The 70939-nt window shown below is 40.2% G+C and overlaps 4 protein-coding genes across 13 annotated transcripts in view; 2 read left to right on the forward strand and 2 right to left on the reverse strand.

Moving 5' to 3' along the window:
* The first annotated feature begins 284 nt into the window (after positions 1-284).
* On the forward strand, positions 285-19129 carry LOC309710025 (KN motif and ankyrin repeat domain-containing protein 1-like). 8 transcript variants are annotated; one of them, XM_082539140.1, is made up of 12 exons: positions 286-448; positions 5841-5941; positions 8525-10998; positions 11286-11438; positions 11960-12068; positions 12161-12310; positions 12434-12521; positions 13114-13333; positions 14298-14440; positions 15419-15619; positions 15886-15984; positions 16084-19129. In XM_082539140.1, the coding sequence occupies exons 3-12, from the start codon at positions 8724-8726 to the stop codon at positions 16144-16146; spliced, it is 3501 nt and encodes a 1166-aa protein (XP_082395266.1). In that variant the 5' UTR covers positions 286-448; positions 5841-5941; positions 8525-8723; the 3' UTR covers positions 16147-19129. The 8 variants fall into 8 exon arrangements, with proteins under 8 accessions (XP_082395267.1, XP_082395266.1, XP_082395262.1 ...); XM_082539136.1 differs by lacking the exon at positions 5841-5941 and adding an exon at positions 7305-7357 and having other exon boundaries at positions 8444-10998; XM_082539139.1 differs by lacking the exon at positions 5841-5941 and adding an exon at positions 7305-7357.
* Positions 19130-21682: 2553 nt separating this feature from the next.
* Positions 21683-29704, forward strand: LOC309711005 (putative global transcription activator SNF2L2). The gene is made up of 6 exons (XM_082540951.1): positions 21683-22344; positions 24000-24229; positions 26502-26607; positions 28252-28353; positions 28484-28628; positions 28747-29704. Exons 1-6 carry the CDS (start codon positions 22249-22251, stop codon positions 28878-28880), a joined length of 813 nt encoding a protein of 270 aa, XP_082397077.1. The 5' UTR covers positions 21683-22248; the 3' UTR covers positions 28881-29704.
* A 9811-nt stretch (positions 29705-39515) lies between these two features.
* On the reverse strand, positions 39516-41948 carry LOC309710854 (neuropeptide FF receptor 2). Its single transcript, XM_082540674.1, has 4 exons — positions 41891-41948; positions 41193-41531; positions 40762-40861; positions 39516-40656 (listed from the first exon to the last, which is right to left on the reverse strand). Exons 2-4 carry the CDS (start codon positions 41521-41523, stop codon positions 39762-39764), a joined length of 1326 nt encoding a protein of 441 aa, XP_082396800.1. The 5' UTR covers positions 41524-41531; positions 41891-41948; the 3' UTR covers positions 39516-39761.
* Positions 41949-48623: 6675 nt separating this feature from the next.
* LOC309710900 (electrogenic sodium bicarbonate cotransporter 1-like) overlaps positions 48624-70939 on the reverse strand; it is a 31880-nt gene continuing 9564 nt past the window's right edge. The window contains exons 4-27 of one of the 3 annotated variants that reach the window (XM_082540755.1): positions 66479-66611; positions 64590-64750; positions 64320-64499; positions 63988-64083; positions 63323-63399; positions 62338-62495; positions 62152-62239; positions 61124-61278; positions 60102-60218; positions 59810-59984; positions 58195-58328; positions 57028-57290; positions 56278-56330; positions 55936-56121; positions 55372-55485; positions 54770-54931; positions 53892-54070; positions 52924-52996; positions 52128-52196; positions 49935-50108; positions 49690-49854; positions 49467-49563; positions 49100-49173; positions 48867-48981 (exon numbers count right to left, since the gene is read on the reverse strand). In XM_082540755.1, the coding sequence (XP_082396881.1) occupies positions 49130-49173; positions 49467-49563; positions 49690-49854; positions 49935-50108; positions 52128-52196; positions 52924-52996; positions 53892-54070; positions 54770-54931; positions 55372-55485; positions 55936-56121; positions 56278-56330; positions 57028-57290; positions 58195-58328; positions 59810-59984; positions 60102-60218; positions 61124-61278; positions 62152-62239; positions 62338-62495; positions 63323-63399; positions 63988-64083; positions 64320-64499; positions 64590-64750; positions 66479-66611 (3053 nt within the window). In that variant the 3' untranslated portion in view covers positions 48867-48981; positions 49100-49129. Of the gene's footprint in view, positions 48982-49099; positions 49174-49466; positions 49564-49689; positions 49855-49934; positions 50109-52127; positions 52197-52923; positions 52997-53891; positions 54071-54769; positions 54932-55371; positions 55486-55935; positions 56122-56277; positions 56331-57027; positions 57291-58194; positions 58329-59809; positions 59985-60101; positions 60219-61123; positions 61279-62151; positions 62240-62337; positions 62496-63322; positions 63400-63987; positions 64084-64319; positions 64500-64589; positions 64751-66478; positions 66612-70939 lie in introns of all 3 variants that reach the window. The other 2 variants (XM_082540756.1, XM_082540757.1) reach the window with 2 other exon arrangements.

Below are 70939 nucleotides of genomic sequence, written 5' to 3' on the forward strand. Positions count from 1 at the left end.
CAGCACCACCCTGCAGGATGTAAGAGTGACTTATTTTTAGCAGGTGCCATTATCCCAAGCATACAGTTAAATATATGGAAACTACATAAAAATGACTGTTTAACTTTATTTCCCGGTTATGTCACTGGAAAAAAAAAATAACTCAGGTAATTAGTTCGGTAATTACTACCCCTGAAACCAGATTCTGAGACCGAAATGATGTGGTGTTTATGCTGTGTAATCGAGTCAACAGAAGAAAGCGCCTCATCAATATTTTAATGACTGATTCCCGTGAGCATCTGCTGTGCGCGTCGACAGCTCTGCGCGCATGCGCGGTATGCATCTCACAGATGCAGAGGAAAAGTTCGTCTAATATCGAAAAATTATTGAGAAAGGAGAAAAGGGGGGGAAAGCGGTCTTGTTAGCGTCAAAAATACACGTTTAAAAAAAACACGTGCCAACTGATAAGGTAAGCTGTTAATAATACTCATAATATTTAACTTTGCATCACACGAGCATGTTGTATTTGTCCACCTCCTCTCCGAATGCACAGGTGATTTACTTCTTCTCATGTTATGCAAACAGAGGCTAACTTTTTATAACACGACGGAATAAAACATTCAATTTGAAGTAAGGAAGGAGGAAGGGCTGCAGTTATCTGTCAATTTATAAAAAGTTCAAATATTAATATTAGTTATATTTTTATCATACAAAGTTTTACCCTTTATTAATAATCGCTTGGCACTTTTGTCAGTGAGAAATGTATGGTGGCCCTGAGAGGTCAAACGCACTGTAATTGAAGAAAACACCAGCAAATTAAAAAATGCTGCAAAAAGGCACAAAACCCAACGGAATTTCCATTAAAAAAAACAAAAAAAAAACAAAAAACACAACAACAACAAACAAAAAACAGTGAAACAAAACGGACATGTTTTTGGGGAAACAGCTGTGGAAGTGACAGTAGGGGAGACCGGGGATAATTGTAACATTTTTGACATTTCTGTCTGTAAATTGAAGCTCTTTTAAGGTAGTGGATTCAAAATGTAATGCAAAGTATTTACATGTCTCTGCTATTAAATAATGCAGCTATTTTCTCTGCAGCACAATTACCCATTGCATGGTATGGTCTCAAACACAAAGAGTGAAATGTTACAATTAACCCCATAGTCTGGGTTAGTTGTAACACATCCTGGGGTAAAATGTAACACAATGAAATAAGGGTACTAACAAAACATTAACATGTAATCTTTGTTTATTCAACACATGAATGCACTTACATCCATTTATGTAGCTACAGTGGGGCAAAAAATTATTTAGTCAGCCACCGATTGTGCAAGTTCCCCCACCTAAAATGATGACAGAGGTCAGTAATTTGCACCAGAGGTACACTTCAACTGTGAGAGACAGAATGTGAAAAAAAAATCCATGAATCCACATGGTAGGATTTGTAAAGAATTTATTCGTAAATCAGGGTGGAAAATAAGTATTTGGTCAATAACAAAAATACAACTCAATACTTTGTAACATAACCTTTGTTGGCAATAACAGAGGTCAAACGTTTACTATAGGTCTTTACCAGGTTTGCACACACAGTAGCTGGTATTTTGGCCCATTCCTCCATGCAGATCTTCTCGAGAGCAGTGATGTTTTGGGGCTGTCGCCGAGCAACACGGACTTTCAACTCCCGCCACAGATTTTCTATGGGGTTGAGGTCTGGAGACTGGCTAGGCCACTCCAGGACTTTCAAATGCTTCTTACGGAGCCACTCCTTTGTTGCCCGGGCGGTGTGTTTTGGATCATTGTCATGTTGGAAGACCCAGCCTCGTTTCATCTTCAAAGTTCTCACTGATGGAAGGAGGTTTTGGCTCAAATCTCACGATACATGGCCCCATTCATTCTGTCCTTAACACGGATCAGTCGTCCTGTCCCCTTGGCAGAAAAACAGCCCCATAGCATGATGTTTCCACCCCCATGCTTCACAGTAGGTATGGTGTTCTTGGGATGCAACTCAGTATTCTTCGTCCTCCAAACACGACGAGTTGAGTTTATACCAAAAAGTTCTACTTTGGTTTCATCTGACCACATGACATTCTCCCAATCCTCTGCTGTATCATCCATGTGCTCTCTGGCAAACTTCAGACGGGCCTGGACATGAACTGGCTTCAGCAGCGGAACACGTCTGGCACTGCGGGATTTGATTCCCTGCCGTTGTAGTGTGTTACTGATGGTGACCTTTGTTACTTTGGTCCCAGCTCTCTGCAGGTCATTCACCAGGTCCCCCCGTGTGGTTCTGGGATCTTTGCTCACCGTTCTCATGATCATTTTGACCCCACGGGATGAGATCTTGCGTGGAGCCCCAGATCGAGGGAGATTATCAGTGGTCTTGTATGTCTTCCATTTTCTGATGATTGCTCCCACAGTTGATTTTTTCACACCAAGCTGCTTGCCTCTTGTAGATTCACTGTTCCCAGTCTGGTGCAGGTCTACAATACTTTTCCTGGTGTCCTTCGAAAGCTCTTTGGTCTTGGCCATGGCGGAGTTTGGAGTCTGACTGTTTGAGGCTGTGGACAGGTGTCTTTTATACAGATGATGAGTTCAAACAGGTGCCATTCATACAAGTAACGAGTGGGGGACAGAAAAGCTTCTTACAGAAGACGTTACAGGTCTGTGAGAGCCAGAGATTTTCCTTGTTTGAGGTGACCAAATACTTATTTTCCACCCTAATTTACGAATAAATTCTTTACAAATCCTACCATGTGAATTCATGGATTTTTTTTTCACATTCTGTCTCTCACAGTTGAAGTGTACCTCTGGTGCAAATTACTGACCTCTGTCATCATTTTAAGCAGGGGAACTTGCACAATCGGTGGCTGACTAAATACTTTTTTGCCCCACTGTATGTGTGTGTGTGACAGAATGCAGAAATCTAGCTTTTGAACATATTCCAACCCCCCAAAAAAGACATATTATGGAATTTTCTGCAACTGAATATTTCATTAATTTTGGTTGGTCTTCCTTGAGTTTGGCCTCATTGGCTCAGTGGGCATTATAACTTACAACTCTTGCACCAATTTTGAACATAACAATGAAGCTGAAAAAATGTAGTTGTTCACCAGCATCGCAATTCCATTACTTTTTATCATGGCTTACCTTGGTGTGGTTTGCAAAGTGCTTCAGAAAGATGAGGGAATCTGTTTCTTGCACCCATCCTGATTTATTTCCACTACCAGTACTTCCTACTGGTCCATCTCTGACACAGAGGTCTGCATAATGTGGGAACACAAACAGTGGAGGAATTGTGTTGCCAATGGCATTAACCGCATATACAAATGCGACCAGTGAACCTCTCTCTGCTGATGTCGTTGCCCCAACTTGTTTAATATAAGTTAAAGTAATAGTGTGGTAAGTTGTAACATCTGCATTATTGTTACAACTAACCCAGACTGTTGCTGTTACAGCTGACCAAGACTCCTATAGCCATGAACTAGCTAGCATTACAGCCAACGGCTAAAACATTAGCACTAAAGACTTACACAGAATATATCCCCATAGACATACAAATAACATAATTTAAGTTTGATGAGTTTAACTGCAAAGCAGATAATGCTATCACAAATTGAAATAAAGTAGAAAAACTTACTTTTTGGCATACAAATTACTTTTTTTCATGTTAAATTGTCTGTATTTGACAAAATGTGCTGATTTTTCACGTGTGATAGCAGAACTGAATTGGGCATGCACAGGATGAGTCACATCATTTGAAACTTAGCCCTGATTGGAGAAATTGGAAGTGTTACAACTGACCCACGTTACAACTATCCCCGGTCTCCCCTACTATGTCACTCATGCAATTAAAGCACACTTTACTTTGCTCCTTCACATCACATCACTGTTTGTAGTAGAGATGGACTGATCCATATTATGTATCGGTATCGGTCCTATACTACCTAAATTACTGGATCGGATATCGGAGAGAAAAAAAAATGTAATCCGATCCGAAGTATCACAAAATCAGAGAAGAATCCCAGAGAAGTAAAGCAAGTGTATAAGTTCATCCCTGAATGTTTGCATAGTATTTCCATGTTAAGCTTAACAACTGATATATGGAGCCACAGCTGGACTGGCCATTGGAGTTCCATATTGAGGCGAAAAGGAAGTGATTTGTCCCGTACTTCAGCTAGAATTAAAAAATAGACACAAAGCTGGAGTTATTCTGTCTTTGCTGCGCAGTTGCATCTACTTCGCTCATTCTCTCCCCCTTGCTCTCCTGTTATTACTTCAAACATGAAACTGATCAATGATCAGCTGATCGGCTTTTCTGCTGCAAGTCCCGTCTTTCTTGTTTGTTTATCGCCCACTTTGCGCTAGCAAGAGGAGACCAGTGGATAAACAACAGCAACACGTTTAAGCGTGATAAGCTGTTGTTAGAATTTATTTAATATTACTTTCTAGTATCAGCTGATGTTTGCTGGAGCCACAGCTGTAAAAGCTGCTGGTCATGATATCCGTTTGGATATGTGGTGAGAGGGAAGCATGAAGATGAAACCAGGAGATGGAGAAACAGGTTTACCTTCTAGGTGACATGAATGAGTTGAAGGAAAGTTATGAACTGTTTCTGAGAGACAAATAACACCAGGATTCTTTTCTAAGTAGCTGACGGCTGGTAACTGTGCAGGGGCGGGTCTAGCAAAGTTTTGTCGGGAGCCAGGTTGGGCATTAACAGGGAAAGGGGGGCACAAAGAAATATTTTTCTTTGTTATGTCATTTAAAATTTTTGAATAAATAATTATCTGAATCTTACAAAAAAAAGTGGTCATCTGATTACATGTATTCAATTCAATTCAATTTTATCTATAGTGTAAATGTATAGAATCCATTATTGTATATAGTAACTAATAAGTCTAATATACACCCTAGTAAGCTATAGTACTTTTTCCTTTGGGAAGGTACCATCTGTGCAGTCTGCAATTCTGCTGAAGAAAGATATTGAATCTATTTAATTACTGTAGAAAAATAATTGATTTCTGTGCATTTGTTTTACACTTGCATTAAATTAAAGTTGATTACATCGATTAAGGGGGTGGTTCCCTAATATTTTTGCTGGGAGTTGGCAACCCTATTTGTTAGGTAGGTAAGTACTCTTTAAAATACCAGAATAGGGAGGATGGTGTAGGTTTAAATTTATTAGATTGATCAGTGTTGCTGAACTATAAAATGTTTTGGGTGGAGTGTATTTTGTGCATAAAGGTATAACAGAATAGCTTCAGTCTCTTGTTTTTTAAAACTTGAGTATGAACTTATACAAAATGCAGCAAGATATTTATAAAAAAAACTGTTTTATTGATTACAAAATACGTTATATCGGATTCATACCGGTATCGGCAGATATCCAAATTTATGATATTGGAATCAGTATCGGACATTAAAAAGTGGTATCGTGCCATCTCTAGTTTGTAGGGCTTTTCCATTTTGCTGGTGGCTGCAGTCCCCTATCCAAACCTATCTGCTCCTGTGTGAAAAAGTAATTGGCCCTGTTGTTAAATCACGAGTTAACTGTGATTGATAACATTTTGTGGATAGCACTAGCCTCAACCGGTCCTGATTACTGTCGGACCTGTTGAATCAGGAAGTGACTTAATTAGAATCTGTCTGAAAAAATGAAATATGCTAAAGGATCTTAAAAATCAACACATCTCGCTACAATTTAAAGGAACAAGAATAGATGAGAAGCAGAGTCATTGATATCTATCAGTTGGGCAAGGGTTATAAAGCCATTTCTAATGCCTCGGGACTCCAGCAAACCACAATGAGAGCCATTATCCAAAATAGAGAAAAATTTCAACAGTGGTGAATCTTGGCAGGAGTGGCAGCGCTACCAAAATTACTCCAAAAGTGCAATGACAACTCAACCTGGAGGTCACAAAAGAACCGAAAACTGCACGCCTCACTTCCCTTACTTAAGGTAAGCGTTCATGAGTCAACAATAGGAAAGAGTCTGGGTAAAAAGGGTTTCCATGGAAGAGGTCCAAGGAGAAAACCACTGCTGACTAAAAGGAACACAAAGGTTCATATCACATTTCTCAAAATGTTTTTGCAAGACTTTTGAGAAAGTATTCGGTGGACTGACGAGACAAAAGCTGAACTTTTTGGAAGGGTTGTCTCCTGTTACATATTTTGTAAAAATAAGACAGCATTTCATGAAAAGAACATCATACCAGCAGTCAGACATGGTGGTGGTAGTGTGATGATCTGGGGCCATGAATTCTGCTCTCTACCACAAAATCCTGAAGGAGAATGTCCGCCCATCATCTATGTGTGCCATGATGCTGATGCACACTGAGGTTATGCAGCAGGACTAGTCAAAGTCTGGACTTAAATCCAATTAAGATGCTTTAATGGGATGTTCATGTTAAAAAAACCAAACAAAAAAACCCTCTAGTGTGACAGAATTTAAACAACTCTGCAAGGAAGATTAGGCCAAAATCCCTCCACATTCCTCCACAGTGATGTGAAAGAGTCATTGCCACTTATCACAAATGCTTGATTGCAGTTCCTGCTGCCAAGGGTGGCACAACCAGTTATTAAGTTTAGGGCAAGAACTTGTTCTCACTTGTTCACAATAAAAAATAAGAAAAACAAATAAATCCTGAAGGGAGCACCTCGAGTTGTAGAATGACGATCCGTTCATTCTACAACTCGAGGTGGATCTACCACGTGGCTTCTCAGTGGATAACACAAAAAGACTGAGAAGTCCAGCAACCTCAGATTAGCCACAGATGAGTCAAGTCAGATAAACCAGCTGTAGAGATAAAGCCCTGTGATGGAACAGGCTGTTACAGAGACCCACAAACACTTGAATCAGCAGATGATTAGTCAACCTTACCTCCAGCCAGAGAAAACTGTAATTTATTTCATAGTAATACCATTTTCATTGGTTCTGCAAAATAAACAGTATTTTTCAGATTGTTTATGTCTCAGTAGTATGCAAATAGCAACTTGTCTGTGTTTTTGATGTTTAGTTTGGATTGACTTTGTACACACCAATTTACTTACACATTTGCTGGGCTTCACATAGTTTTGACTCTTTCGGGGTATCAAGTTCTAAAAAATGTAGAAAAATGCAGGCAGCTTACAAAAAAGATATCAAGTTGTTAAATCCTCCTTTTCCAACTCCACTTGGCTTGCTCCTCACATAAGTCATTATTTTATGCATGTTAATTATAAATGCTATATCAGATTATATTATATTAGAGTAGATTGTTGTATTATATATATATATATTAAATATAGATTTCAGTAATTCTTTAAACTGACTTTCTATGAAGGGAGAAGAAGAGAGGAAGCCTTCTCAAAACACCAGCATGCTGAGAACCGAAAGGTGCTTATCAATGAAAATGTGATAGGGGATAGCATTGCAATGACAGTGTGTTGAGGCTAAGCCCCATCCTCCTGTAGTTGTGCAGAAATAACCATGTCTCAGTATTGCATTTCCTTTATGCAAGCACTGTAATGTTAGCTGTTATCGACTGTCAGACCTGGGATGAGAGAGAGAAGGAGCTCATACGAATGAGACAGCAACACCAAGGTTCAAAGTTAATTTGATGTGTTTTTCTTTTATTTGCAGACTTATTCAAAGTTTAGGCTGAATGAAAAAGGAATTAAATCATTATTGAGATATTCTGAGGTCCTGAGGAATATGTCAGGTAATGATAACTGATATAATTACCACTAACCTAAATGCTTTAGAGTCACAAAAATGTTTGTAATTTGTACATGCTTCTGGAAGTAATGCATGAAATGTACTTTTTGATAATAGGGGTTGTATGATGGAATTTATTGCAATTCCAGCTTAATGCATTTAACATTTACTATTTAAATATAGTTATAGGTTAGAATTGTGTTGTCCTAGGTATTTTCTTTGCTTTTATATTCAGTGGCTAAAATACTTGGAATATGTTTGTGGTTGAGAAGTCCTGCCAAGAGAATGGTTGGGCATTTACAGGGAGAGTTGCAGAGTAATTATAGAGTGGGCTCAGTCTATGTAGAGAGAGACATACCATTGGGAGAGAAGTAACTACTGAAAAAAGTGTCTGCAGGATTGGTAGACACTCCTCTCTCCCTCCTCCCCTTGTGGGACAGGCTCAGAGAGATTAGAGTCAGAAACATTTTGAAGTGAAGGAAGGCTTGAGACTCAGAGAAATGGTCACTGATCAACACATACTAAGGTAAGGAAAGAAAAGGGAAGAGTATATAGCCTAAAGCCTTCAAGGTTTTACTGTGTATTCATGATGATTCATGATGATTAAATGTTATTTAAAACTTAAATTTACAACAACTTCTTATTTTCTGTAAGATTTATTTATTGTATTTTTTTTAAAAGATTTTCCACCTTTCTGCATAATGTTTGGTCTGGATTTTTGCTGTTTTATTTTTATTCTTTTGCTTCCCTGACTACTCTTTTCAGAGAGGAAGATTAAAGTACAGCTGTCCAACTATTTAACAGGCCAAAGCACTGGTTCCCTAACCACCTTGAAATTGATTACAGTTATCAGTCTGAAGTGGACTGCATCAAGCGTGTGGACAGTTTCTGAGACGCCGCCACCATTAAGCGACTAAGCCTAAAAAGGAGGCCCAGGGTGGCCGGCAGTAATGTGGACAAAACGCAGAGGGGCATTTCATCTAGTCAGTGGTATTCTGCAGAGTCCTTGTCATCATCTAGTGCTGATGATTCAAAACTACTGGGCATGTCCTCTGCAGCTCGAGGTAGACCACCTCTTCCTCCACCACATGGTTCCTTGTTGGATAATAATAATAAAAGAAATGAAAGTCTGGGAACCTCTCAGATACTAACTGAGCCAAAGCCTCAGCCAGCTGCACGATCTCTCTTCCAAAGTCAAAGCCCTGTGATGGAGAGGGCCTTTCTGGAGACCCACAAACCCTTGAATCAGGAGGTGACAAGACTTTCTCCACCCCAGCCCTATCCCCGTCGACGACTGGCCAGCTTCGGAGGTGTGAGCTCCCCTGGGTCACTCTCACCTTTCACTGGCCTAGGTGCATATAATCAGAACAATAATGGCAATAAGCCTACTGGCACTGGACCCGAGGTCCAACTCGGCTCATCCCTGGGCAGTAGAGGCAGCACAGGCTGTCTGAGAGTAAGTCCACAGAGCTCAGGTAGAACAACTCCAGTCCCCATGCACCTGCAGCATGTCCGTGACCAAATGGTGGTTGCGCTACAAAGACTGAAAGAGTTAGAGGAGCAAGTGAAAATCATCCCAATCCTCCAGGTAAAGATCTCAGTCCTTCAGGAGGAAAAGAGGCAACTAAGCTGTCAGCTCAAGGACTTGATTGAGAGAGAGAACGTCAATGATGTAACCTGGAACAGCCCGTATACCATTGAAGGGTCTGAAATTGAGATCAACAGAAATACCAAAAAAGATCTTGAAGTTAAAAGTAGCTGCACAGATCTGAAGGAGGTTGGGCGATTGACCAAAGACATGCGAGAACTGGAAAGGTCCATCAAAGTGGGACAGTTGGGAACATTGCATGAAAAATGTAACCCTCTTCATGACAAAACATTTAAGTCAGTCGCTGTGGGAACTGACAACGATATGGATATCATCTTGTCTAAGCCACCAAAAGAAAACAAATATGCATACACTGAGCAGGTAGAGATGAGGTCCATTGCAACAGAAGTATCTGAAGTCAGTCTGGGAATTTACACAGAACAGGAGGCAGAGCGTGATGCCCAAGAATTAATAAACAGTGCCTTAAAGGAGAGAATTTGTCACTTAGAAATAGAGTTGAAAGAATCAGCTCTGGAGACGGAGTTGATTCGTCTGAAACTGGAACTTCAGGCTGCAGGAGCCAGGAACCGGGTTGACAAGGCCTGCTGTGCCAGACCGTCCACTGTAAGCATAGGCTCAGATGCAAGGCCACACACCAAAAGCCAGGGAGTGGGTAATCACACAGAGCTCAGAGATGCTTCCACAGGCGAGGAAAAGGAGGTAAAAACTGTAGGAGTATCCTGTGCACCTATGATGAGGAGTATTTGCACAGGACTGGATGTACCCATGAGCCTCTGGGAGGTCAGGGAGCGAGTGGAGACCAGCGACAAGGCTGTGGAAATGCACGTTTTTACAAACACACAAGGAGTTGGGACAGAGATAAGGGTATGTGATGCAGAAAGCAACACAGAGGCGCCACTGGCAAATCTGAGGTCCAAGAAAGAGTATTGTTCAGTGGCTTGTGGGGATTGTTCTGTCGATGTGACCATTTGCGAGGCAAAGGAAGCAGTTTCACAGTGTATGACTACAGATCGAGTCAGAGGAGTTGAGCTCGGAATCATGGTATCACCCCAAACAGCATCGCAGCGTACCAACACTGTATGTAGTTCAGTGCCTCGCTTTACCAACACCAAGCACGCCTTCAGCACTGACTCCAGCACGAATACGCTCCTCAGCACCCAAGACAAGCACACCAACACCACTCACACTTCAACTAGGACAGTATCTGTAGGCAATAGGGTCCGAGACATCAGATGCACCACAGAGACCCGAACAATCGGTGTAGGAACTGCAAATGCAGTAGAAAGTATTTCAAAGCAAACACCAGAAGCGGTCACCAGGGTAACTCGAGACACTGGAGTTGGATTCACAGACATTAATGAGAATTTCCTAGTTGGACTGAAAACTCGAAATATGGCATCCGGACCGTCCCATCTACCTGACCCTGTCAAAACAAAGAGTGTTGGTGTAGGGGAAGGGCGGATAAGGGATTTTTCAGTTTCATCCAGGACACCTGGACAAAATTTCCAGAAACCTGCACAGTTACAGTGGGACCATGAGCTGAACCATTACATCGAGAAGTTGCAGAGGCTCCTTAGCATGGAGCATGGGGACCTGCTCACAGAGGACTGTCCTGATCATAACAGTGGCCAAGGAGATCCCAGCTCCTGCAATAGAAAACCTATGGCACAAGGAGGGACAGACATCCACATGTTCAGTTCTCAACCAGCAGGTAACACAGCAAACCAAAAACATTGATTCTTCATAAAACATTTGCAAAGCTGATACCAAATTTCCTGCTAATTTATTACTATACATTCTGAATAGGTTGAACAGTTTGCGCTTGTATTGCTTGCATTATTGCTGTCATTTGTATAGAATGACATAGCTCCAGATTTTTACACATTAAAAAAAACCCTTTATCTACACAAAGTAGGTGATGCAATTAACATTTTTTTTTTCAAATCTGCAATGTTATGTTTATACGTTTCTATCTACTATTATCTTACTTTCATGCAGCAAACAAAGACTCTCAGTCCCAGTCTCAACTTTCACTTGTCTCCTCTAAGTGTGACAAAGCAAAAGCAGGACTGTGTCAACAGAGCAGTAATGATTCAGAGGTGAAAAGAATGATTAAAATGATAGAACAGCAGACGTCCTCTGGTTTACAAGGTAATATTTTTATTTATTTATGTTTAGTTATAAATCCAAATCCTTTTTTTCATGAGATATTTAGTAAATATCCAGTTAGTAGGAATTTTGTCTCAGTGAAGGAAGTTTAAAAATCTTTTAGTATAAAAATATTTTATTTTGAAGCCACTCCCAGCGCCCAGTTTAAACTTGAACTAGGTTCAGGGGAAGTGGCTGGCTTCAGCTGGGCAAGTTCCCTTTTTGAGGGATGCATTTGCGATGTGTGGAATGATATCTGGTTTTGGAAGACGTTGTGTGCCACATAGCACTTTGTGGCTTAAGATCTAAAATTGAACTGCTTTGTGGGAGGAGCTGGTGTAAAAGAATGCTTTCTCTTTTCCACCGAGGCTTTTAGATGTGAACGAATGCATAAAGAATCGTGTGTTTTCATATACTCTGAACGTGACCTAGCTAGCCTTGTAACTGTTTTGCTATACATGCATTTAATGCAACATACTGTGTGATTTGTGTTAAGAATAAAAGTGCTTTGTGCTCATTTCTAGACAGGTCAGATAATGCTGGTAAGCCAAGGAATGTAATAAAGAAACAGAATGGTAACCAGTGCTGTAGTAGCAACAGGCAGAGCATGAAGTTTCTGGGTGTGACTACAGGGTAGGTGTCTAATGTCTAAACAAATGTTTTATTTCTGAAATGATGGATGTGGTATGTTCATAGATATTAAGCTCTTGTTTTATTGTCCTTAGGCTGGACCCAGTGTCGAATTATGAGCATGATGATGTGGACAGAAAGATAAAAAGAACATTTAGGGAATCTCCTCAAGATGTTGCCCAATCACGAAAGGAAAAAGACAACAAGGGATCAAAAGGAGCTGCGAGAGTGTATACACAGCAGAGGTAATCTGGGAGAAAATAAAACTGCAACAATAAAAAGCTTCGCAACAGCAGTCTGCATTACTGTGGGAGTCCTTTCAAATCTGAACTGACATCTAGTAACCAATAGAATTTGGTTATTTTCAGACGTAGGATGAGCGAACGGATGTTTTTTGCTTGTCAAGCCTTAAAGACGCACCTGAGTGATGACACAGCTTTATCCAACAGGGAAATGGTATGTTTTGTTTTACTATATTCAGTATGAGAGCCACTGAAAGTCACCACGGGCCTTGTTTGTCTGTACGTGTTTTGATTAGCATGGGTGCGGAGAGATGCTGGGCCATGGTGGTTGAAAGTATATCGTTTCTAAAGAAGTATCCTTGCCATTGGATATGAAAAGAATTCGTCAGTAGAAGAATTTTTAGCCATATCATTTGCTTCAACTTGAGAATGTTTTTCTTTCTAAGTGAAATAGACTACTCACTTTCACAGTAAAATGCAAAATAGGTAAGAAGAAGTGGAATTCAAGGGAAGTATATCAGCAAGGTAACTCTTGACAGCTTCCATTGTGAAAGCTGAAACACTAAAAAGAATAACAAGAACTCTCGACATGCCTTTTTATGTTTGAAATAATGACAGATTCCTCTTCTTTTATGATGTCTTTTATAGAATTGTTGCTTTATGCTGTTTGTCTGTCTTCTTTCATTCACATCCCTGTAATTATGGGAGGATTGTGTCTATTCAGTCCTGATTGCTCTACTAAACTAATGTTTAAAAAAAGAAGTGCTGTTTTTGCATATATAATGCATCCTTTTTTCCTCTTGCAGCAGGACTGTCTGCACACACTCCAGCAAGAGTGGTTCTCTGTGTCCAGCCACAAGTCAGCATCTCCTGAAACTGTAGAGGACTACTTATCTACGTTTCAGGCCATTTCACCTTCAGTATTGCAGTACATAGTTAATATGGCTGACGGCAATGGAAACACAGCTCTACACTACAGCGTTTCTCACTCGAACTTTGGCATTGTGAAGAAATTGCTTAATCCAGGTACATCACCACACCACCCCAAGTACATATTGTTTTTCTCTGTCCCTCTATGTCACGAGAATTAAGTTTATTTCTTTGCAGTCTGGACATGCTTAAAATAAGATTACAGACAAATTATGCTGCCAGGGCTTTTTTTAACTTCTACAAAATGCCGCAAGAGTTGTCCTTTTAATTTGAATCTCCCAGCAAATCAGAGAAACAAGCAAGCTCACAGTTTTTTAGGGTGGAAACGCCTTGTGTAATTCAGCTGTACTGCTCAGAAGCCCATGTATAATCTGGATTTGTCATATCATATGAACATTTTAGTATTCTTTCTAATAGCCACTAGGTGGCGAAAATACCAGCAGCAAGCGAATTCTGTGTGTGGTAAGATACAAAGTGCTCCTGTCAAAAACGGGAAAATATTGATAAAAAAGAAGACCCTGGTTTCTTAAACCAGCATGGGCAATAGAATACATTTTTGACTGCTGGGTAGCTGATAAACGAGATGGTGTTTTTTGGGGGGAAAATACGATTTTTTTTTAAATAAGAAATTATGTGCTGGAGATTGCCTTTTGAAAATCATAATGGCTCCTTTCAACCATTTTTCCAGCTGTGAATGAGTATGAAAGGGATCGAAAGGCAGAAACACTATTCTGGACAGTCACTTAATTATTTAGTTTGTCAGGACAGTTTGATATTTGCACTGGGTGCCCGACTGAACAGCTTCTGTGTATGTATATCACTCAGAATATATATCTCTAAGCGCCAGCCTTTTTCTGTGAATCTATATTGCATAACAGTTTTGTCATTTTTAGTCACTCACCACAAAAGCTTATCTGGAACAGGTCTTCCTTACAAAATAAAACTTGGCATTTGTATGATTAAAACAAGTGTGAATTGTTATCAGTACAAAATAATATACATTCTTCTTCCTCTTGCTTGTTTTTTCCACTGCCATCCATTTGACCGCCAATCACTACAGAGGTGTGCAACGTGAATCAGCAGAATTCAGCAGGTTACACGCCCATCATGCTGGCTGCACTTGCTGCTGTGGATAATCCAGACAACATGAAAGTAGTCGAGCAGCTCTTCACTAAAGGAGATGTCAACGCCAAGGCCAGCCAGGTCAGTATGTTCTCAGGTTGTGGGTGAGGAGTGGTTAGCTGGCTCTCACATTACACTATAGTTTAAGTTTTTTACAAACTAGTTTTACAATTTTTTTAAAAATTGCTGCAGCTCTCATGGCTTTCAGTCAATGTGGGTATTGTCAAAATGATTTAATGCATCACTCAACCTACTCTCCTATGTGATGTCAGAAGATGAAACATAGGAGGAACTGTGTGCAACTATTTTATTTTAAAGCAACTTTCCTTATAAGATGATTGACTGATTTTAATCTTAATAATTTTTGGAGTTTATTTTATGTAGACAGATAAATGTAACTGCTTGCATAAATATAAATACAATGAAAACAGTCTTTCCTTTGTCTTTAGCTGCTTAAAAAAAATCCTGCAGATATCACAGCACTGCCAAACAAACACCTGATTATGTGCGTCAGAATTCCTCACAAAGTTGAGATCTGCAACTTGTCACTTTTACTGGATATGCACCTCTGAGGAAATGCTACGTCCGAGGCTTGTTGGCTTAGCAACCGATGGCGCAGCTGCTGTGATATGCTGATACAGAGGAGCGGCCACACTCCTACGCGAAAAGATCAGTCCTAAGCCGACTTCCATTCACTGCATGAATCACAAGCTAGAATCTGCAATGCACGTTTAACCTTTTATGTTTGATTACATTTCCTGTGTCCAAAAGAAGAGAGAACAAACCACGAGACTGAGAACATTTTGCAAATAATTCAATTAAATGTAAACTTTCAAAAAGATGAAAATATTCATCCAGTGGCTACATTTGTGTTGTGTAGTTGAAATTCAGTGAATCAATATAAGAAAGAATAAATAACTGAACTAGCTTCACTGTCCCGCTCATTTTTTTTCCCTTCCCCAGTCGTCTACTGACTGTATCTTTATATTTGGAGATGTGTGACTCAGTATTACTTGCCCTGTTTCTTCCTGTGTTTGACTCCTGCCTTCTGCTGCCCAGGCCGGTCAGACGGCTCTGATGCTCGCTGTGAGCCATGGCAGGATGGACATGGTGCAGGCACTCCTGGCACAAGGGGCGGAGGTCAATCTCCAGGATGATGAGGGCTCCACAGCGCTGATGTGTGCAAGCGAGCATGGCCACGCTGACATTGTTAAACTACTGCTGGCACAGCCGGAGTGCGATGCCACCCTGACTGACAGTGTATGTGAGTCATTGCCTCTACTTTGCAGCTTCTGTGAGCCCGGTGGCCTCAAGCTGTGAAGCAGAAGCGCTCTTACTTTGTTTTAGATATTATATTACAAAAGCAGAGAGTAACCATTTGTTACAGAAGACACATTCAGTGTGTCAGGAGAAAACAAAAGGGATAGAAATGGTATGTAATTAAATATACTGAGGCTGTTTATTTTCTGTCTGTTATTGTGCGATAAACAACAGAAGCTCTTGTGGTGTATTTTGTGCGTAAACAGGATGAAAGCACAGCCATGTCCATCGCATTAGAGGCAGGACACAATGACATTGCAGTGCTTCTTTATGCTCATGCCAACTTCTCCAAAGGACACGCAGGGGTATGTGAGTCAATTTTTACATTAACACACAATATAAATGTGTTTCTGCATCTTTTTTTTACATTGTATGCATTTTGGTGTTTGTGTGTTTCTTATCAGGCAACTGGTCGTCACAGTGGCAGGTCTCTTTCTTCTTCCAGTGATAGACACGTCTTTGAATGATGGGATCCCCCCAAACTCTGATTTGATGCTACATGAAACTTATTTTCAGATGATTCAATATCAAAGCCGACATTGTGTATAACTTTGTCAGTTTCAATCTTATCAAGAGAATTCAGTTGAATATTTATCTGTCATAATTCAGCAGTTGACAAAATGCTTTTCATTATCTAGTAGCACGGTATGCATACATGTGTATATGATAAGACTGGTAATTTCATATTTCATACAAAGAAATGTGTATTACAGTAAATTTAATATAGTGCATGTGTGTATATTTAAGGAGAGCATGCAAAATTATCCAAAGTCCCCAAGTTAAGATGCACTTCAGCTGGGATGCTGTGTTAAATGGAAATAAAAGTAGATTGCAATGATTTGCAAATCATTTCAACCCATTTTTTTTATTGAAGGTGGAACATAGAACACATGTCAAACCTTTTATTCTTATTTTTAAATCAGGTTATTTTGAATTTGATGGCCAGAACATATCTAAAAACTTTGGCACAGGCCATGTTTAACACTGCGGGGCATCCCCTCTTCTTTTAGCAACACTCTGTAACGTCTCTTTGTAACATCTGGGAACTGAGGAGACCAGCTGCTAGACCCTCTGGTAGAGGAGAATTGCCTCATTCCTATCTGATAGGCGATTCTAACTGCTCAACAGTTGTGTGTTGTCTTTGTTGTACTTTTTGTTTCAGCATCCAAACTCTTCTATGAAGCCATGCTGCTGCAATAGATGCAGTAGCATGGTCTCAGCATATGAAGTATGCTAAGATTATATCAGCAGCAAAGACATTACATATTTTCCTCTAAAACCTGTACATACTTTTCAGCACTGATGGTGCCTTTTCAGAAGTGCCAGCTGCTGTTTCATAGATACTAATGTCAAAAAAACATCAGAGATTCAGGCTTTTGAGCTGCGTGCTGATAATAAACCAGACGATCCTTCTGATCTTTAGTCTGGAGGATGCAGCATTTATGTTTTCCAAAAAAATCTGACCACAGAACAGCTTTCTACTTTGCCTCAGTTCTCTTAAAATGAGCTTTGACCAGAGAAGACAGCTGCAATTCTGGATCATGTTCACATAGGGGTTCTTTTTTTGCATGATAGAGCTTTAACCTGCGTTTGTGGATGGGACGGTGAATTGTGTTCACACACAGTGATTTCTGGAAGTGTTCCTGAGCCCATTCAGTGATTTCCATAACAGTGATTTCCGAACAAATCCAAATAGTGGCTGTTTTCAATGCCCGAGGGCCTGAAAATCACAGGCATCCACTATTGGATTTTCAGACTTGTTCCTTTCTGCACAGAGATTTCTACAGATTGCAGGAATCCTTTTATATACTGTAGATGATGAGTAAGTCTTCACAGTGATAAATATCATTCTGAAATTGTTCCATAATTTGTATCTTCTAGATACTTCCCATCTTCACTTCTGAGAAACTCTGCGTCTCTAAGCTGCACTTTTTTACCCAATCGTGTTACTGACAAATTCTCAGTTAACCTTTTGTTCTTCCAGCGGTTTCTTTTTAGTATCTCTAAATTTCTGACCTCTTGTTGCCCATTCCCAACTTTTTTGAGTTATGTTGCTCCATTAAATTAAAATTTAAATAGTACATTTTATTTAAACATTTGATTTATTTTTTATGTACTATTGTGAAAAGTTATTGGTTTAAGAGATTTGCAAATCATAGCTTTTTTATTTATTTGTTTATTTTTTATACGGCATCCCAGCAGTTTTGGAATTGGGTTTTACTTGGTGCTAAGGTGAAATTTTGTACTATTTTTAAATCTCATATTATTTGTAAAGTCACAGGGCTCAAATGTGCTGGGGTAAAAGTAACAAAAATTACAAAGTGCAAAATCTTGACCCAGCCCTTTCGTACTTAAAGGATCTGTACCTCAGAAAATATCCATGATACCATAGTAAAGGTTTGCATGACTTCATTAAATATACTAAAGTTATTGACACCATACTGTGTACATTACTATAACTTACAGGAATATAGATGCATGGCAACATAGTTTACTATTTTAAATTCATAAGGATTATAGATTATGTTGAAATGCATGATTACTTGTTGTTTACTGTAAATGTCAAAATACCCTTTTTGTTCATGATTCCAACAAAAGTTCAATTCAACCCAAGTGGCCTTTTTATTTATATGTTTTGTAATCTTTAAAAACTGTTTATTTTTTGGCAAAGCTTTTACTTTATACTATGTAAACAGGGTAAGAAGATGCAGCATAAACTACTACATATCTGTAGCACATCCTTTTCTACCAATCATGGACAAAATGTACAAATAAATATCAGCAATGTAATAAATAAATACAGTCTGACAGATGACAAGATTAGTCCCATGTTTGTTTAATAGTAAGGAATTTTAAGGTAGCACGTTATTGTGTTATATGTGTTACACATTTGCTGGAGGAAAGGAAAAATGGAGCCTCTGATAATGTTTTTAGTCACACACAAAGGAAGGGTCACGTGAGCTCTGTCATTGTGTAAGAGATTTTTCAACCAGCTGGTGGATTCAAACCCAGTACCTTCTTTGCTGTGAGACAGCAGTGCTTACCACTGTTCCACCTGAAGTATCTCAACCAGGCTCGTGCCTGGCTGAAGCACGAACACTTCTTTCCTTTTTTGGTTTGGCAGGCACCAATTTTTCTTCATCCTGACACCCAGTTCTTTTACCCTGTTTCTTCCTGTGTTTGACTCCTGCCTTCTGCTGCCCAGGCCGGTCAGATGGCTCTGATGCTCGCTGTGAGCTCTCTTACACAGAAACTACCCACCATTCTCACCTCGTTTCTACCACCTCACCAGGCATTGCCCCCAGTGTTCATCCTGTCCCTTCTCTGTTGACTATGATGTCTATCAGTAAAGTACCATTGCCTTTTTTCCCCTATAAGCAAGATTATGTAGACCTTTTTCAAAAAATGACTATTAATGACTGAATTATTAGGTGAGTTTGTGACCTTAGACTGCAAAACCTGGCCTTGATAACTCATCAGAGTAGTCTTGCCTCTCTTGGCGTTTGTACTACTGGAAATTAAAAGCGAATTTCAGCTTTGAATGAGCTGTAAATCATTTATCAACCATTCAGAATAACCTGTGCCCTACAGTTCTCACCATTTTAATTAATATTCCCCACGAGCTTCATTGGTGTGAGAAGAGAGAGCGTGTGGTGATAATTCAATTCTACAGCAGTCCTGCAGCTCAGAGATTATCATTGTTTAATTTTACGCTACAGCACTGTTGGTGAGTGAACATGTGACAAGTTATAAAATAAAAGAAAGAACAGATTAAGGGGTATCTCGTTTTTTTTCAACCTTTTTTTTTAACCGTTTACGAAGTACGATGTTTTCATCAGTGAAACATGCGATCTCACAGTCAGTTTGTTGTATTTCCTCTTCCTTTTGTTTTCTTCATCTACTCATGTGATTTATATTTTGCCCATTTCCAGAGCTTTTTTTTTAAAGCAGTGCTTGGGTGCACAAGACAGAAAGCTTCCATGAAAAGACAGATTATAAAATTATGTTGTTCGGCTTCCCGCTGCACTCGTTTCCCCAGTGTACCACTTTGTCTCCAATTCCTGAGAGCTTGTGTGACTGAGAGCACTCTGAATCATTTCCCAGCAACAGCAATAAAACACAATGATACACAAGGTCCACCATCAAAATTTGCTGTTGCCATGGTAACAGTCAGCAGTTTTCAGCAAGTGATTCTTGGGAACATTAGTCTGGAAAGATATCTCTATTTCACCGAGGTTAGCTAATCCGTTCATTTAATTTCCCCGTTTGTTTAAGCGTCACCGCTACCATGTTATTTAGTAGAATAGATGCCGATGTAAGCAATCTTGAAAGCAAAACAAAACTGTTTTGTAAAACCCTAATGAATGTCATATGAAGCTGGCATGCAAGGACATTCAGCAGTCACAGTTTCATGCCAGTGAAGCCCTTTGTACACTGACACATGCCATCAAAAGATATGGATGTTCCTGTCAGAAGGGTACATGTGTCTTCAGTACAATATGTTGCATGTGACATGTATGGACTTCTACATCAGATGGTTCGTTATTTCATGGTGCAGACCATCCTTGTGTATATGTTTGGGTTACTGTGCAGCTCAATATGTCATAATAAGGCTCACATTTAAATCAGGTTACATATTGGGCGATAAAAATACTGTAAGAGTTAGTAATTATTAGTTTTGTGCCATATCATAAAACTGAGACTTGAAAGGTTTTGAAAAACAGTCGCTGCAACAATGTCTGTGAAACATTCTTGATGTTTTGGGCCATTTGTCAATTTGGGACCAAGATCCAACAAACCACAAACACTAAATTAACTAATAAATGTATTTGTTGGATTCGGAAAAGACAGTGCAGAAACTTTGATTTGCTGTGGACAAGTCAAATCGAATAAGTTAAATCAAATGTGGCACCACGTACTGGGTTTTATGCTGACCGCACATTCAGAGCCATTGGTCATGTGCTTCTCTTACTGGTTTATTGAAGTGGGTGGGAGTTGTTTGGCAAAGGTGATGTCACATATTTCCCTGAATCAGTTTGATATAAAACAGCTATAATCAATATTTTCGCGATAAACCAATCAAACTCAGATATATGTATATATATGTTGTGTGTGTGTGTGTGTGTGTGTGTGTGTGTGTGTGTGGGTCCTTCATTGTTGAATGATTGTGTCCATTGTGGTCTTCTGCTGCTGCTGTCCATTTACTTCTAGGATCAATGTGATGTGCCTTCAGAGATGCTCTTCTGCCATCTCTGCAGTGATTATTCGAGTTGGTATTGCTTTCCTGTCAGTTCAAATCAGTCTGGCCATTCTCCTCTGAACTCTGGCATCAACAAATCACTTTCACCCAGAACTATTTCCCCCCTCTCTCTCTTTTTTTTTCTTTTTTTTTTTTGGACCATTTGCTAATCCCTAGAGAATCAGCAGTTTCTGAAATACTCCTACCAGCCCATCAGACACCAACAACCATACCACATTATAAGACACTTAAATCACGCTTTCTCATTCTGATGTTCAGTTTGAACCTCAGCAGATCGCCTGGAGCATGCTTACGTGCCCAAATGCACTGAGTTGCTGTCATATGATTGGCTCACCATATATTCGTGTTAGGGCGCATAAGAGTAGGCGTACCTAATAAAGTGGACGAATATAGGAGTGTATGTATACTGTAGTAGGGTAGCATGGCATGACAAATAGTCTGTAACTCGTGCATTATGATTTTCTCTCACTGAATTCCATTCAGCTGAGATCCTCCACTTCACAAGTATTTCCACTGGACAAAACGATGTTGCTCTGACATCAGACATTTTTTTAAATTTTTTTTGCATATGTTTTTCTGTGCTGTTATCCAGCAGCAGCCTTTTTGGCTTGTTTTTTTGTGCACATGTTAGGAAGAAAACTAATTGCTTTACAGAAACCACATGGCTTTGAATACTTGCCTAAAGTAGAAAAACTCCCTTTTTTTTTTTTTTCTGCAATTGCTGCAGCTCAGCGGCTCGGACTTTGCAGAGAACTTTTTTTTCTTCTTTCCTTGCTGTCTCGGCTGAGGAATTAAGTGTAATCTGAGTCAATATTTATGCATTAATCACCCTGCTGGAATTCCGAGGCGGCTGCACATTCAAACGTGCTCTCGAGTGAACTCATGAATGTCCGTGCTGCTTTCAGGCTTGGACTCCTGGTTCCAGCAGGAGTTTCTTGCTTGCCTTAGTTGATAACGAACAGTACGATCCCTCCAAAATACAGTGCAGATTTTTTTTTAAAGAAATAATAAAAATAAAAAAGGACCCGACAACTTTAACAGAGGGGTAGGAAGAGAGAAAGAGAGAGAGGGAGAGAGAGAGAGAGAGAGAGGAAAGAAAAAAATAATAACGTCTGGCAACAGTCGATATTAAAAACATGCAGAGGGAGACAAGCTCGGGGCCTTCCAGAGTCAGGAAAAAGACTTCGGAGAGCTGCAGACGGGAGATGGGTATGGCATTTGTATTTTCCCCCTGCCCAATGATTTGTATATGAAAACATAGCGCTTTTATTCTCCCCCCTTCTGGGCTCTGCTTCTGAGTGATCAGCTGATGAAGAGACTAGCAGCTCGCCGCTATGCTGGCTTGCTAATTCTCTCCCCCACAGCTGCAGCCGATCCCGATAACCAGCCTGCAGATTGCAGTCAGGTAAATATCCTCCTCCATGTCTTTTCTTCACAGGCTCAGGATTCAGCCAGGGTACATCGCATGGGAAGAGAGGAAGAGATGGATAAAATGTGTGTGTATGTGTGTGTGTGTGTGTGTGTGCGCGCACGCCAAGGAAAGAGAGAGAGTGTATGCGTGTGTGCGCAAGAGGCAGGGAGAGAGAGTGTGTAGGTGTGTGTTGTAACAGATGAGAGGGAATCTTTGCCAGATTAGTCAGGGAAGAGGCAGGCTTGTTAGGAGATAGCACAGGCATGGAGCATCACATGCACACTCTGACACCCTTCCACTCCACATGCACAGTCAATCAGGCAGCTCTCAGCTGTGTTATACATCTTTGAGGATTACCCTCTATCCCTCCAGTATTCCGCTGGAACGATTGCTTCCCCTTAGAGGGAGTAGCGGGGCTTTTCAAAGCCTACATTTGAGCCCCGAACAATGATGAGCAGGATTTCTATTGTTGTCTCTAGTGCTGTTGTCTCCTCTAAGTCAGCTTCTGCTATGTCTTTTTTATGGTTGGAAGTGCAGGCATGTATCTTCAGTCCTGTTTTTTTTTTGGTTTTTTTGAGGTGGGGGGAAGGGGGGGGGTTATTGTTATTGTTTTTCCATTTTTTCTAATTCTGCATGGCACCGTTCGCTGCTCCTCGGATCAGTGTGTGTTAAATATCTCAAGTTTGCGTCCTTGAGAGATCAGCAGGCGTGCTGTATTATATGATGTGAAGGCTGATGTGTGTACTGTATGATCCTGTATTATTGATGCATCAATATTCTGTTCAGATTGGACAGCATGCCCTCTCTACCCCCCCTCCAGCTGCTGCTGCAAGAGCTGCTTGTGCTGCATGCAACTCACTCTTGTTTCTGGCCTCTAATTGCCTTTGTGGAAAACACAGTGGTCGCTGCATAATCGAAAAGGAGCGGATGAAACGGTTGAACATAACTCGGGATGCAGCACGCACCCTTGTCAAACACCACACACCTAAAATAATGATTCCGGCTCTCTTTTTTCTCTCTGTCTTGCATGCACAAGGCTGAGTGCAAAGCAGCAAAATATAGATTCATATTTATGGCACAATGGCATTTTTAGACTCTGTGCTTTGACAGAAAAGGGCTTCCTCGAATCCATTCCGACTCGTCGTGCATTAAAAATTAAGCATCCCCTCGATAATCATCTCACATCAAAGCCCACAGATCAAATAATCTGTCCTAAATTTGCAGAGACGGCACTGGGTTGCTTCAGTCCATATAAATTCAGATGCTATTGTAATAAATAAATGAGTCCTAATTCATTTGAATACAAAACCATGCTCTGTAATTCCAAATGCCTGAATTCCAGCTGCTAATTAGATGGAGACTTAGAGTGCTTTAATTTGGAGGTTTTAAATTTAGAATCTGCAGTTTGTCGTCTTAAGCGCTTCAGGTTTGCGTCTGGGAAAAACACGTACTATGCGTTTTCCCGAGAGCTTTGACATGAAAATCAAAGAGGCCAAGTTAGAATAAACAGAAAATAGAAGTTTTGAAATGAACTCTTTCCTCCCATTCTCTAGCAAATATTCTCTCTCCTCCTCAGTCTTTGTGTTGCTGAAGTAGGAACTAAACAAAAAGAAAATACATGTGCATTTACAAGATTTCCCCACCCACAGCTCGAGGCAAGAGAGAACGGTTCTCTAGAGGACATGGAGGAGGACATCAGTCTGAAGAAGCGTAAAGGTGATCATCAAGCAGTGAAAGACCTGAAGGCTGGGCAAGAAACTGGCGAGAAAGTCAAAAGGAAGCGAGGGCGCCCACCAGCTGAGAAACTCCCTCCAAATCCACCTGAACTCACCAGAACACTGAACACACTGGTGGATATGGTCATGAACTACAAAGATGGGTGAGGGATGTGAAAGACGTTTGGGCTGTGTCAAAAAAGTCACTATTTTTAGATCTCTTTTTAATTACAAAAATGAATATAATGTTTTATTTGATAATATTAACCTTTTGATGAGCATGATCTCATTCATACTGATTGATTTTAGTTTTTTTCCATGTAATCTATATTCATTATGCATAAATTTAAATATTTCAAGCTTTTTTGATTTTATTTTGACTATTATGGCTTGTACCGCATCAGTGTGGTACGACATGGAGGTGATCAGCTTGGGGCACTGCTGAGGTGCGACTGAAGCCCGGGTAGCTTTGACAGCAGGGCTTAGCCTGTATTAGGTGGTTCTCATCTTTGGTTTGACGAAACCTCATGTATTCTACGAGCAATTGGGAAATAGATTTGGGCCTGTGCTGCCAAGTCCTCCTGGAAAAGGAAAACCAGATCCCCTTCAAGCTTATGAGTAGATGGAAACATGAAGTGGTGTAAAAATCTCCTGGTAGACACCTGTGTTGACTTTAGCCTTGATAAAATACAGCAGACAGACTGCAAACTTTGCACTAGACACCTTGGATTCAGTGGCTTTTCACGCTTTCTCCAGACTCTAGGGCCTCAATTTCCAAATGAAATGCGGCATTTTCTTTTCATCTGAAAAGATGACCGTGGGCCACTGAGCAACAGTCCGGTTCTTTTTCTCCTTAGCCCAGGTAAGACGTTTGTGATGCTGTATCTGATTCAGCAGTTGGCCGATGTCAAGAATGCAACAGTTGTAGCCCCTTTCCTGAAGAAAGTCTTTGCATAGTGGCTCTGACTCTCTTTGTGAAGCTCTCCCAAGTTCTTGTATAAACTTTTCCATTAATATACTTTAGTACAGCACTTTGTATATAGCAACCCCTTTTCACTAATCACCTTCTGTGGCTTACCTACCTTGTGGAGGGTGTTGATGATTGCCCTCTGACAACTGTGAAGTCAGCAATCCTTCCTGTGACTGTGGCATTATGTACTGAACTCAAATGAGACATACACACTATTTAAACTCTAAGAAAAAGATTCTGTTAATCTAAGGTACTGGACTTCCGATTTCCGTGAGCTATAAGCCATGATCATCAAAATGAGAACAAAAAAGGCTTGAAATATTTCACTTGTGACAAATAGAGAACACATGTAGATTCTAAAATTACATTTGTTGAGATGGTCTTATAGCAATTCCTACAAAACTGTACACCTGATTACAGCTTAAAGGGGACCTGTTATACCCTATTAGACAATTTTTTGTATAATGAAGTCAGCATATGTGTAAGTAATCCCAAAGGCTAAAGCTCAGGGTTCAGTATAAACACACTCAGAGTTTTCAGCTCTTTGTGTTTGTATGGTGTCAAAGCGAGGGGATATCCCTGATGCAGTCATTTCAGGCACTCAGCTCCGAACGTAGGCCCAGTGGCCCCCACCCACCTGCTGTTCAAACCTTCTGTTTGCGAGGAACAGCCAGCCAGAACAAAGCTGGTTCAAAGGAAGCGGCCAAAATAGTTTAGTTCATACAGTGAATAAACTGTGGTACTGCACCAGGGTCTAGGATGAAGCTACTGTAGCTGAATTCAAGACTAGAAATACGGAATTAGAAATGACCGTAGTAGGTCCCCTTTAAAACTGATTGATTAAGGGATTCTTTTGATATTATCATTATTATTAAAAGTATTATATTTAAGTAAATTGGTCTATCCAGGGACAACAGCACTGTAGTGCAATGGTTAGTTCTGTTGCCTCAGCAAGAAGCTAGCCGGACCTTTCTGTATGATGCATGATCTTTAGATTGCAGAAAATGGATGGATGGATGGATGGATGGACGGATTGTGCAGTGGGATATTTTAACAAGAGAGTTTTAACAAGAGAGTTTTTTAGCCTAGCGACTCAGTGAGGAACCAGAACACTTATTTCTCTCACCCCCTGCTGCTGGATTGAAGCAGAAGTAAAAAATTTCAGCTTTAAACATTTTGCGAGTCTAACCTAATACCTCACAGGGATTTCAGGGAAACCTGCCTTAAAAATCCCAGTGCAGCTACTCACTTTGTCAAGTTTTGAATGCTGAACATTGAATCAATCAGCAGTTTATTTTGGGATTGTGCCTCCTTCATAATTTAGTCATGAAAAGACATTGTATGTAAGTGTGGACTGCAAGAAAACATTATCAGGAATAAGAAAACAAAATGTCTTACAGATATTGACAGAATAATTAAACATTTTTCCTATTGTCACGAGATTAAAAGAAACATTGTGTTTCTAGGTTGGGACGGCAGATCAGTAAAGGCTTTGTGCAGCTTCCCTCTAAGAAGGAGGTACCTGAGTACTACGAACTGATCCGAAAGCCTGTGGACTTCAGAAGGATCAGGGTTTGTGTCACTGAATACCCTCACAACTCCGACACAATACAGATTTCACAGTTACCTTTTCTACGAAGATAAAATTGAATGAAAAGGGGGTGAACCATAATACATCAATGGCAAGTGGGAGTCTATTCAGTATTCAAAACCTTCATTCAGTAAACAGTGATTAAGAGGACTTAACTAGAGCTTAGGTATACTATATAATACAAATATGTCAATGTATGTTAAATACACATGGGTTGAACAGAAAGAGCCTTAATATTTTTATGCTTAACAGACTCCACAAAACTAGAACTTTTCTATTTATCGCCATTGTAAGAGCTAAACGCTAGCATGTTTCTATTAAGCTGATGGTTTAGCACGTAGGTTTACCATGTTCCCCCCATCATCCTTACAGTCAGACTGTAGAAAAGACAGCATGTGGTGTAAAATTGTTGTTGTTGTTTTTAATTAATGTAATACACACATAAAAACAACCAACAAAGGCCAACTACACACTAAAGTTAAAGTCAGTTGATTTTTGAGGATTAGAAAAAACAAATGTTGTACATATAAACAGGCTCATTTATACCCAATGTTGTTGCAATTACTTATTATCAACAGATTAGTGCCTCCAATAAGCTGACAATAAGTTGACTTAACAACAACAGCTGGTTATAAGCTAACCTTATGCCAGCTAATGTTAGGCTCGAATGTCCCAAAAATCAAACGTTGCCTCTGACAAACAGTTTGATTTCGTTCTCGCAGCGTAGGAGAATTTATTCACTAAGTGTCCAAGTCCACTTCAAAGAAACTCGTACTTACAATGGCTAACAGCAGCTAACAGAGGCTAACAACAGCAAAAATGGCAGCACTTAGCGACAGAAAAGTTCAGGATATTCTCAACAACTCACCTCAGTATCGCCGTCATTGGACAGAAGTTAGCTTAACTGAGTCATATTGGACTCCTTTTGTAAAGCTTTACACCCTCCTCCAAATTTAACAGACATGGACACATACTGACAGCTGAGGTCAGTGAGTGTAGGTGGCGACCAGACTTGTTTGTCCTACAACAGCCACCATAGCTAGATTTATGCACTTGGGAGAGGTAAGAAAACATAACGTTAGCTTCATAGCATAATTGCCTAAGTCATTTGACTAAGTCAATGACTTAGGCACTTATGCTATGAAGCTAACGATAATTCAGTTGACTGCAATGTGCAATCTACTGACATCTAGTGGTGAGATTTTATACACTGCACTAACTCCAGAATATCACTTTGCCAGCCAAAATGTAGTTTCAGCACCAAACTTCCCATAAAGTCACAACCTGTTGTGTCTACATTCTGGCTTTGCTGCAAAAAGATTAACAGTAGTCATGTGACATGTGACGGTGCTGGTAGCTATTTTGTTACCTTCTCTGTTTGAGGTCTTAATGCTAAGATGACTGACAAGTCTAATTTCTTATTTAGTGTACAGACTTGAAGTGAGTGAGTTTTTTCTCATTTAATTCTCAGCAAAAAACTGAATAAGTGTGTTTTAGAAAAGTTCAGGAGACAATCAAGTATCTTTGTATTTTTGTCCTTTTTTAAAAAATTAAATAATGAACCAAATCAGTTTATAGTTTTATTGTTGTTGTTATTTGTCTGTTTTTATTACTGTATTTCATAGGAACGTGTTCGCAATCACAAGTACAGAAGTGTGGGAGATCTGGAGAAGGACATTTTCCTTCTGTGTCACAATGCTCAGACTTATAATCTGGAGGGATCACAGGTGAAGGGATTTCAGGAGGAATTCTTTCATTCACAAGCAGCAAAATAGTTTTTCTCCACGGTTCCTGTTATAAAAACTCTGATCGCGCGTGTGTGTGTGTGTGTGTGTCTGTGTGTGTAAATCACTGCAGATCTATGAGGATTCTATTGTCATTAAGTCTGTTTTTGAGAGTGCGAGACAGAGAATCGTCACAGATGAAGAACAGAAAGAGACGGTTAGCGCCAGTCACAGCAATAATGGCGGTGGAGCTGAAGACCAGTTTGTTCCATCAGCAGGTGAGGGCTGTGTTTTAATAACTAGGGTGAATGGAGAAAAAGGAGTAACATTTTTGTTTGTCTGCAGTAGTGTTTTGTATTAGACTTATCATATATTTCTTTCCCTTTTTATAACCAGTGAAACCATTACCAGTTCAGATCAAGAAGGGGGCTAAGGAGCAGAGAAGCAGAAATACTATGGCCAAGAGGGTTCACAGTGATTTAGACAGCGATGAGGATCTAGAGGATAACACCACAAAAGATGAAGGTTGAACTAAAAGACCCTGCTCTTTTTGTATCCTTGTCCATGTCTATTCTCTGCCACATCCCTTTTCATTGGTTTCTTTATGTTGTTGTGTTTTTTTAATTAAAAGAAAGCTCTTTGAAAATAACCGTGAAAGGACTCCTCAGTGTGAAGCACTTATAAAACAGTGCTTGTTTTTTAGATGACTCACATCACTCAAACACATCTTGCTGCACAGTGCTGTTCTTCTCATTTAGCTGGTATTTTATAAGAATTATGATTTACGTTTTATCTGCTTTAGTCCCCGTGATAGCTTCTGCAGATATAATGTAAAGCACCAGTTTCATTGACTGTTTTTAATCAATATATTTGATTGTATGAAATGCCTTCATATGTCTTTGGAGCATGATATGTATCTCTGTCCTGAAGCTGGCTCCTCCAGAGGAAAACCTGCTGATGATGATGTGTTCAGGGCCAGGGCATCGAAGCACACAGGAAGGTCCGTTTAATGAATCGGAGATGAGCAAATTAGATTTGTTTAAAGTCTCTGAATGTGATTTTTAGAGTGGATACAAGTAAAAAGACATGTGACAAATACTGGTAGTATGCCTTTTGTTTGTTTCTGATACTTGATGGAATAAGTTTGGATCTAACCAGGGGTACTTAAGTCAAACATTTGTATCCCTTGTGCTACAGTATATTCACATATTGTACAGTTTGTGTGAAAAATAACAAAATTTCTTTTCATTTACTCTCCTACTATTTGGGGAGGATGAAAGACATCATTGTTAAGACAATCCCTCAAAAACCTGTATCACTTAAACACTTGCAAAATAAATTTTACCAAAAAGTCCCACTGGTTGGTATCAATTATTTTTAACCCGGTGAGCAGAACGAGATGTTAAAATGTTTATGTATTTGAACTGTATATAAAGAATCTGCCAATAGATGGTGCAAGAGAACCGTTTGTCTGGATCTTTGTCTATACAGAGACAGAATTCATTGAAATATACATTGTACAATATCATGTAGCAATTTAAACAGTATAAGAAATAAATGCAAAGAAATGTGATATATGCTAAGTTTATATTTACATGTAGTGCAATTTAATGTTATTATTATAGCGCCAAAGGTGCTTTATATTATTAGGTAAAGAGCTTACAATAGCGTACAGTAATATAGAGAAAACCCTAAAAACCAAATTTTGCACTTTTTCATCAATAGTTTCTATAAAATTGTGAGATGGACAGTGGATTTATGACTGGCATGCACAAATTGCACAAGCTCTTAGCTCTCTTGCCATATGTGCTCATGGAACCAGGTATAGCTGACGGTAAATTGTGATCAACAGCTCTAGCATATGCTTCAGTCATGTTCTCCAGTGTTACAGCAGTTACATATGGGCCCATCTGTGGCAGTGTCACAGCCTATCTGTGTCCACCCAGTCGCTCATCTTGAAGACGTTCAATTCGTGTTATTTAGAAAAGATAAACAGCAAACAAACATAAATAGCATAGAAGCCTTCACTGATTTATATGTTGAAATTTACCCTAGAAAGAATTTCAAGGCTTTAGACGCAAAGCTGGGAGCTCTCATGCAGAAAGTTAGACTGATGCAGGCTCATATCTGTTGAATAAACCAAAGAAAATTGAAGTTAAACAGCTACTCACTGCTCACTAAGCTCAATGATCAACTCCATATGTTTTCATGTAACCCATAAACAAACAGAAAACAAAAAGTAGTGCTTTTCTGTGTCATATTACATTCATCTGTTTCTTCATCTTCTGCCTGTAGTTTCATTAATACAAATAATTTTTTTTCTAATTCTTTCATATTGATTTAGGCAGATTAAGGTTCTTTAAAGATCAGGCTGCATCTCTTTAGCTTGTATGTTCTGCTTCCTTTGCCAACCACCACTTTATATTACCTATGCTGTTTTGCACTGTGAAGCAAAAAGGAAAGTTTTAAGTTTATATGAACCACTTTAATTCAATCATACGCCCTTAAAATGAACAAAACAGCCAACATGGAAGTACCAAAAGTTTAGTTCCACTAATTACCACTTCATGCTGTTTAGTAAAGTAAGTCAGTCCTCATTTCTATAGCTTATTTCTTTTACCCCCAGCCATTTGTCTGGTGTTAGTTGACAAGTTAGCGCTCCAACAAATCACTGAAGGCTTCACGTCAGCAGTCCCCAAACCAACGGGTTACATCACACAAATATATCTGCATATTTAGTGTGTAGTGTCCATCGAGCTCGTTCGGTAAAAGCTACAAAAAGTTAATGTTTGCTATGTGAAATCATTTGCTCTTCAACATTTAATAAATTGGAAGGTGTCAGAAGTACAAAGCTTTTTGCAGGTACTTACAGATTAACAACATCCTCAGAGCAGCTAAAAGGTGTAGGCTCTTACAATAAATAGCTCTGGGAACAAAAAGGCACATAGGACTATATCTTTGTGATGAAAACCTCACAGAAAATTACACATAAACCTAATGGAAGTGTAAGGATAGAGATATTGCTGAAGGTAGCTGCGCTAATGGTTTTATCAAATTAGCGCAGCTCCAGAAGGTGACTTTAATCTGTTGAGAAGACAATCTGTTTTGTTTTTTTTCCTTTACCCACAGGACACCGATTTAACAGATAGAGTGATCCACATTTATCATAGCTTTCACTAATCGCCTGTTGTATAAGGTAACTGCATTTAATATCATTGTGCTCACTGTAAAAAAATGTTCTGTCAACATCAGCGCCTTTAAAATGAAGTTGGATCATTTTGAAATTCTCGTCATTTGCGTGACACATTTTGTTTGGGTTTTTTTCTGCCTCATAAACTTTGAACGCTGTCAGAATGCTGACAGGTGGATTTTAAACATACCATATAAAAATATCTGCTGCCAACTTTCCCAGTATATAGAAAATGATTTCATTCATCTAACACCGCTGCTGTTTCAAGGAAAAATGTGATATTACTGCACACAGCAGCGTGAACAGTAACGATCTGAATGTAAACGTTAGTAGCACCTTTATTGTTTTTCCTTTGCTGATGGTGCAGTTCTCTGGTTCACAGAGTACAAATAGTAACTTTAAATTTGTGATCTCAGAAAGCTTAACTTGGTATTGTTTTAGCATTAACTTGTGCAAAAACATTTCAGCCATTAACAGCAATCCCACCCAGTGTAGCATATTGTTCTTAAATAACATAACAAATGAAAATGACAGACTGAAAATTTTTGAGACTCTAGACCAAATTGCTTTTGTTACTTGACCCCTTTTTAAGGAAAGCAGTGCAATCGGGAACTTTTTGTAGCTTTAGAAGAGACTTCCTCACCACTGAGCTGATCCACTCACCTTAAGTAAACTGCTCCAGTTTTTTCTTTCTTTCACTTTTGACGAGTGTTTGATCCTGCTGATAGTTTTCTTCTGTGTCAGTCTTGTTTTGAGTCATTACCGTTCTACAGGAGCAATGACCTTAGACAGGAATGAACTCTCCAACACTACCAGAATTTTTCATTCCTGAATGCCTTGATAATTTTCTAATACAGTGGGGCAAAAAAGTATTTAGTCAGCCACCGATTGTGCAAGTTCCCCCACCTAAAATGATGACAGAGGTCAGTAATTTGCACCAGAGGTACACTTCAACTGTGAGAGACAGAATGTGAAAAAAAATCCATGAATCCACATGGTAGGATTTGTAAAGAATTTGTTCGTAAATCAGGGTGGAAAATAAGTATTTGGTCAATAACAAAAATACAACTCAATACTTTGTAACATAACCTTTGTTGGCAATAACAGAGGTCAAACGTTTACTATAGGTCTTTACCAGGTTTGCACACACAGTAGCTGGTATTTTGGCCCATTCCTCCATGCAGATCTTCTCGAGAGCAGTGATGTTTTGGGGCTGTCGCCGAGCAACACGGACTTTCAACTCCCGCCACAGATTTTCTATGGGGTTGAGGTCTGGAGACTGGCTAGGCCACTCCAGGACTTTCAAATGCTTCTTACGGAGCCACTCCTTTGTTGCCCGGGCGGTGTGTTTTGGATCATTGTCATGTTGGAAGACCCAGCCTCGTTTCATCTTCAAAGTTCTCACTGATGGAAGGAGGTTTTGGCTCAAAATCTCACCATACATGGCCCCATTCATTCTGTCCTTAACACGGATCAGTCGTCCTGTCCCCTTGGCAGAAAAACAGCCCCATAGCATGATGTTTCCACCCCCATGCTTCACAGTAGGTATGGTGTTCTTGGGATTCAACTCAGTATTCTTCGTCCTCCAAACACGACGAGTTGAGTTTATACCAAAAAGTTCTACTTTGGTTTCATCTGACCACATGACATTCTCCCAATCCTCTGCTGTATCATCCATGTGCTCTCTGGCAAACTTCAGACGGGCCTGGACATGCACTGGCTTCAGCAGCGGAACACGTCTGGCACTGCGGGATTTGATTCCCTGCCGTTGTAGTGTGTTACTGATGGTGACCTTTGTTACTTTGGTCCCAGCTCTCTGCAGGTCATTCACCAGGTCCCCCCGTGTGGTTCTGGGATCTTTGCTCACCGTTCTCATGATCATTTTGACCCCACGGGATGGGATCTTGCGTGGAGCCCCAGATCGAGGGAGATTATCAGTGGTCTTGTATGTCTTCCATTTTCTGATGATTGCTCCCACAGTTGATTTTTTCACACCAAGCTGCTTGCCTATTGTAGATTCACTCTTCCCAGTCTGGTGCAGGTCTACAATACTTTTCCTGGTGTCCTTCGAAAGCTCTTTGGTCTTGGCCATGGCGGAGTTTGGAGTCTGACTGTTTGAGGCTGTGGACAGGTGTCTTTTATACAGATGATGAGTTCAAACAGGTGCCATTCATACAGGTAACGAGTGGGGGACAGAAAAGCTTCTTACAGAAGACGTTACAGGTCTGTGAGAGCAAGAGATTTTCCTTGTTTGAGGTGACCAAATACTTAATTTCCACCCTGATTTACGAATAAATTCTTTACAAATCCTACCATGTGGATTCATGGATTTTTTTTTCACATTCTGTCTCTCACAGTTGAAGTGTACCTCTGGTGCAAATTACTGACCTCTGTCATCCTTTTAAGTGGGGGAACTTGCACAATCGGTGGCTGACTAAATACTTTTTTGCCCCACTGTATAATTGTGCTTTTCAGCAATTCAAGGCACACAATGCAACCCAAGTACACCATTAAATGTTTCCTTTTGCAGCTTTATTAAAATGATCTAAATTTAAAGTAGGTATGACTAAAACTAGACTAAAATGAAAATATAGTTTTTATTGAACTTAATAAGAGGACATTCTGCAAGAAGCATTGTGACTTGACAACATGCATTTTAGCAAACTTTAGTTATTCTTACCATTATCTGTCCATAAGCTGCAAACAGCAGCTTATGGACGCCCTTGAACACCTCGACGTGGACTCCAATGAGCCAGTGGACAAGGCTTGGGAGAACATCGCCAGTCAAATACGTGACGCAGCAGGCAACACCCTTGGGGCGACGAAGCCAGGGAAGCACTTCATCGACAAGCAAGTATGGTGGTGGAATGATAGCGTGAAGCAAACCATCAAGGAAAAGAAGTCGGCACTCAAAGTGTGGCTTCAATCCCGCAGCGATCGCGACTACCAGCAATACAGGGCCCTACGATCGGCCGCAAAGAAGGCGGTAGCAGCGGCAAAGGCATCGCACTATGACCAACTGTATGAAGAGTTGGACACGCCCGGAGGAGTGAACAAAATCTACCGCCTTGCCAGCAGCCGCCATCGAGCAACACAGGATATTGGCCAGGTCAAACACATCAAGGATGCCAACCATCAAACCCTCCGCGACCCGTCCGCCATCCTCAATCGCTGGAGCGTGTATTTCTCCGATATCTGCAATGTGGAGTTCCCTCACCAGCCAATCCACAGTGCCCCGCCCGTCCCAGGACCTGTCCCGGCAATCACCATCAAGGAAGTGGAAACAGCCGTTAAAAATATGAAGAATGGTAAAGCGACCGGACCAGACGACATACCAGCCGAAGTCTGGAAGCTGCTCGGGCGCCAAGGCGCCTTAGTCCTCGCCAGCCTGTTCAATAGCATCATCAGAGACGGGACCGTCCCAGCAGCCTGGTCAACCAGCATAACGGTGCCCATCTGGAAAGGGAAAGGCGATGTGGCTGAATGCTCCAACTACCGCCCGATCCAACTCCTAAGCCATACCATGAAGGTTTTCGAACGGATCATCGACGCCAGGATGCGAGAAATCGTCAACTTAACGCCCAACCAATGTGGCTTCATCAGGGGGCGTGGCACGACGGACGCCATCCATGCTGCCCGCCTGCTTTTGGAGAAGCACCGAGAGAAGTCCAAGACCATCCACATGGCCTTCCTCGACTTGGAAAAGGCGTTTGACCGTGTCCCACACGACCTAGTCTGGCACTCCCTGCGATCACATGGAGTTCCTGAAGCCTACGTCAACTGGACAAAGCTCCTCTACCGACAAGTCACCAGCGTGGTCAGAAGCCCAGTGGGAACATCGCCGCCCTTTAACATCAATGTGGGCGTCCACCAAGGCTCGGCACTCTCCCCGCTGCTCTTCATCCTTTGCATGGACACTGCGACGGCGGATCTCCAGTCACCCCATCCCTGGACACTTCTCTACGCCGACGATGTCTTCCTGGCCGATGAATCGCGAATAGAACTGCAATACCAAACGCAGCAGTGGAAGACTCGCCTAGCTGACTTCGGCCACCAACAAGACCGAATACTTAGAGGCTGGCCCCCAGACCGACAGCACGATCAGCGTCGATGGAGAAGATCTGGCGAAAGTACCTCATTTCAAATACCTCGGATCGATGATCAGCAATGACGGCGATATCCTACTAGATGTACGAGCCAGGATCAACGCAGCGTGGATGAAATGGCGCCAAGTCACCGGCGTCCTGTGTGACCGAAGAATGCCCAATCGCCTCAAGTCAAAGATCTACAAGAGTGTAGTGCGCCCCGTCGCCCTCTATGGATCCGAGTGCTGGCCAGCCACCGCAAAGCACGAACAAGCCCTTCACACGATGGAAATGTGGATGCTGCGATGGTGCCTAGGCCTAACACGATGGGACCACGTCATGAACACCGACGTTAGAAAGAGGATGGGAATCGCGCCAATCACAGATAAGATGCAAGAAGCAAGGCTGCGGTGGTACGGACATGTGGTACGGAGCGATGAGAACTCAGTGGTGAGAACAGCACTGCGGCTCAGCCCCCAAGGACGTCGACCTAGAGGCAGACCAAAGCGGAGATGGATGGACCGAATCAAGGACGACGTGAAGAAGATCGAAGCCGATCTGACCGACGCCCTTGACCGACCCAAGTGGAGACGACTTTGCAGAAAAGCGGACCCTGCAACCGAGCGGGAAAAACGCTAGGAGGAAGAAGTTATTCTTACCATTAAATAGAACATCTGAAGTACAGTATAATATTATAAGAATTGCACATATCCTTCACAAACCTGAATAATAGTAATTATTATATAATGATTTAACTTGAAAGACCTTTTCCAAGGTCCACTTGTTATTGAACACTGCAATTTAGTATACCTGTGGTATTCATCAACCTGCTGTCTCTTCACCTGTGGTCTAAAAAGATGACTCACTGGCTTTTTATTAGACTTTTCAAGGTAAGACTTTATCTGTTAATCTAGTCATGTGTGCCTGGCTGTAAAGCAGGTATTTATTCGCATCTTCATTTCAAATTCCACATATACAATATTTGTGGTATGAGAAACTTGTTAAAAAAAAGGTTAAGGTTAAGTCCACCTTAAGTCTGCCAGCTGGTGCATATGTGCAGTTGGTGGATTCTAATGTAAAGTATCTTTGGACAAATCCCGGTCACAAAAATTAGCAGGTAAATAATTGTAGGGACCCACGCAGTTACATTTGATCATATAACTGGTCTTTGATTTATTATAAATGTTACTAGGGACACATATCATATCACAACATCACTGCAAAACAAGCACCAAAACCTGCTCAGGATACCACCCACTCTCTTAGCCTCTATAGAGTATTGAATTCATATGTAAAATATGAATTTTGATATTAAATTGCAGCAACATTGCGTGTGCACAAAAGGAATTCAAGGAAACTCCAAACTGTAAACAGGGTCTATAAAATCAAGGCAAATCAGAGGACCAGTCAGGGTTCCAGACAATGTCACCTGCAGTGTTAAAGATTTTCCATTAATCCCTTACTCACAGTAGTTCTTATTGGCAGAAGAAGAAATACAATAGTTATTCAGCCGCTTCCACATAATGCTCATTCAAGCCATTATACTCTTACTGTTTATTGACTGGTATGGAGTTCATTATTATTTACTGCCTAGCGGTTGGAATGAAATTCATGTAAGGTAAATGTGTAGGTGGCACCTTATGATTTTTGCCATTACCAAAATGAAAGCAGAGATGAACAGTCTTAGTCTGTCCTTTCCGTCTCTCACTTATTTTAAGATCCCTACCATAAACATTATCTATATGGAAGAGAAAGCAGAAAGTAGCTAATTGTTGTGGCGATGTTATTTTCTTCTTCTTTATTGAATCATTTTTGAACCCTTTTTTAAATAAGACGCAACAGTGGATGATATAAATAATATATTGAGTTTAAACTTATGAAGCCATTAAAATATACTGAAAGATAAATATTTTATAACAAGGGGCAACACTGTAAACCAGCAAGCAACAAGCTGATCTAAATTATAGTGACATGAGTGTGCCTGTGCAGTATAACATATTTTACAAACTGGCAGGTATAATCCAAAATGAAAACAAAAATCAGTTTTATTTATATCGTATGTTTGAATGCATTTGTTTCATTCTTTCTTTCTTTCTTTATAATGAAAACACTAAACACGTTTGGTTATATGTAAGTTCCACTTTCAGACTCTAACAATATGCAGAGCAATATTTCGCATTTCATTACATTCACTTTGAGGTTATAGAGGAACATAAGCTCAGCATTCATCAAAAAAAAGGATTAGACAGACAAGCCTGCCCATGATGAGTTATGTTTTACACACAGCATATCAATGATGTATTTTCCCAGTTTAACCACTGAAAGCAGTTTTATAACCATTACACCTACAAAACACCATTTATCCTTAAAGAACACATTTTTTACATTACGGATGTTATGCACACCAATCAGACAGTGTGCACAGTTACCAGCATACACAGAAGAGACCATAAATAACATGTGTCAAATATGTGCAAATCATTTTTTTAAATATTTGTATAAAGTGTATAGAGTTAGAATGTGAACAAAAACAGAATTGAAGATGCTGCACTTGTACTTCTTTATTAAACTGTAAAACTACAATTTTAAAACTACAATTTTCTGCTGAAATGGGAGCTCTTTGGGGAACTTCTTATGAAAGACGTCTTTGTTTTTTCAGCTAAAAATGCCATGTCTGCCCATGACCCAACATCTGAGAAATATTTGCACAGCACCTGAAGACAGTTTCTTATGCTAGTAGTGTACTGCCATCCAGATGTGATCAAACTAAATCCATACCAAATGTTCATGAGGCAAAAAATCTGTGTTAACAATAGCACGAAACAATAGCACGGCCTGCTGTTACTCACTATTGACTGATTTCTTTGTGTGCCTCTGCTGTGAAGGCGCACCATTTGTTTTCCTTTTGTACTTCTGGCAAAGTAACTGTGGGAGCATTTTGCTACAGTGCCTGCTGTAACCATGGCAATTGTAAGGATAGCAGCATTAATTATGGAGACCAATTAAGATTTTTTCAGTCCTTTTTTTTTCAATTCATGAATAATATGGGGGATCTATTACAATCTTAGATTCTCATTTCAAGCAAGGTTTGAAATAATGATTTCTGCATATGTATAAAGGAATCCCTGAGAACCAAAGGCTTGGGTCTCATATACCTCTAAACACTCAGCTGCAGTTACTTTCTTTTAAACTCTTGAATCTTTTTAATGTCACAAAGATGTTCTTTAATATAATTATAATAAGCCTCACTTATCCATTTTTCAACTCTTTTGTTTTCAAGTGGCAGCCACTTAGAAAAAAGCTGGTTTAAGGAGATAAAAAAGATTATTCTCTCGCCATTTAACTTCAGCCTATCTTTGTACATGAACAAAGAGGCCAAACCAAGGCCAAGTAAAGGATAAATAAGGATTAATACTCTCTATTCTAAGGATGATTCATGCTCTCCCACCCTCATCTATGGCCAATAACCAAAATAATGAGATTGAAGCAGATATTAGCTTTCAAGTCGCAGTTTTTAGCTTTCCCAGACAAAATGCTGAGCTCTCCTTTAGAGACATGTTGAGGACCTTGGTCATTTGGGAGGGACTCAGAGTAGAGCTGGTACTCCTCCACATTGGAAATAGTCAGCTGAGGTGGTCATGGCAGCTGACTAGGATGCCTCCTGGACAACTGTCCAACTGGGAGAAGCTCCCATGGTAGACCCAGAACCCAGTGGACAGAATATGTCTCTCAGCTGACTTGAGAAAGCCTCAGTGCCCCAGCCCAGGAGGTGGCTGAGGAAATGAACATTTGAGTATCTCTGCTTAGACTGCTACCCCTGCATCCCAGACTATGGATGGATAGATGGATGGACTCTCTACTGCAGTTGTCCGAGAACAAAAATAATGAGCAGGAAGCAGGAATCATAGGTGCTCTTGAGATGTTGTAGAGACGTTTCCAAGTCTTGAGTCATTTTAAAGTCTCTGCTTATATCATACTTTGCCATATACACCCACCATAAAACCATAGACACCATAACACCATAAGACATATCTAGATTTACAAGGAATTAAAGTAGTCTAAATTCATCTAGAACAAGTTAAAGAAACCTCTTTGTTTGTGAAACGGGGCAGTCACTGCACATTGTCAAAGTCTGCCTAAATCTTGGACACCCTTTTCAGGTCCTCCGTGATCACGTCTTGTTCTTTGATGTCATTTTTACCAGACAAGCACTCTTCCTCCTGACTTGAGCTCTTCTTATTTTCCACTAACCCCGATCCAACTCCAGAGCCTGATCTGCTGGGGGCGACAGGTCGTAGGGGGACCACAGCATTTCCTCTGATCCGATGGGAGTAAGTCCTCTGGCGCAGAATGTCAGCAGAGCACAGCTGGAATTTGAATGCTGCCTGGAAGCCTCTGCGGAAGTTCTCATTGAAGAATCCGTAGATGATGGGGTTGATGCTGCTGTTTGAGAAAGCCAGCCAATGAGCTAAGGGATACATGTAAATATTAATGACACGATATTGATGCTGTGTCAGGCTGATGTAGTCGCTTAGCATCATCAGGGTCCACAGAGGCAGCCAGGATACGATGAAGAGCAGAGCCACAACGAGCAGCATCATAATGACTCGCTTCTTCTTCCTTGTGATTGTCTGACGACCTTCCATGCTTGACTTGTTTTTGCCACTGCCTTCTAGAGACTCACTCCCACTGCCCCTAACAGGTGAGATAGTGGTCTTGAAGAGCGTGTAACCAATGCGAGCGTACATGATTACAATGAGGCTAAGAGGAGCAAGGTAGATGTTAGCAAAGAGGACAGTAGTGTAGATTTTCCGCATTTCCTGATTGGGCCAATTTTCGCGACACCAGTAGAAGGGACGGGTGTCGTTGTTGCTGCCGAGGACTATTCGCACCCTCTGCTCTTTTGTGACCTGGAGCATGATGCCTGAAGGACACATTATAGCCACAGCCAGGACCCAAATGATGACAATTATTAGTTTGGAGGTGGCAATGGTCAGCTTCTGCTTGAAAGGGTAAACAATGCAGCGGAACCTGATAGAAAAGGGGATTAAAGAAGATGTATAAAGGAAGTAAATCTTTCAGAGTAAAACAGACAAGTGAACAGTAATCAGAAATTACAGAAATGACAGCTCTTACCTGTCAATAGCTATTGCCACCAGCGTAAACACAGATGCTGACACAGATATGCCTTGAACCATCCCACTTAGCTTACAAACTACCCGACCAAATGGCCAGCCTGCCCAAAAGAAGACAAAAGAAGATAAAATCATTGATTTATTTCATTTGATTATTCATTTGATTATTTGAACCGTCATTCACACAATGACAATGTCTTGTTTGTTTGTTTGTTTTTACCTTATAGCAGTTTTTATTATGATTAAATTGCCTTTATTGGTCTTCTTACTGATAAAATTAACAACTTTATTGACCTTTCTCTATTTTAGCATTAAAAAAAAAGGTCACAAGTAAAAACATCCTGTAATGTGCTCCAATAACACTCTAGGGTAAAATTTTGAATTTCCATGTGTTTAAGTGCCTTAAAAATAGGGAAAGAGAGAACATGTCACCTGTTATGACGTTGTCCACCAGTGTGGTCGGCATGCAGAAGATGCCGACAAGCAGGTCACTGATGGCGAGGTTGAGAATAAACAGGTTGGTGACCGTGCGCATGTTTTTGCTGCGCAGCACAATGAAACACACCACCCCGTTGCCCACCATGCACACCAGGAAGATAAGCAGATAGGACACAGTGAAGACTGCAGCCACTGAGGGCTTGTGGAGGTAGAAATCAACATAAGTGATGTTTTGGAAGGTCAAAGGATTTTTGTGCACTCCTGAGGAGTTGGAGATGGAGTTCAGGCCCTCCCATGAGGTCGTGTTTAGAAAATTCAGGGTCATGGTGATATCTGGATGTAAGAGAGAGAGGAATAGAGTCAGGCAGTACTGTAATCTGTTAAGGGATTGGCCATTTCCAACAGCTTTTCTAAACAAAGTCAACTAATCATGAGCCAGATCAACATGGTCCTCCCGATGGGAAGGCAATCCTGATTACCAGGAGAAGAAATCAACTGGTAATAACATAGACCAATAGAACCTCACCGGTAATCAATAAACCAATTCTTGGGTCAGTACAAGTAGCTTGATTCAGTGGATGCTCACACTGACTGATTAAAAGTCATCTGTTCTGGGAGCAGTGGGAATCACTACCTGCTGGCCTGTGGATTGTTAGCGCAGTTACTGTAAGACAGCAGTCTGGGAAGGTTACCTTTATTCTGATCTTTTTTTAAAATTCTCCAAAGCTATGCTCATATTTCTCCCAAGACTTCGATGTTGAACTCAGTTACTCAGCTATTTTTAATAAACTGTTAATTCAAACTGTGTCCTTGTGTCATGGATTAAAAATCTAATGCATAGGTGTTTTAACCTCCTGAGGCCCCCTGAGGCCACCCTCTTATTGGAGCATCACATTTTGGCTTTTCCGCTTTTCCGTATTTTCTATTTTGAAAAAACACTGTTTAAAGGTGATACTTACTTTTCAGACTTGTATTCCAAGCAAGAGCTTGCATCTCAGGAGATTAATCGAACACATCATTACACATTGTAGTTTTTTTTTTTCTTTTAATTTTTATAGAATCAGGTCAAGGCCCTGTCATCCAGACTATTTAAACAAAGATGAAGTAAGCACTGTTATTTTTTCTAATAGAGAACAAGACATCATTATGTTTAGATAAAGATAAATATCTATCACAATAAAAGCTCAGAAGCTGTTAAAAGTAGCTTGTTTGTGCTCATGTACATATTTAAAATGCAAAAATTTATTTTACACATTTTTTTTTAGTTTTTTATATTATATTATATTAAATTAGTTTATGCAGATCCATAATTGAACTACAACTCTGTCCCTGATAAATAAGCCAGAACTGATAAAAACTAATATTCTGGGAAAGACTTACTTTTCTAAAAGCCTACCAAATCACTTTGGTAGACCCTTGCATTCTTACCTTAAACAGCTGATTTTTTTTACTCCCCTTTTTCTGCTGCTACAAGTGGTTAAAATCCATTTGACAGAAATTTCACTCAGAGCAACAAGCTGCACACTGAGACCCCTTGCATCCCCTCAGCCTGCACAGGCAGAGACTGCTGTAGCACTTATAAATGACACAGACAAGATTCGCTTGGGAGGGATAGATTGGGTGTTGCAGGGGCTGGGAGCAATACATGTCCCTGGGCGTTGTGTGAACTCATCACAACAGATGTCACACTAATCAAGGACTCCTTGCAAGTGAGGGCCAACGGTGGCCATCAGAACAGACAGCTGATTTTTGTTTTTTTTCGCACATTAATCTGATAAACAGGTGCTGATTAAAGTGATCACTTGTCTTGGATCAGCCTTGGATTTAACTAAGTCTGGCATTAGTCAAATCTTACTTTTTGCAACTCACCCTTCACACTCACATTGCATAAGTGGAGAAAATGTGAAGTCTAAGTGATGAAAGTCTGTGCAACTGCATTAGATTTAACTGAAGTCAAAGTCAACTTTATTGCCAGTTCGGCAATAGGTGGACATACACAGAAGGAGGGGAAAAACACTGTAAAGAGAATTCATGATTAATGGGAAAATGTGCTTTGAAGGTAACTAATAAGGGAAAATACATCAACTGTAGAGAAGCAAGGAAGAGGGATTTAAAAGTCATCAGTATCTGATTAATGCAAGATCGAGAGATGAGGAAGAAAGTGTGTGAGGAGTGATTGTACAAAGCGATACCTGATCAGGATGCAGAAAGTTTTTGTGCTTCGCGAGTGGAATGTTGAGTAGAAATCGAGATAGAAGGGAGGAAGCCAGCTAATGTTTTTACCTCGCAAAATAGTTAATTACTGTGAGTGTTAGAAAAACACTTCAGGCATTACCTGCAGTTGCTTCAGGTTGTATAATTAACATGTTAAAATGATTATATCTCAAATCTCTATGGACTCTGACCACAGAAAGAAGTCAGAGGGGGGAAATTGTTATGGCCGGGCAGACTGGCTTCTTTTTTGCCTTTAGTTTTCGCTTTCTCAAAAGTCCACAGCCATAGTGTTGCTTTACATGAAGTTGTTAAAATGTCATAGTATGTCTAAGAATAGTGGCAAATTGTAAACCTTGTGAAAAATGTGAGAATAATAGAACATATGCTTAATCCAAAACAATACGCCTCTTTGTCCTCAGGTGTAAACCCATGGAAGAAATGAGAGGGCAAGACAAACGTCTGCATAATCTCATCTGAAGCTAATCTCACAGGAAAATATGGGATGATTTGAAAATCTTACTCAACTAAACATAAAGGACTAAAATATTTCTTATGTGCAGTATGTACAGTCAGAAGTCACATACTCTCATCATAAGCATGAATGTCATGGTAATTTTGGGCTTTTGATGATTTCTCTGAACTGTTGTTTTTCCAGGGTGAAATGATTGTACAGCATACATTTTAAGCATAAGTTTGAATTTATTGGGGATTGTATTATAATCCACACAAGTTCAAAAGTCAGAGTATACTTACAGAGTCAAATCTTAGCAAGGTGCATCTCGACCTGATGATTTTGGTAGCCATCAACAATACTTATTTGATTTTTGGGGGCAAAACTGATTGGTTTCCTGACAAAGGTTTGCTTTTAAGCATAGTCCAGAGAGTTTCAATAGGGTTTGAGTTCAGAGCATTGGGAACACCATTCTAGATGTTAGCCTGCTTTATCCATTTCAAAACCAGTTTTGATGTGTGTTTGGGATCATTCTCCTGTTGGAACTACTGCCTGTGTCCAAATTTCAACCATCTGGCTGTTTGGAGGTAATGTACCAGTACTACTGGCTGCAAAACAGTCCCAGAGCACCATGTTTGGCAGCTTGTGAAGTGTTCTTAGGTTTAAAAGCGCCACATTTACTCCTCCAAACAAAGCTCTTATCATTGTGGCCAAAGAGTGCAATCTTTGTCTTCATCTGATCATAAAACCTTTTTTCCAAAAAACATTTGGCTTGTCCACGCAGGCAGCTGCAAGTTTCAGTCAGGGGCTTCTTTGTTGGTCAGCACCCACTTGGTTCATGGCGAGGTAAAACTTGCTTCACTTTAAAGTAATTAAAGATGTATGCGCTACAATCATTGAAATCTCAAAAAAAAAACAAAAAAAAAAAAACAGAAATGACACTCATAACCATGATGAGTGTATGTAAAGAAGCATAAAACATCCATCTATGGACCGTGTATTCACCCTCAACAAAATAATGATGTTATGGCACTGCTATGTGTTCTGGACATGGCTCAAAACACATGTAAGGTGGACCTGAGCTGAGCAGAGCACATTTAGGCCAAACATTCACTTTTGTCTGCGTGCCATAAAAATTCCCGCTCGTGCTTTTACAAGCGTCCTGCGAGCCAAAGCTTTTTTCACATCGTGTTGTGCTTTATGTGATTTTCTGCTGCAAACAATTTGTTTTACTTTTCACACAGCGACGAATGCATAATTACAAAGCACTGTTGTCGTCAACAGATCACATTTGTCATGCCGCTGAACCCACACTGCACAGATAGTGCTACGTGCCAGCATCCTGGTGCGTGCTGCTATAACACATTTAGCATCTTGTTACTTTCATAAGAAACATTCCTCAGCTCACACATAACAGTTATAATTAAATGATAAAGTGACCACAGATCAGCTCTATTAGATGTGACAATTGTAATAACAAATCAATGACTGCATTGCTTGGCAGAGTCAAAGATATTTTATTATGGAAAAAAAATAAATAACCAACAGCATGACCCTGTTGAACAGCCTATAATGCCCCCTGGGGAAAACACACTAATGGCCTCTCTCGACTGGGAAATGAAACAGTGAACAAAGTCTGGACAAGCAATCACAGGACACTGTTATGAACTTCGGAGCCAATGTCAAGGGAGAGATGAACAGCGCGCACTGAGGGCCAGCAGTTTATTATGAGCAATAAAAGCTGCTTGGGCAGTAACTGAGCAGGACATTTGTTTCTAGCTGCGGCACGAACTGTTTGCTTTCCTCAGATCAAGCTTTAACATTTTAATGAGGGAGCCGGCAATAATCTGAACAAACTGTAGATACGACCTGAACGTTCAAGAAATGTGCTGATATTATTTTGGCTAAGAAAACATTCAAACATTACGTTTCCCAAATATGGGATGAATAAGTAATTCCTATCTTCTTTTTCCTTTTTTTTTTGAGGATCATTTACTCATAAATTCTAGTCATAAGGAATAAGAACCACATTTAGATTGCCAAAGCGGATTTTCCTAACCTGGCTGCATACTCTGAATGCTGCTGATCTTAGAAGCAGTATCTTTTACCTGCAGTAACCAAAGCAATTGGTTATAAACTCTTTCCAACACACACAGTTTTCTGACAGATGAGACTTTTCTGTGTATCTTCATGCAGCGCTGAGACAGTCTTCATCACATTTTCTATTTTGAGCTGTTGGTGTTGAACATGCGTGTGGCTTTTACAAGAGTCACTACTGCCCCCTCGTGCAAAATGCAAAAATGCAACGCTGAAATCACACCACATGGTTTTACTGAAGTTATTGTTTTAATGGTCAATGTCAAAGCGCATGCATTACACTGACCAGTTTTTACAATCTAATATTAGGTTGCCCATATTATTAGAAAAAGTCTCCTGTTATGTGAAGCAGAGGTTCAGAACACCTTCTTAGATCAGTCAGGTGATATCTCCATGACCTTTTACAGTCACACCATCATTCATGTTTGGTTGCTTGGACAACACCAGTAATATTAAGTATTATGCAACAAAACATGATGTTCTCTCCTGCACCGGTGGAGGAGGAAGTTATTACTCCCCTCCCCCCTTTTGGCAAGTAAAAGAACACAGTGTCTCACAGCAATGAGCCAATTTGTTTCATTTAAGCCAACTCGAGTCCTATGATCATGGAAAATATGCAGCTTTCCTTTTTAACTTTCTTCGCCCTGTGACTGAGCGCTGGCATCTATCAGATTAACACTTGTGAAGCAGACAGTGGTCACTCCAGAGGAAAAGGTAGCAACAGAGCAAAACTCTTGATGAAATATAAGAAATGCTCCTTGAGCTGCCAAAATAGTTGGAGAACAGCCAGGCAAACATAAAGCAGGGCAAAGATACAGAGATTTGGTGGTTAAAGAAAAACACAACAATTTAATTAAGAATCATTTGGACCATTTTATTGCTCTTTTTTCAAATGCTACTTCATTAAAAAAAAAAAAAAAAAAAAGGATATTTTTATTCATTCTGAGTAACCTAGGATTATTTGATCACATAAGATGCTTGTATAAAATCGTTAACATCAAAAATATTACAATAATTGCAGATTCAGAACCAGAAAGTCCAAAGAGATCAAGATGTGCAGCTCAAAGCACAAAGTGGAAGACAATGTGGCTTTTGTGTCCAACCTACATGGAAGCGATTGCTCAAAGCAAGGATCAAACCCCTATTTCCACTAAAAATCAGAAGTGACACCAACTGTGCGTGTCAATTCTTCAAGGATCATCTAGATTTCAGTTCATTAGGATTTATTACATTCAGACAGGCAACGACACCTTAAAACCGAATCAGTTAAAGTTACCAGTGTATACTTCAATAAGCAATAAGTAGCAACAAGCATGATCAAGTCATTTGTCTAACGTGTGATTGGCATATTTCACTGCTCATCCAGCTGTTACTAAATTAAATTTGGATAATGCATAGACACCAATGTCTCAGAAAAATATCCTTGCGCACTAATAAGCGGTAGCTCTTCCAGAACCAGAAGTTGCATTATCGTAATAATCTCACAGTGATTGTTGATTTGCATAAAACGAAACAAATACATATAACACACAAAACAGTAAAAAGATTGGAACTTGATTAAATTAACATATTTTGAACAAGTTTTACAATTGAACTGAATCAGACTCAGTAACACGTTGATACTTAAGTGTATAGGAATATGAAGCATGGGATGGGCTAAATACTTCTCAGCTCTTCCCAGCTTTCAGCTCTTGGACCATCAGGAGGAAAACAAGACTTTCTTTCTCCTTAATATTTTATTCATCCAAACTAAACTTGTTAAATAAACATATTTAGAAATTTTAAATACTCTTAAAATATTTGCTTTTTGATAAGAAATGTGGGTGATGCTGCCCCTTTAAATCATTGCAGTTTGCACATAGTATTTAAATGTTTTGCCAAAACAAAATGTATCTTAAACGATTCAGAGATCCTAGTGCCAGTTCGTCTGATTTTTAGGGGTTTTTTTTTAGTATTTGATCACAAATCAATGCACAGCAGATATATTAATATATCACGCCTGGCACCTAAGGTAAATAAGAGGTAGTGCTACATACAGGTATAGTACATGGATAAACCCCCACAATGGGGACGACACAGCTGAGTGGATACAGATCAAAGAAACTTCAAATTTCCACAAAAGGTTAAATGGCTAAGTTGTATTTAATATTCAACCAGCAACCTTTATGAGTTTAAATATAATAAATAAAGAAAAAAGGGGAGCAACAATCAAGATTAGGAAACAAATATGGTAGTTCCAGTCTGCGTGTTGATGAACCATTTACTTCTTGCCACATTCAAGCATGTTGCATTATTCTTCTGGGTGTGTTTATGAACACGCATCTTTAGATGGATGCTTCACATCAAGTTCCTTGTGTAAGTGTGCATAGATTAGTCTTTTGTTCACTAAAGGAGGACTCTGAATCCTCTGTGCAGTACCTCCACCGTGTTTGAATCTCAAGGTTCAAAGAGCTATGCCTTAATAACCTTAAAAAAATAACTACTAAACACAGTACTTAGGAAGAGAGGCTGGTTATGTGGGATATTATTAAAAAGAATAAGTGAAAGTGGTGTGCGTGTTATGAAGCTCAAAATTGGATCTCTGGGTCTATTTGATGATTACCACAACTCTAGCCTGATTCTTGTTCGGTTATTAACATACAAATTGGGAAGATTAGGAAAAAACTGTGTGACCTTGTGAAGTCCTTTTGTCTCCTGCAGTAAAATGATACAAATGGTCTTGTGTCAGCACTTATTAAAATTCAGTACCACCAAAGTCTTTCAATGACAAATACTTTTCCAGCTAATCGGATTCAAATCCTCGCACGTGGCATATTAAAAAACACTGTTATGAGGCAGTATTACAGTACAAAAAGAAAAAAGAAAAACTAAAAACAAAAGAGAGAATGTGTGGTTTCTGTGTAGTGCTGGTTTTTTCACAGGACACTTTCGGACCCTTTCTTGCAGACGAAACAGCTGTCCACAGAGTCCTGGTCTATTCGAATCTGAGGTGAACCTTTTTTGTATGAACCGCTGTCGAGACTGAAAGAGGCAAAAATGTTACGCCTCAGGAAAAACTTAAAATCACATGGTGTGTAATATTTGTGCATTTTGCCTTTTGAATGCACAAATATTCAAATGACAGCAGGTTGTCACTTACTTATCCACAGACGGAGAGAAAAAGTAGTGCTCAGCACGGTGTATGGGGGTGAAGGAAAGTCGACGATGGAGGTCCTGGCGGGGGAAAAAAATATGACAGAAAAACTTTTTATAACATCAATCAATCATGAATTTCAAGTAGTAGTGGGGGGAAAGAAAAGCAAGCACAGCAAAGCTGCTTTTAGTGTTAAAAGCCCAAATGGGCTGCTCAGAGAAGCATTAGAAACAGACAGAAAGCATGCTGATCTTTAAAGATGTTAAATGTCATATGAGTGAAATGCAAGAGGGCTAGCATGACAAGAAAAGGAAGCCTTTAGTTGGAGCGGCCCTTTGAAGCTAAAGCAAAGCAAATCCTGACTAGTACTCACTATCCAAAGATTTATCTCCCAACATGGGCTCCTGTTCCATCATATCCATAGAGATTTTTATACTGGGGACATTATTTGCATGGTAGGGGAAGTCAGACTGTGGGAGGAGGGAATGAAAACATTAACACTCATGGATTACTTTGATGTGGGGAACTGGACGATAACCGTTTAATGAAACTGTATCATGCCTTTCTTTTTTGAATGCATATGGACATTTACTTACAAATTCAATTTCACTGTCAATGCTTCCCTTCTTCTTGTTTTTCTTTTTCTTCTCATCTTCTTTCTTCTTCTTGTCTTTCTCTGGGATGACATCATCCAGGTAGCTGAGGTCATGCTGGGAGAACACGTAGTCCATTCCTTTGCGAACAGCAACCAATGCCAAAACCTTACAAAGAGAGGAAAAGTTTGAATCAATTAAATTTTTAGGGCAAAATACAGAGCTCTGTCACATCAGCCTTGCCTCACCATGACAGGGAAAATGATGGCAGCGACAGTAGACTTGAGGATCCACAGGAAGGCCAGGCACAGGGCCTGGATGAAAGTAAAGAGGTGGATGCGTCTCTGGGGAACGTGCCGCAGGTAGATCAGGTCCGGCTGGTGCTTGGCAGGCATGAGGAGCAGCTGCAAACGATCCATGAACTGGATCAAAGAAACAGATAAAAAGTTCAGTAGGTTAAGAATCGGACACGCTGCAGTTAGAACCTGGAAAACAATTCAGAGATTTTATACTCCTGTATGACTTTTCCTTTTCCAATTTTGGTTGATACTCTGAGACAGCAGTGCTACGCAGTCAGTTTTTTCCTATTAAAATATCCAATAATGTACCAAAGTATAATGTAATCCAATTATTGATAAATTACCTCCGCCAAGGAGGTTATGTTTTTGGAAACGCTTTCATCCATTCCATCTGTAAACTCAATAGCTCAGAAAATCCTGAATGAATTTCCATCAAACTTTGTAGAGATGTAGATTAGACTCATGTTAAGAATCTGTGAAAGTTTGATTTACATCACCAACGTCTTCAAGGTCAACTTAATAATTTATGGGTTGAAAAATGACAAAAGGCAACTATGATTCTTACAAGCGTGGTGTTTGTTGTCAACATATAAAAAGTATCATAACAATATTTAAAATATCCGGTCACACTTCCCTCTGACCTCTCCTTCATGGTCTATAGATTGAGCTGAAGGTCATAGTGGTAATATTGATGATTGAGAGAGCTATTTAAAACTGTGTTTCTCACTTGTATGGTTTATACTGTAACAGTGAGGACTCTAAATATCACATTACTTTTGGTGTATGACCTCTCCCTCAAGGTCAAATCAAGGAAAACCTTCATAAAATGTATTTTATCTTTGGAACTATGCTTACATCATTTACAACATCGGGGAACATTTGATACTGGTATATGGAGATTCTTAATCTCACATTATATTTTCCCGTATACTCTCATATACTATTTATACTATTACATTACACTGTCAAGAGCTGCCTAGTTAGTCAGAAATATATGCTCTTATAATATTAAGCTCAAGTTATTCATCTCCACTTATTTACAAATCAATATTGATTTTACATTGATTACACATGTAGGAGTAGGTAAAGTAAACATCCGTCACGTTATCCTAAAGTAAATACTACCCAGAGAGTGAGCTACTTCGGCAGAGGTTTGCACTCTCAGAGTTATCCATCCATCCATTCATTCACTTCCGCTTATCCTTTTCAGGGTCGCGGGGGTCACTGGAGCCTATCCCAGCTGTCATAGGGCAAGAGGCAGGGTACACCCTGGACAGGTTGCCAGTCTTGCCAGGGCTAACACACAGAGACAGACAACCATTCACACTCACATTCACTCCCGAATTCATACCTATGGGCAATTTGGATTAATCAATTAACCTATCCCCACAAGCTGCATGTCTTTGGACGGTGGGAGGAAGCCAGAGTACCTGGAGGGAACCCACGCAAACACGGGGAGAACATGCAAACTCCACACAGAAAGACCCCGGCCTGATGGTGGAATTGAACTCAGGACCTTCTTGCTGTGCGGCAACAGTGCTAACCACCGTGCTGGCATCTCTCAGAGTGGTTCTTTTTAAAAATATTATTGGTATTAAGGACAAAATAAAATAAGATAAAATACTTTAATTACCACCTTTTAAGCCTATTAAACAAACTCTTTTTATTAATAAATAATTATATTGTTTCTTTTCAAAGTTGCAAACCTAAAGGAATTATTTATTTTGGATTGAAGAATTCAAATGATATGAAATATTTTGAAAATTAGGATTTCTTTTCTAATGACAAATTAGAAAGATTTTTAATATAAAAAATTACTGCAAAAATAAAATAAAATTGTTTCACATTTTTACAATAAGAATAATAAGTAAATGACACAATTAATACATCAGCAGAATACATTATTTGTATAGTTAGTGTGGACGCTAGCTAGAAAAATAATGTATTAATTTGAGTCTTTTGAGAGTCTGTTCATTGTGTTTTATTTGTTCTTTGTGCTCTGGTTTAAGTGTTATTACTTCTTTTCTTAATAAAACACAAAAAGAAATTCATCATATTTTAATTATTACGTGTGCTATGTGTTGTTCAAAGCAACCCACCCAACACAGGTTAGTAGGTAGTGAACAGGGCAAAGTGACTCACCTGGACACCATTGAGCGATGCCACACCCATGTAGAGGAACACACCATAGAGCACTGGCATGGGAATGAACTGAAGAACACAGAACACAGTAAAAAAAAAAGATATTAATGTTACACGTGTGACTGTGACTTAAAAAAAAGAGGAAACAGAAACACGCGTGTCAAAGCTACCCTCTCAGAAGAAACATGACTTCTTTTGGCTCACACTGCTTAGTTAAAAATAGTCCACAAGAAGCTTTTCTAAGAATGTTCTTTTTACTGAGCTACCAGTGTGACCGGGCTTTTAGCTTGCACAGGACTGAGAAGTACCTGCTCCTAGATCAGCGTAAAAAAAAGATTAAGTAATATAAAAAATATAAAATATATGAAAAGAAATTACTAAAATGAGGCAACTTAGAGCAAAAATTTAGAAATTTATGAAAAAATTTTATTTTATGCCACTATAATACAGTTCATGCAAAAACAAAATGCTATTTCTGAGAATCAGAAACACAGTATAGAAAATACCCTCAAGGGGGCGTACCAGCTCAAAAAAATCACCTCTCAGAGTCTTCACAACTCATGGGCAGCTCAACAAAGAAATGGAAATTTGAGAAGCCGAGGTGCTGCAACTGGAGCTTAAGCCCTGATGCACATTCTTATTTCACAACATATTACTTCAGCTATAGAAGCTCCTAATCGGATGAATAAAAGACTTGAAATTATTTTACATTTCAGAGGGAAGACAGGAGTTTGTCCTAAAACGGGCGGACAGTAATCCATAATTCCACAGAAGAATTAAGAAGTTGGAGCACTACCTTGAGGATAGGAGCCATGAAGACAGAGAGTCCCGTCAGGATGAACACGAAGATACCAGTGACTCGCTGTTCCCTGAGTTAGAGGGGGAAACGTCACACAAATTAATCAGCAGATTTGATTCAGAGAAGTTAAAACTTTTGTTGGTTTTTTTAGTATGTTTATTATTCCCCTAGGCAAAATTCACAAAAGACAGCATGGCATCTACATCATACACACACCTTTTTGATCATCCATGTGCTGGAATTTCATGTCTAATGGTTGCATATGCAAAAGTTACAGTTCGTAAAAACAATGAGCATGATGAATCTAAACGGCTCACGCTCCAATCAGTTAACCACATGGAGGAAATCCCTGTCATCAACTATACAAATCCACGATGATACAGTCTTTGCAGACTTGGTAACAAAAAAGAAACTTTTTCCTGACCTCCACCTCGCTGACAAGTTTGTTTTGTTTTCATTTTTTTAATGAAGTCATTCTCCCTAAAGAACTGCAGGAGTATTTATATCTGTGTGTACACACAGAGAGCTCTGTGTAGATTTACCCCTTTCTGTCATTTTCCAAGACTGTTTTCTCTCTTTTGTTCCTTCCTGACTGTCTAATTCATGATTAATTGAATCTTTCCATTTCCTCCCCTCCTCCTGTTGTTGCTGGAGAGTAATTGCCTTTTTGGATAAAATGATTTTTCCTTTTCTAAAGAAAGGACTGTGCACGCAGCAGGTATTTTTCACAGTGTGTGCGTATGAGTTACTGCACACAGCATTATGCAAACCACCTGAGTGATTTCTTTTTTCTTCTTTTTTTTTAATCACTTCAATCTAAAATGAATGCAATTAACTAGCTAGTACAATCAAATACTGACAGTGCTCTGGGAAAACTGAGACACCTTTGTTCGAGACCACCATGCCAGAATGAATTTAATTGTTAAGTGACGTCAACACAGCGTCCAGCAGCTGCTTTAACTCACCTGACACCCAGGAATTTAGGCTGCTCTCCGGGAGCAGAAGTCTCAGTCTCCATTTTCAGAGAGTCGATGTGGGCGATGGAAATGACAGTGGCAGCCACATACCATGGCAGGCCCATGAAAGAGCAGATCACTATCAGGATGGCCACCCAGAACAGGTCCAAGTGATAACCTGCCCCTTTCTAACAGGAGACAAAAAAAAATTATATAACAAGTGGTTCCCACACTCCAGATATTAAACAAATCATGTGCTGCTGCAATAGTGTGATCAGAGCACACCGAGCGTCACATATTAATAATATATCAGGAAGTCTGGGAATATATGTATACAATTAGACAAACATAATGCAGTGCAAATGACTACAAATGACTGTTTAATCCAGAAACAGATAAGGAATAAAATGTATTTCATTGCATGTCGTTCCTGGTACTGCAGGTAAGATCCATTTCTAGACTCTTTTATCACTGCTGCTCTGTGGCTTTTTGTTCAGTCCAGTCTTAGTTTACTGTTGGAGTCTTCTTATTGTTGTTTATACTTTGATTTTGGCTTCCTGTGTCAATTTTTAACTAGTCTTTTATGTACCATTCATTGGATTTTCATGGCCAACATTTTTGTCTTATATCCCTTCATCTTCCTGACTTTGTGTATTCTTCTGATCTTTAGAAACTTGTACTGAAAAGAAATTCACTGACAAGTTCTTGTTGTCATTTCATGAAACTTGGCTTTATCTATTGATGCTTTGGCTGTCCTGCACTTTGGTTTTAAATGTGCTACAGAAATAAAAATTTACATACTTAGTTTGGATTCTTTTTGGTTCTTTTTTATTACTGAACGTATTCAATCATTTCACTCTTCTTAAGCCTTCAGATGGTGCACCAACCTTAAGTTTGTGCTCTTTCCTGTTGACAATTACAGCGGTGATCTGTTGGTCCATGAATATCAGAATGGTGACAACCACAGCAGGAAGTGCAGCTGCTAGGTACACCCACCAAGGGTTTCCTCCAAAAGGAGGAACAAACCAGCCCCTCAGTGGACTTGTGGGCTATGGGAAAAAAAAGAAAAAAGAAAAAAGACTGTTAAAAACACTGGAGACAGACTATCCAAGCCCCGATATCATCTCAAAAAGATTACAGATCTGAAATTACCGGTGCATTGTTACATGACAGAAAAACAGTGAATTAAGACTCCGTGAACAAACAAAGGTAGCTCTGTTCTTGCAATTTAAAGTTGCAACTCGAAGAGCTAGTTTATGTTCTCACATCCCCTATAATCAAGCTCTGTGTCCTCCTGGGTGTGCTACAAAGAAAAGCATTATGCTTGGATTTGGAAGAATTACACAGGCTTTCTTGCCGAAACATCATTCATTATAGATGTAGTCGGAGGAAAGAGCACCACTGAAAGACAATTCAGTTAATGATTTCAAAACGTCACGATGAAATGAGGACTTTCTAGTACACTGGCAAACTTCCGGGAGATGCCTACCTTGAATTCACTTGGCACTAAGAGCTTTGGAGTCTCCACACCAACTAAGGCATCCACACCGCAGAAGAGAAGGATGGCCAAGATGATCGCAAAGTCACTGATGAGCTTCCTCACCTAGAAAGGAGGACACGTTTAAGGAGGGTTTGACAGTGTCTTTGAGTTTGTGGGGCTGGAAGTTTTGAAGAAAAGTGTGCCGACCCTTTTCTTTGTGTGCTGAAAAAAAAAAAAAATGCAGGCAAGCTAACACAGCTTGACAGACAATTGCACACTCCCACGTCCAATTAACTTAACAAGCACGGCTTTAGACTTTAGGGAATAAACCGGAGCACCTGGAGAAACCCACACAGGCAGAGGGAGAATGTGCAAACTCCACAAAGAAAGACTTCCATGCAAACCAAGATGCAAAAAAAAGACTTCTTCGAATCAATAATTTTAAGTAAAATGCAACTGAAACATATAAAAATGTGGTCACATATTAAGTAATCGGGAAATCTGGGGAAATATGCACCACAACGCTGGCTACAACTCATCTAGATGTGGAAAAACGATGTGACTGTCACTCACTCGGGTGGGGAAGAAGCGGCTCGTCTTGAACTTCTTCAGAGACATGGAGCAGGTGTAGGTCCCAAGGAACAAAATGAAAGACATCAGGGTGATGTCAGGTATGTAGCCACAGCTTTCTCCAACTAACTGTCCTCCATACTTCATACACTGCTTCTTGGTCAGAGATGCCAAGGTAGCATTTACCGGCTGGAATGAAAAAAGGCAGAAACAGAAAAAACAAAACAGTTATCAGTTTCAACCCCCCCAAAAAAATGCCTGAAGAGAAAAAAGAAAAAAAAAAAAAACAGCCTTTGAAGCAGTGAATTCTGACTCATTGTTACTGAACACAAGGGCACTACATACCAGATCAGTACTGTTTGTCAGGGCAGATAGATCAAAGAGTTCTGACGAGTTGCCTAGTGAAGAAACAACATAATATCTTATCACTAAAACAAGAAAACGTCTTCTAATAAATGCATTTGCCATTTTAAATCCGTGTCAAAGAATATTGGCAAGTCACGCGACACAAAAACAGTGTCTCAGCAGTGCTGAGAAAGCGATATCTACACGGTCACACATTCTGCTATCATTTGTCATTTTCACTGAAAAAACAAAAAAATAAATAAATAAACTTAAATCTAAATTAAAAGACAAATTAATCCAACACAAAAACCATATATGACTATTCAACTTTCAGCATCACATGGTATCATCATTCCTGAAACTCTAAGACAACATCAGGCCTGGGGGAGCAAAATTGGCACAGTAAAGACTCAAGTACAGGAGGGGAATAAGTTTTTTTTACTTTTAACTCTAAAGACCTCACCCCTCATTCATTCATATTGCATCAAAGTAATAGGTAAGCAAATAAATAACAGAAACCTTTGTTTTTTTACTACTATATTTAAAAATCCTTTTAGATAAAAGTGGGCTGTATGTGGCCCACGATGTGCAGTGAGTAACCCCTGCTTTAAAAGAAGCCCAAAATTCAGGCAAAAGATGGTTTAGAACAGAGTGGAGGTATACCACTGCTAATGTTGAAGGTAAAACTCTTCCTATTACTCTGGTAGCTTCTCTCTATCTGAAGCAGCAGCAATAGTAAAGACTACGCACCAGGCATGCAGCGGCAGTCGTACTGAGTGACAAGGTTGGGATCATAATCAGTGTTGATCGGGTGGTAGTGGGCCAGCTTTATCATCTTCTTGAAAGCATCGTAGATGAAAATGAAGCTGATGAGCGCCGAAAAGCCTTCCTCTGTGAAACGTGTGAAATACTGCACCAGGAAGCTGGCGTCTGTGGCGACCAGCACCAGACAGAACATGGCCGACCACAGTCCGATCCACAGCCGGAATTCAAGGTAGTCGAAGCCGTTGTCTCTGAGGGAGAGGATACATTTCACACAGAGTGAGCAAGGGAACTCTTACATCTCAATATTTTATTTTACAATCCACCCAAGAATTCCCGGCACTTTCAGAAAATACAAGGCGCTCAGAGGTATATAAATATTGCTCTGGGGTCCTCCAAGGGAAAACGGCAGCAGGTTTTTCTCTTTATTGCAGCTGTAGGATAACATGCATCCACAACAGCTGTAGTGAGCAGCTGCCACTGACTCGGCAACAGTTGACTCGAAGCACGAAAACATTGAGAGGGCACAGGCGCCACAACACTCTTCAGTCACAGCATAAAATTAAATGAGAGTGAATTATTAATAATGGAACATGTGCAGCGTGGTGTTTTTGGTAACGCTAGAAGACTCCTTTGGGGGTAAGAGAGGCAGTGTAGTTGGAAGGAAGTGAGAGTAGGCAGTATTTAATTCCCTTGAACTGAGGTGAAATGACATTTTATCCCCACAATAACGTATACCTAAAATTTAGGCACTGCTATCACACCATCATGGCGTGTCCTTGCTGCTCTCGTCTTCCACATAGTCGGGACAGGAAGCAGAAGGCAAAACAGGTGAAAGCTCATAAACACAACCAGGTGACAATCATTTATTACCAGTAAGTGCAAAAAATAAATAAATAAAAAGTTCCAGTGAAGCAACCTTTGACCCAAAGTCACCAGCCTACTACTAAATGTGAGTAATCTCCCTGAATTCTTCGTGCTTATATTTTTAACTTCTCTTGTAGTGGTCACAACGATCTTTATAAAACACACGCATCTGTCCTTTGGGGAGAGACTGTAATCTACAAATATCTGAAACAGTCTACTGCTGCTGTTTTTGACCTCTGTTTAACCCTTGTGTACAGCTGAGTGACTTTTTAGCCATGAAATACTCACTTGCTGAAACTAAAGAGGAGCCTTTCAAAGACTAGCACCGGTCCGGTGCTGCTGAGAATAGTCAGGGGCTGACCAGCCAGCAGACAGAACACTGCTCCCGTCAGTGCTGTTCCGAGGAAGCTTTCCAGCACTCCCTACGACACAGTACATGCAGGGGGGGGGGGGGGGGGGGGGGAGAATGAAAACTTTACATACAACACTTCTCACAATATTCTGCATCCTTTCTCATTTTATTCCCCATTAATTATTGCGTAATTCCTACTTACTCACGCAGGAATAGTGTTTTCCCCATTCTCAGCTGCAGTTCTGGTCAATCAGGACAGGCCTGTTTAGTTTCCCTTCACGTTGGTTTTTGTTTTTTTCTTAACACTTTATTTTTTTAAAGCAACTTGCACTGGATGAAAAGCTAATAATGACAATGCTGTAGCAGTGAGCATACATGGGGAAAGATCCAGCAAGGGCAGGGAATCCCTCTGTTGAGTGGGAAGGTGTAGCGACGCAGGAGTATTGAGAACCCACTATTGGTAAGGGAGGGGCGGGTGGAGGAGTCATTAGAAACACAGCCGTGACGAGGCTACTGTGGCTGATTAATCTGGATCTGTAGTTATTTACAGCCCGGGCAAATCTCCTGAGGCTGGTGCTCCTCAGGTCTCTGTCACATGAGAGCCCAAAGAAAGCGGCTTCATCACCATTCAGCCTGCCATACTTCTACACCGCGCTGTGAGAGGCATCGGGGTGGATGCGGTTGGCGCTGTACGCCGACATATCACAATCATACGACGCTTCCTGCTAACAGCAGGTGTGACAGATGGATCCAGAGTGAGCCTCTGAGCTCAACATTAACATGGCTTATCTGCTGCAGTGTGTTGTGTTAGTTTAAAGGTTTAAATCGATGATGACGGTGACAGCAGCAAACACTGTGCAAATAAATTCAGTCTGAAACTCATAAATGGACAGTGTTTGCTTACGGCAGACAGAAATATGTGCTATGAGAGTGAGAGGTAGAAGAATGCAAGAGACAAATCCCACACATGTGAGCAGAGGAGAAATTTAGAGTTGGGCAAGGATTTGGGAAATCGAGACAGTTTATCATTGTTTATCAGCTCTTTAACCTTGTCACATTCACACTGTGCATGAGCAACAATAAGGGGCTTTAGTCAGCTGAGAATCTCTTTGAAAATGTTGAAATAATAGACTGCTTCAAAACAGAGGAGTACACTGTGTGACACAATGTATCGGTGTAAACAGACAAGTAGCAACAAACAACAGTGAGGCAATCACATTGGCAGAAAAGCATAAATATAAAGTCAACAAAAAGCAGAAACACCAGCATTCCAGAGAGCATCGGCGAAGAGCCACGGCTATGAGAAAGAAAAATACACATAAAAAGGAAATCACACAATGCTGCAATGTTTTTGCTGAGATTGTTTGACTGATGAGACATCGGCAGGGAGCAAACACAAGCTTTTGAATCATCAGAGTCTGACTTTCTTCATGTCACCGATAAAACACAAGCATGTCAAGTTAGGCTCTAACAAAAGGTTTTAGCAGTCTTAGAAATGCCAGAGCGGTGTGAATGCTGGGTTTAAACACAAAGGGATGAGGGAGGTATTACCTGCATGTTTTCTGTAGCATCTCCAAGCAGACCTCCAAAGGTGATCGCATTGGTGACTGTGCCCAAATAGATGAACAAGATGGCAGACAGAGACTGGATGTTCAGCGCATCATAGAAGTCGCTGGCGAAAAAGGGCAATTTCCGCTTCACATCCAAGATGAGACCTCCACAAAACCTTCAAGTAGGAGACATTAAAGTTAGCAAGCATAATATAGTTCGCCTCGCGTATTCTTCCTCTGTGTTTTTTTTCCTCTTTTTTATTTTTTTATCTCTACAGTATTTTCACAATTACTTTCCAGTGCGCTGAAGCTCCTCTCCAACTTGGTGTCCTCCACCCCCTCCATGTCCTGTGTCATGGGGAGTGTCGCCATTCATCTGAGGTGCCTCTAATCCGGTGTACATGTTCTTCCTTTAAAAACAGAAAGCAAACAAATAAAAGCCCACAAGCTTTCAGTTAACTCAAGCATGAAGATCGCAGGATCGCTGTCATGTTTCTACCATCAAAAACAGAAAATCACGGCAAATAAACCGTAAATATACATGCAAGTGCATAATGCATATATAATACAAGCTGCATACATTTTTATTTACAATAGTCTTTAATCACATCGGTGAAATAAGAGATTATCTAAGGTTTGAGAGAAGAAGTAAGATTCTCAGTTTCTGAAAAGGTTGACCTGCACTTATGTTGCTTATGTTGAAACTTTATGTATAACTGTGTAACAAAGGATCCTAGTTTGTTGTCTTTAAAACACTGCTCAACTTTGAGACAGTAGCAAGAAAAAAAACTCCCTTTTAACAGGAAGAAACCTCCTACAGAACACAACCATCTGCCATGGTCTGTTGAGAGAAAGGAGAGGGGGCAAAAGGCTGAGTAAAAGAGAAAAAAAAGATTAATAATAACTGGTGTTGGGTGGCATCTAAATACAGTGACACTTGGTGCATGATGGGATGCACTGAGTGTCCCATGACACTCCAGTGCATTGAGTGCATTTCTCTAAAGCCCAAAAATTTCTCATTTTCTCTAAAGCCCACGTTCTCTTGATTTGCTGCTGCTCGTCCAACTTCCACAAAAACAAAAAAAACAGTGCTTTTGAGTCCCCTGGCGCTGATATACATATGGAAAGCCATACAGACATCAGCACAGCACCAAAGTAGAAAAAAAATCATGTTGGACAAACATTAATACTGCCCAACCCCCCTTTTATTTTTACGTCTGCATAAATACGTCTATGTTCACATAACATTTTGTAGATTTAACAGATTTATATGCAGCGACATCATTCATTGGGATTAGGTGGATTAGCAGCGGACCTCTTGTCCGAAGAAGGCAGGGACTTTGGTGGCTCTATCCTGATATCAGGGTCCCACTCGCCAGGGGGCAGGACAATGACCTCATCCAGGAACTCCTCGATACCAGCCAGCAGGTCCTGCCTGTCCTTTGCTTTATAAGCAATATCGTGGAATACCTGCCAGCACACAAGCATAAGTGGAGCTTTAGTAACCAACAATTCACTGTGTCCCCTAACTCTAACAAAGTAGCATAACAAAACGTTCATAATATTCTAATTACCATGTACCCAAATAATGAATCAATATCTGTGCGTCTCACGAGCAGTGAAACAGGCATGCAGGATAGTACTACGAGGGGATGACTCAAAAACGGCTGAGAACGGCTCATAAAGTTTTCATGGGAGTAAAGTTTAACTTGAGGAAATCCTGGAAAAACACTTCCTATCTCACCGTGTTTACTCGAAAGATATGTTGGAAAGAGCTGAGGCCTGTGGGAAATTGCCCGCCAGGTGATCTCAGGATTAAGAATGTTATGAGCTATCAGCTAACATTCCTGACAACACTGAGACGTTAAGCCAGGAGTGAAGCTACACAGCAGAGACACAGAGATGTTTAAAGGTGGAGCAGGTTAAAAAACCTGTCATTTTTCTTTGCATATGATCTGCTTATGCCAAAACAAACGTGGGTCAAAAAGTTGTAACACAGAGATTAACAATTAACCTCTCAGTTGGACAGACCATTCACTGAGACATAATGATACAAGAAAAACAAAGACTTGACTCCAACCACAATTGGCAACAGGAAGGGTTAACATTAATTTAATGAATGCAACTGGATAGCCCAAAACCATCATCTTAAGTTCACAACCAGTCAGAGGCTAGTTAAGTTAAATCTAATGTGTTAAAACAGTAAAACTAGTAAAAAAAAAAAAAAAAAAAAAAAAAGTACCGGTAGTCAGTCAGTCTCCATTGTGGGTCATATTATTACAATCAGTTCAAAATTTAGTCCACAAGAGAAATTAAACCAACAAATACGAAGTTACTTCATACCTCATCTGACATCAGGGTAGCGATGGCTCTTCCTATCTCATGATATGATTTAGCTTTGCCCTTGGGACCCAAAAGGACGAAGAGAAATCTAAACAAAGATGAGAAAATGAGATGTGACAAAGTGAGAATCTCAAAGACTTTGGCCAGTGTTTCGAATGTTGCAAGTTGGACCTTGGACGATTTTACCTGGTGGGCACAGGGACCTCAGTGAGTGCCCCAAGCATGACAGCCTGCTGCAGACGGACAAAAGCCACAAAGGGGGTTTCCAGGAAATCTACCTCCCCGACCAGCACGTTTGAAGCCTCAGCATCGCGGGGCAATTTTTTCATGAACTTATTCTTCAGCTGTAATCATGGAGGTGGGAGGGGGGTTAGGGTTAGGCTACAAATTTCCTCTTGTAGAAGTGATTAGGGTATCATGTACATGCAAACCTAGTGGTGTGCTTTGTTGATGTCAGTATAAGTGTGTAGGAACAGGCAGTGCCTGCCCTTCCTTCAATTATGTGCTGAACAGCAGTTTGATTTTATGCCGTCCAATAAGCATACATCCTCAGTCTGGATTCACAGAGATCTAAACTGAGCCTGTAAAAACTTACATCAACTAAGGGAGATGATTAACAAAGCCCTTGTTAAAATCTTAAAGAAAAACACACCATTTTGACCAATGCACAGTTTTATAAACAGTTGCTTGAGGGTGATTTCAGTTACTGTTTAACTACTTCCATGATTGCAGAAAAACGCAGACAATACAGCCCATTTACAGTTGTCATGAGTCACGGCAGCGAAAGAAACTACAGCGGATGACAGAAACTCACACAACAAAGACAGTAAGCTGTTGTTACTCAGACCAGAGAGAAGAATGGAAGGTGTCTTATTTATTAGCATCTGGGGCTCACATGTGTTACGCCCTCCACCTTGCAGTGCCAGTGCAAGAGAATCGGGTGCTGCCATGGCTTAACTGCCAATTGTCTACACCTGACAAAGTGTGGATAAACACTAATAAAGCTAATGTTTCTACATACTCTGGGGTCAGTCTCCAGTCTACGTTGCAGCATGCTGAAGCACTCATACAGCCCAGTAGATGCCCTTTCTAAGTGCTGCTTTGTGAACATTGACAGCGGTGGTGCAAAACCCATATGACTCTATGCAAATAACACATCGAAACACATTACCTGATCTTTCTCTGGCTTATCAGAGAAGTCACTCAGGCTGTTGGAGGTGAGGTTTCGGTGGGTTGTAGTTGGACTACCTGCAGAGAGGGGAGATTCTGTTAGGATCAAAGAGGATGACGGGCAAGAACGCAGTACTTTTTTTTAAAAAAAAAGAAAAAAAGAAGAAGATATTTTTGGCTGAGAAAGAGGCTGAAAAGAGACGGAAACCTGAGAAATAAGCTAAATGTGTCAGGGCTTAAGACTTAGGACAAATGTCAGACAGTCAGAGACAAGAGAGCATGATAGATGACTGCTTTAGGTCTGCTGTTTATACACGTAAATAGTTGTTTGAGCAACGGCTGGCAGACAACTGAGAATGTAAACTCTGGAACTCGGTTAGAAATTCTGCTACTGACAATGGTGGAGAACATTAGTCTATCACTATTTGATTTACAGCAAAATGAATATTTAGCTTTTGTCCACCACATACGTTTCCAGGCTGATTTCATGAATAAACACATTAAGCCTTTTTTTTTTTTTTAACACAGTTGACTTAATGAAACTTCAACACTATTGCATTTTTTTCCTCTCTAATTTACAATTGTCTATCTCCATTCACACAAGCCTTCCATGGGACTACATTCCAACAATGCTGCTTTCAGCTGGAGGGCTATGACCTCACTTACAGAGGTATCCCATGCTGGAGCTCCTCATGACCTCACATGGTTCCTCTGAGTCTTGTGGGTTTAAACAAGGCACAGGGTGCTCGAGGGGGTTGCGGGCTATTGCACCCCAGATGCAGGAAGTCAGAAAGTACAGACCCCCGTGGGAGGAAAGAAAAAAAGAGAGGAAAAGAAGTACAGTAAGATAGGGGGGAGGGGGAGGAGAAACAGAAAGGGAAAGAGGACAGGTTTGTGTTAAAAAAAGAAAAGCCTAAAACAGTAAGAGTTAAAAATGAACAGAAAAATTAGGAGAAGGTGTTTGAGTTGATAAGGAGAAATAAGAGTTTCTGCATTACCAGTCTCCTGGCTAGAAAATATCCTGCTTGCACTGGAAACAGTCTTGCCAATATCTGCAAGAGAGCGCAAGTTGGACTTCTTGGTCTGGTGCCGATGCTTCCTCAGCAAGGTGTATGTAACCTTCTCCTTCAGGTCTGCCTTCAACTGACCACTCTCAATCTGGCTGTCAGTGATCATTTCTGTTAGAGGGGACAGATTGAAAAGCGTAAGTAGCAGTTGGGCTTTTCTAAACCTTCAGGAGCACTTTCGATCTAGTCAACCTCACGCACCGACAATCTGTGGCAGCGAGTTGGCCTCCAGATCCAGCACGATCGTGCCCTTCTCGATAAAGGTTTTCAGCTCCATCAAACTATGCAAGGACAGCGTGGCCACATGAGGTTTGCTCCAGCGTTCACCTCCCTTCTCCACCTTCTCCTCAAACTTGATCCACCTGGTCAGAGTGGGAGAAAATAAAGAAGAGGCAAAATATGCGTGAACCATACCGGAATTGGACAAGTGACTGTGCTCAGAAGCAGAAGAATGTACGATCCATCATCTTTTTTCATCTTCAACCTGAAGGTTGAGGTCAAAATCAAAGGTAACGGAGGTTTAAAAATAAACAAAGGCGGAAAACAAATGGCGACAATATGGATTCTGTCCTCTTTACAAAACAGCAGTGCAATGTTTTGAAGCTGTCACACTTCACAATGCATAAATGTGGGATGCAGAAACGCGTAGAAATAAAAAATAAATCACTAGACTTTAGAAAGCATGCTATTCACTGGAATGGTGACAGCCTTCTCTGGAAACTTTAGACCACACATTGCTCGGAAACGGCGTTCAAACAAGATCCCATTTTAACGTTTCAACTTTGTTGCCACGGATAAGCTCAGCCTCGAAGGTAAGGCTCAGGACAAGGACTCTTTTTAATAATAATGCCTCAGATGTCACCACTACAAAGAACCATTCTCATGAGGCCTGGGGATGGAGTTTCCACTGGGGATAGAGTATCTCTCTGGTTGGCTGCGGTCCACGTGTCTGTGACGGGCCGTCTTGCTGTGGGAAGAGTTTGGCCACGGAGACAATGCGAGTCCTAAGGCATTCACTTACATGTCCTTCCGTGTAATCCCATTGCTCTTTTTACAAAATGAGACAAAGAATCAGAAAAACACAACAGCTCCTTATCGTTGTTTCGATGCTTCTCAAAGAACGCTCCATAGACAAAGCTTGACACAACACTTATCTGTGCAAAAACTGACAAAAGGTGCTGAGATTTTTGAATTCACTGAATTCCTTTACTTGGTTACGTCGGACAAAGGAATAGCAAGTAATGGAAACGTAATGCTAAAGTAACAAGGTAGTCCTCAGCATGAAGCTTCACTTTACTTGAGGGGTCAGAGTAGGTGACATTAATCGTTACTTCAGGATTACCTCAAACACTAAGTAACTGGTCAGTCTTACATTTGATTTAATTGCTGCTCAGTGATCAGATTTAGTCAGAAAAGACAAACAAAGTTGAAGCGTTCATGATGTTGTATATCTGCTGGTTTGTTAGCTTAATAATGATAATAACAACAACCATTGTGTATTATAAAGTACTACCTCCTAATCCATGACAAAAGCCAACACTGTAAGTTATACCAAGGTAACACCCCCCCCCCCCCCCCATGTAATCAGTAGCACTGCAGTGAACAGGGTAAGTAGGTCAAATCAGAGAAGGTCAGGTTTAAGATAAAATTTACTGATAGTCTTCCAGGAACATTTGAAAATAATAATTCTATATGAAAGTCGCACAATGTTAGCTTGATTAGCTGGAATAACTGATGATTTATTGTAATACTGAGCACGCCACAGGTGAATTAAAAGAAATCCATTAACAAGTGTAGTGATTCCACTTATACATGCCAAAAGTTCACATGTCCCTGTATACTTGAGGCCTGTTTTGATCATGTGGGAGTTGCTGCCTTTTCCGGGTCTCACAGATCAGGTACTATAGATCTCGATCAGATAAGAGTAGACTGGGAGTTCACTAGGGCACTGCCTATTTCCCTACACACACAAAACATGATTATTTATAAGGGATTGTGTTCCAGTCACGGGATGGTGAGCCACTTCCCATGGCTCTTAAAGTGAAATGGGGGGGGGATAAGCTGTAAGCACATTTGCCTTAGCAGCTCACCTGGCAGTTTCCTTCCACTCCATCTCCTGCCCGTCCACTTCCAGAAGCTCATCCAGCTCAGTGAAGAGTTGGGGAGGTGGTGGGCCATCATCCTCCTCTCCCAGGATAAACCGGATTCTCTCAGCAGGAGAAACTGCAAGCAGAAAGAATTGAGTTAGTGGACAAACAAATCAGCAGTGTAGTTGCTGTCATTGTGTGAAGCTACACAGATGCCTGCTGTGCAGAACTTAAGGTTTCCTGTATAGGAAAGAAATTGCAGCTGCATAATCATGCACAGAATAGAAAGCTCAAACAGCTGACTGGTCTGACAATCTGGCATGCATCTGTCTGACATCAAAACAGTATTTTCTGTAAGCGTGAGACCACAGTATATCTTGCATAGCAGACTTGCTTAAACTGCAACTGCTCGAATATCATCTCTCACTGTTAGAGAAACATCAGAGGTTTTAATTACTATTCAAAACAGCTGCAGCCTGGTTGGGATGTTACATAGTATGTTTTTTAGCATTTCAGGTAGCTTTAAAGATTTTGTGGGGGGCAGATTGCGCTGCGAATAAGGTGAAAGCACATGACCCTGTAAAAAGAACAGTGTTATCTTAGCTGGAAGGAAACAGCCTGACAACACATCCACTCGAGGAAAAGATTTTCAGTAAAACACATTTTACTTCCTTCTGAGAAAGTTAACCAAGATTTTTTTTTAAATCAGCACACTCATGCATTGATAACCTCCCCTGAATGTTTATCTTCTACTTCTATTACTTCAATCAGAAACACGAAGACCATTAAGGAATATGACATCAAGAAAGGTGATGTGACCTCCACAGTAAGACAGCCTAGGCATATAGATTTTTCTTTTTATTATTCATAATAAATTATGTAACCAGTGTTTATTTATGCAAGTTATGATCTTGTTCTGATAACCAAAAATAAAACAGCAATCTCCGGGTTTAACAAGAATCTTGACAAAATGAAATGTGAGAACTGCTTGTTCTTGTTAACTCTTCTGCGAAAGTTGTGCAACGATGAAGTAAGGCAACGAAGTGGAGGTCAAGAGCAAGACACAAGAGGCTATTTATGAAGGTGCCTTGATTTACTGTACCAGTCAGGATTCTGCAGGTTGATAGCTTAAGAACGTAACGGCACCTGTAACCTTTTAATCCTGAAACAGCGCACCAAAGCTTAATTTAGATTGTTTGTTTTTAAAATAGTACAGCTGGAACTGTTCTAATATAGACAGCGCATCTAATAATAGGTCATGTGAAGGTTAAGACCAATGACTCAAAAGGGGCATGAAACACCTTTAGGATCCCATGCATGAACCTTCAGTAAGGATGCAAAACCAAAACATAGGAGATCCTCACACCCACAGCACCTTTCTGCTGTCCTTTTGCAAATATGACTTACTGACACCATATGGTGTACAAAACACTCTTCGCCTCTTACGTTTCACAGCTGGTGTTACCAATGAAAACCAGGCCTTCGTTGTGGTTACACGCAACTTTTGAGTCGTCTGCTCTACAGTTTTTGCCAGAATCAACAGGATTATGTGGGTTTAGATCGGTGAAAGCAGTGGAAAATCTTACAAGTGTAGGGCTACATATATCTGTCAGTATGTGCACTTTCAACTGGGGCTTTAGTTGTCTGGGACAATCTTGTTACACTGTATGCTCATGTTCTGTGACAGCACAACCCCCATAGCCAAAGCTCTGCTTGACATTTGCACACATCAGTTGAAAACTCCTAACAGGGAGAGTAAAGCATCTCAGGTAGAGGCAACATGCACACCTTCATTTAATAGGGTAACAAAAAAATATAAAAGGTGGTTCACTCAAGAGGGAAGAAAATGTTTATGCCAAGAGTAGCTCATCACGCAGTAGAGTTTGCCCTCTTATTCAACCTTCAAACACTGTTTGCAGTTAAGATCTTTTAGAGAGATACAGTAGTATGGGAACGTGGGAGTTTGTTTATGTGTGTGTGTTGTGTGTGAGCTAGAACGGACATTTAAATATGGATGACAGATTCAGTTTGAGCTTCTGTGTTAGGTCTGCTCTCCTGCTGCCCACTGATTTTCCAGTCTGTAATCAACTCTGTGGAACCCCCTATGAGCAAACACTTGGCAACAATGAGAAGGAAAAACTCCAGTTTTTAACACGAAGAAACCTCCAGTAGACCCAGGCTCAGGGAGGGGGAGCGGTTAGGGATGAGGAGAGGGAGACAGGACAAAAGACATGCTGTGGAAGATTGCCAGAGATTGATAATAACTAATGGTTAAATGCAGAGTGGCATATAATCACATAGATAGTGTAAAAAGGGGAGTGGAGAAGAAATGCTAAATGCATCATTGGAAGCCTAACTATAAGCTTTATCAAAAAGGAAAAGTTTTAAGCCTAATCTTAAAAGTAGAGGGTCGTCTGTCTCCTGAATCTAACGAGGAACTGATTCCACGGAAGAGGCGCCTGAAAGCTGAAGGCTCTGCCTTCCATTCTACTTTTAAATTCAATTCCCTAGGAGCCTAAATCTGAGAGCAAAGTGCTCTTTTGGGGTGATACAGTGCTATTAGGTTTGTAAGTTAAGATGGGGTTATTTGTAAAACCCAAGAGCTAAGATTTTAAGCGTTACTCTCATTTATATAGAAATGCAATCCATTATTATTATTATTATTATTATTATTCTCTGACACCCAAATTGAAAAGCCCTTGACAAGTTTATTTCTTGCAATGAATCATGCCCCTGTCATTACTCTTAGTTTTCATCTGAATGCTCAAGGTTTTTAATCACTACAAATTAAATCACTATAGTAGCCGAACAGTTGAGAATGATGGCCTCAACATTGCATTAAATTCATTTTTAGATAGGAAAATACCATCACAGTACATCAAAATGGTGTAACCAAAGAAAGGCATTTTACAAATGACAAATGATGTTGTCCTTCTGGCAAGCAAAGCCAAAGAAAAGAGCTGCTATCACAAATAATGGCTTTAATCAAAGATCACAAATACTAGAAAGGATACAACTGATAATTTTCATCGTATATGCTCTTCTGCACAGCTATAAAACCAGGAGATGTAAATAAGTTGGACTATTTGTTAAAGACATTAGGGCTTGGATGACATGTACTTTTCTCCTAATAAATTCAGAATCGTGAAGCGATCATATTTGGCTGTAAAGATTTAGGAAACATGCCATCCAACCAAATACTTTCTCTGGATGGAAGTACCTTAAACTCCAAGACCACTAGGAAGGAACATCAGGTCCTTTTCGTTCAGAAAAATTCACACAGTAAACAAACCTCTAGGACTGCCTTCTATTATCTTCTTACTCTTACTTAAATTAAAAACATACTTTCTCAGGGTGATGGTGAAAAACTACCTCGCATTTATTACTTCCAGGCTGGACAATTGTAATTCTTGAGATTCCTCCCATTTTGGTTAGTCTTTGTTGGCTCCCCCTGTTAAATCAAGATTTAAATATAAAATTCCTCTACTTGAGTATGTCCTAAATAACCATGCCTCCATTGTGTCTTAAAGACCTCGTAGCACCTTATATTCCCAAAAGAGCACGTGCCTCTCAGAGTGCAGCCCTATTTCTGATTCTCAGAGTTTCCAAACGTATGATGGGAGGCACAGCATTCAGCTATCAGGCTCTTCTCCAGTGGAACGAGCTCCTAATTTGGTTTAAGAAACATAGACTCTTTTCACTTTTAAGATTAGGTGTCAAACACTTTTTTTCTGTTCAAGTTTCATTGATAAGTTTTGCTGCATTAGGCCCAGTTGCAGGGAGGCCTCACATGATGCACTTAGCAACTCTCCTATAATATCTGCTTCCCTTGGATTTTATGGTGCTACTGCATATTATTAACTTTTTCTCTTCTCTCTGCACGTAACCTTTCTGCACATATAGTTGCTTCTGGAGCTGCATGTTCCTGATCTGTTGTTACTTGCTGTACTAGTGAATGTTGTCGCTCTGTGCTCATCTTTTCACTTTCTCCTCACCCCAGCCGGTTGTGGTGACAGATGTTCCCTGAGGCTGCTTCTTGCCATTGGCCTCTATCCAGCAAAAAAAAAAAAAAAAAAAAAAAATCAAAACAGCAAAAACCGTAAGGTCATGACTTTAGTTGCTACTCTAGGTGTCCTGAGAGGACAGGTTGTAATTTGGTGCTATATAAGTTTTATCCAAATGTAACAAGTAATAAAGCTCTTACTAACTGAGAAAACAAACTACAGTCTCTGATTGCATTCTCTAGACATATCTGTCTCTATGTCACCTTATGTCACAAGTCTGAGAGTATTTTAAAAAAAAAATCAACTAATTGATAAAGAAGTTATTCTTATGTAAGCTGATGTTAGTTTTTTCCGCGTTTACTTAAAGTCGGTGGAGTTTGCATGACTCAGAAAGTAATCAGGCAGGGCCCATGACACCTACTGTAGATAGAGAGAGATTAATGGGAACAAAGCTCCTCTC

The sequence above is a fragment of the Aulonocara stuartgranti genome (assembly GCF_965226115.1).
Source record: "Aulonocara stuartgranti genome assembly, chromosome: 7".
Lineage (NCBI taxonomy): Eukaryota > Metazoa > Chordata > Actinopteri > Cichliformes > Cichlidae > Aulonocara > Aulonocara stuartgranti.

Bases quoted from the DNA above. Each gene is read 5' to 3' on its own strand.
- LOC309710025 (XM_082539140.1), top strand. From the start codon at position 8,724: ATGTCCTCTGCAGCTCGAGGTAGACCACCTCTTCCTCCACCACATGGT. The intron at 13,334-14,297 runs GTACATCACCAC...CAATCACTACAG, and splicing joins GAAGAAATTGCTTAATCCAG to AGGTGTGCAACGTGAATCAG. The intron at 15,620-15,885 runs GTATGTGAGTCA...GTGCGTAAACAG, and splicing joins ATGCCACCCTGACTGACAGT to GATGAAAGCACAGCCATGTC.
- LOC309711005 (XM_082540951.1), top strand. From the start codon at position 22,249: ATGAAGAGACTAGCAGCTCGCCGCTATGCTGGCTTGCTAATTCTCTCC. The intron at 26,608-28,251 runs GTTTGTGTCACT...TGTATTTCATAG, and splicing joins TGGACTTCAGAAGGATCAGG to GAACGTGTTCGCAATCACAA. The intron at 28,354-28,483 runs GTGAAGGGATTT...AAATCACTGCAG, and splicing joins ATAATCTGGAGGGATCACAG to ATCTATGAGGATTCTATTGT.
- LOC309710854 (XM_082540674.1), bottom strand. From the start codon at position 41,523: ATGACCCTGAATTTTCTAAACACGACCTCATGGGAGGGCCTGAACTCC. The intron at 40,862-41,192 runs GTGACATGTTCT...TCTTTTGGGCAG, and splicing joins GGTGGACAACGTCATAACAG to GCTGGCCATTTGGTCGGGTA. The intron at 40,657-40,761 runs GTAAGAGCTGTC...CTTTTCTATCAG, and splicing joins GTGGCAATAGCTATTGACAG to GTTCCGCTGCATTGTTTACC.